This window comes from Bufo gargarizans, chromosome 3, assembly GCF_014858855.1.
Source record: "Bufo gargarizans isolate SCDJY-AF-19 chromosome 3, ASM1485885v1, whole genome shotgun sequence".
NCBI lineage: Eukaryota > Metazoa > Chordata > Amphibia > Anura > Bufonidae > Bufo > Bufo gargarizans.
Genome location: NC_058082.1, coordinates 237,931,055 through 237,998,411, shown reverse-complemented (window position 1 = coordinate 237,998,411; position 67,357 = coordinate 237,931,055). Strand labels below are relative to the sequence as shown.

The window sequence follows — 67,357 nt, the reverse complement described above, 5'->3', positions numbered from 1 at the left end:
ATCATGGATGCGGACCCATTCACTTGAATGAGTCCGGAGATGCGGAACAGAAGCACTACGGAGTGTTTCCGTGGGTTCCGTTCCGTGCCTCCGCACCGCAAAAAGATAGAACTTTCTCTATCTTTTTGCAGAACCGACCAATCGCGGACCCCAGATCGCAATTCTGGTCCACAGCACGGGCACAGAGGAGCAACATTCGTGTGAACAAGCCCTTAGCCTCAGTCATGTGGAGTGTTCTTGAAAGCCCTCAGTTTAGTTTCTTCCGTACTATTCATGTCTGCTAGCAATGTTAGCACACCACTCTTTTTTAATGTTTTATTTCATTTCTGTATTATGGTTGCCCAAAGAACTACTACATCTACGAAATGTGTCCCTACCAAAACTGTAACCTTAAAGGAATTGTGCAAGGATGGGGGCTGTTTACATTGACGGAGCCCAGCAGATCATCGCAGATCGGGAGGAGGAGTGGGGAGCCAGCTCCAGGAAGCAGGTAAGCAACCCATTACAGGTCCGGTAAAGTGGACAGCCCCTTTTAGGTCATCGTATTTTTGGTCCACATCTGATCCTCATTTTTTGCAGCTCAGACACACCCATTTATTTCAATTGGTCCACTAAAAATGCAGACTTCTCACCATGTGCTGTCTGCATCCATATATCCGCTCCGCAGTCCCGCAAAAAAGATACAACTTGTCCTATCCTATCCTTTTGCAGGCAAAAATAGGCATTGTTACAATGGATCCTCATACAACAAAGACGTCATCTGTATTTTTTGCGGACAACAAAATACATGCACTAGTCTTGAGCAAAGCGAGCGTGGGATGCTTCATCTAAAGTTAATTCATTCAAAACTTTGGAATAATACTGTACTAGAATGTAGGGGCTCCAATGAGTAAGCTATTCGCAAAGTCGAGCGTGACTTCGTTGAATAACTTAAGTAGTTGATTTTTCAAAGTGGAAAACCACTTTAAAACTTGAAACCAAACTTTGCTTAGGTTCCGAGTAATACCTTGGAACCAAAGCAGAGTTCGGTTTCAAGTTTTACTTTTAATTTGGCTCATCTGAGCCCATTGTAATACTGTATAGAGATGAATCCCCATACAGTATTATTCTGAATGAAGCAGCCAAAGCTGCTTCGCTCAACACTAACATGCACCCTTAAAATGGGACATTTTTTAGAATTAGGAACTCCATATAGAATGTAGTTAGCGAGTTACAGATCAAAGCACTAGAGACTTTTATACAATTTGCTCAGTAAATTCACAGACCAACAGATGAGGCCCTATAATTCTCTAAGCTAATGGTAAAAGATTTAAAGAGGACCTGTCCCCACTGCTGACACGTTTTAGTAAATAACTGTATTCCACATGAAATGACAGTCCTGGAGCACCTTTTCTTATGTCTGTATTGTACCTGTATTCAAAAATTTTATCCGGATTAATTGAGTAATTTCACAAGTCATAAAAATGTTCCAGAATTGTTATTACAGAGGGGAATCCACATAGTTACTAAACAGACATATCAGAAGAGGTTGCAGGTCCTCAAGTAGTATCCCAAACAAGGGGAACATGGAGTGATGGCCTATGCTACGGATAGGTCATCACTGTGTGACTGGTGAATGTCTAACTTCTGAGACTCCCATATAATTAGTAGACTAAAGGCTAGTGGACCCTCATCATCCACATATCAATGACTTATCGTCGGAATAGGCTGATAGGACATCACTTTATAGTCCTGGAAAGCTCCTTCAGAATATTTCTCTTCAGTGTGCATATACAGTACTACCTGTATATTTCTAACTCTGCTAATATTTACCAGTAATTGTATAGATGCATGTGCCTTTTTGTAATAGAAATGTGTAGAAATATAAAATTGACTTTGGAGAAATTAGTATTAACATTTGCTAAAATAACCAATCTGAGCAATTTCCCCAAACGAATAAAAAATAACTTGCAAAACATTCATAAGATCACAAAATTGCACACATTTTACTGTCCTAATCCTTCTGCATATACTAAATGTATGTATGGAAATTTGCATTGACTCATCAGCACGAGTTCTTCACCTGCGAGGGGCTGTTCCTGCTGCTGAACAAGCCACTCATCTTCCACTTGATTGACAGGGCTGGATTGCAGCACAAGCGCAGAGGCTCTGCTGCCACTACCTGCGCAGGGGCTGTGCATGCTGCGCTACACTGCTTGGAAGCGGAAGCAGATCCTCTAGGTCTACGCTGCTACTTTACTTGGATCAGCGGTACAGGTACAAGATGGTCAGGGCTAGACATGTCTGTCTAGCCCTGTCTATTATACAGCGGGGGGGGGGGACGACTTACTTCTTCAGCAGCGAGGACAGCCTCTTGCAGGTGAATCAAAGCATGCCAATCAATTTGCCCATCTCTAACCAGTTTGTAGGTTAAACAGGTTAAAGGTCTAAAGGCTTTTGTACGTGTGCCTGTGTTGTATATACTGCAGTACGTCACGCATAGCGTGCTGTGGGCCTATACTGAATCTCATACTTTCATGTGGAGGCACCCAGACTTTTTCTCATGCAGAATCCAAGAGAAATACAGTAGTTATGGTCTGCTCCATCAATGCCATATTATGAATGTATTTTCCCCTAGAAGCTTTACTTGTAGAGGAGAATATGGTGCCTCACCCACCGTTGCTACCTGTCGGTACTCCATGTGTTCTGGAGTGGTTATAATCCCAAAATAAATTTTTCAGACTGTGCAGGTAAACACCCCCAATGGGTAACTCCCATCTGTACCTTTTATCCATTCTAAAACAGTCATATCAGGAGCTGCGACAGGTCCTCTTTGATAGATTGCAAGCTCTTGCAAGCAGGGCCTTCATTCCTTTTGCTTTTAGATGTTGGCCTGTTTGCTTCTAGGTTATTTATGACTCTGCTTGTACTTGAACCCCCTGATTGTAAAGCGCTGCGGAATATGTTGCCGCTATATAAATAAAGATTATTATTAAATGAAGATTATTCTAAGACTACAAAACAGATTATCAATGGCATTCATTGAAGCCCTAACGCTGTCATCTTTTAGTTGGCATTACTTAAAACTACATTTGTGTGGCATAGAATAGGTTAGCTCAATCTACTGATGGAGGACTCGCATATAGTTGCTGATGTGGGTACCACATTGGTCAGAACGCGGGGACAAGCAGAGGAGAAAGCACCAGGGTAAATATAATTGGACGTGTGTGATCCATGCGGAGGCCTAGTGGGAGTTATTTTACAGTAAAGGGAATTTTATTCAGTTGCATTTTAGCAATTTTGTATTATTTTAACAAGATTGAATTTTGAATGTTCTAGGTCTGTACTATACACAACAATATGATTTCAGAATCATGGGGCAGAGGGGAATGTATATGGTTATGTAGCGTGTCCATGCCACAGCATTTTACCACTTTATGCAGCCAAGTCAATGAGTCACAGAAAATATTAACTATAAAATTATGCTTTTGGCTCGAAGCTGTGATTTAAAAATCTTCAGTTCACTGACTTAACCAAGTAAAAACACTTGACTCCAGCCGGTTTCTACAGCATCATGTTTAGTGGGTGTATTATGTAAATGAGCCATGTCATTGTTTCCCATTTGCAAGTAGAAGACATTTAAAGAATTTATATAAATACACAACAGAGTTGCTGGATGGATAAATGTTTCTATTTGTGTGCCTGTTTTTTACTTTAATATTAAATAGTCACTAACTTTTCAATCAATAATAAAGGTGTAGTATAAGGAGAGCCATCTGGACTCCTTCTCTGTAGTACTACTCATGTATTAGGCTACTTTCACACTAGCGGCAGAGTGATCCGGCAAGCAGTTCCGTCGCCGAAACTGCTTGCCGGATCTGGCAAAACATATACCAACTGATGGCATTTGTAAGACTGATCAGGAGGATCCTGATCAGTCTTAAAAATGCCTGATCCGTCTTTCTGGTGTCATCCGGCAAAACGGATCCGGCATTTATTTTTTTCACCTTTTTTTATTGGTCTGCGCATGCTCAGACCGGAAGGACGGATCTGCTAGCATGCTGCGGTTTTATCTTATGCCTGATCAGTCAAAATGACTGAACTAAAGACATCCTAATGCATCCTGAACGGATTGTTCTCCATTCAGAATGCATGGGGATATACCTGATCAGTTCTTTTCCGGCATTGAGCCCTTTTGACGGAACTCAGTGCCGGAAAAGAAAACCGCTAGTGTGAAAGTACCCTTAGTGGATAATAGTTCAGAATCATGGTGACAGATTCCCTTTAATTGGTCATCTTTGCACATATCAATAGTACAGGTGAGCATAAGATATGTTGTAAAACATCTTTCAGATAAAAATACCTCTTTTTCCTCATATCACTTCTTTTACTTCCCCCCACCCCCTAAACTAACATTCCCTGAGATGGAGAACTGACTAAATTCAAGATCCTGGTGAGAGATCCCTTTAAATTCAAGCACCCAAAGATAGGCTAGACATGTCTTTCATTGCTTATGTCACGAGAATAACATTATTTGTATTAGGATTTATTCTTTATAATTATTCTAAATAATTACGCTATGAGGATTTTATTTCTGTATGGTCTGTCTTTTTACCTCTGTGGAATCGCTATATGGGCCGGGGAATTGTACATTGTGTGCAGTACAAACAGTGTCACTAAATTACGAAATGAGACGGAGGCCTCCTTGACATCATTCAGCTGATTCTAACATTAAAGGTAATTGTTTTCTTTGTAAACAGTGTCCAGATATAGTTTAGATACAATGTCCACGACATCCTACATCATTCTACAAGCAGTAGAAAATATCAATACTTATAGACACCTATGTGGTTGGGGCATCTTACTAATTTGATGTTAAATAGAAAGACTACCCCCTTCCATGCTAAAGTTTTTTTAAATGCTCTAGCTGTATAATCAGTATTTTTCTATCACTATAAAATCAGATGATCTTTAGGATAACACCTTACTGACTTTCCTTGGGTCAGATAAAGGAGTAGAGGGCATAGAACTGTGATAAAAACTGAAACCTGTCACAGTCACTGAAGAATAAGGCTAGGATTTTTTTCCCCCTGACGAGAAAACTCTGCTTCTACCACGTGGAATTTTTGCGCATTAATTATTAATCTCAGTAAAATCTAAATTGTGACCAAACTGGATCACAAGAGTACTAGAGGAACCTCTAGTAGGCCCAGTCTCTGAAGCAATAGTGGGCCCCGAAGGTCCAGGAGACAAAAAAAAAAACATTTGACGCTGCCTTTGGAGCTAATTACTAGGGTATATTTCCTTCATTCAATCCTATTAGACTTCATAGATGATTTAGACCTTGGGCCTGATAATTTCCCCTGGAGGGGCCAAGGAACCCTACTCCAACACTGTAACATGGCCACAGTCAAGGGCCATGAGTGCAACAATAAAAATGTTTCAAATGAGCAGCACCAAGAAAGTATCCAAGATGGCAAAATAAAATAAAATCTACAGTCACAAAGACTGTATTCACAAAGAAGCACAAGCCCACAAAAAAACTCTTAAAGTCCAATATTCCAATAAGCTGGCTTACCTCTTAACGTTGAAGTAATCTTCTAGGACCGTTTTCAGTCATCTTTCACTCATCATTATGCACTCAGTACAAGATTTTGGCAAAACAGCTGGGTCAGTTAAAGAAAGTCACCCAGTATTTTGCTAAGGGGATATGTCACTAGTTTAAGTTGCCCTTAGTTAGGACACCATAAAACTGGTGACAGATTACTTTTAATGGGGTTGTCTCATCATGGACAATGGGGGCATATCGCCTCCATTGTCTTATAGGTGTGAGTCCCACCGCTGGGACCCGCACCTATATCAAGAATGGAGCCCCGCAAGTGAAGAAGGGTGCACTGCACATGCACAGCCACCCTCCATTCATTGTCTAGGGGGCTGGCGAAAATAGCTGAGCGCTGGCTCGGCTATTTCAGTCGGCCCCATAGAAATAATTGGGAGTGGGGGCCGCGCATGCACGGTACACTCCCATTCACTTCTATAGGGAGCCGACTTGGTGGTGGCCGGACCGGAGTTTTTCAGCCACCACCTTGCCGGGCTCCGTTCTCGATATAGGTGCGGGCCCCAGTGGTGGGACCCGCGCCTATAAGACAATGGGGCCATATCCCAGTGATATGCCCCCATTGTCTATGATCAGACAACCCCTTTAAGTCAATGCTGAGCAGTGAAACATCTCATTGCTTTTGGGAGTACAATAATCTATATAAAGGGAAAAAATAAGTGCATTGGTGCAATAACGGGTCAGTGCAAAATCCTGCAACAGTGAAGTACTGGGTATATAGCAGAAGTGATATGTTTTGATGTTAGAAATACTCCTAGTTCTAGGGACTGTAAACGTCTGCTCTACAGCATAGTTAGGCCAAGTTCACACTTCAGTTATTTACTCAGTTATTTCCACCAGTTATTGTGAGCCAAAACTAAGTGTGGGTCAAAAACACAGAAGAGGTGCAAATCTATCCATTATACCTTATGTCTGTGTAGGCTTCACTACAGGTTTTAGCTCGCAATAACTGATGGAAATAACTAATCAAATAACTGAAGTGTGAACTCTCCCTTAGTTATGCAAACAGGACTACACGTCATAGAAGTACAAGTTTCTTCTCCATATCGTATGCCAGCAGCAAATAGTACACTTTAAATGCTTAGTGCTACAGAAACGCTTGAGTACAGCTTTTGTCTTAGTATATCACCTGTTCCTATAACAATAGATTTGAGATTAGTGGATGCCATGTATCTGTGTTGTATGTAAAATATTAAAACATTTCAAAATCAACGTGTTTTTTATAAAAACAATGAACAGCCAACACTCTAATATACATTAGCAAAATGTAGACGTGGATTTAACAAACAGATTTGCTACAAATACAGAACATTTGTAAAGGTCAGAATAAACAATAACCACACCGAATTTGTACATCTTTCTGAGTTTTGCATCTGGTTATTTTGCACAGTCTTCCACCATTTAACTCCAGGCCATGATAACCTTGCTGAAATTGACAAATACTCCCTTATTTGGTTTGCTGTTGGAAAAAGAAAAAATAGCTGCTGTTAAATGAATAAGATTATGAGGGACAATGATAATTTGTATGAAAATATACAAACATTTACATAGGCAGAAATGGCCAACTGTATGTCTAGCCTACCATAAGGTCTTCTAGTAGGCCAAAGTCCTGGCTCAATAATGGACCCTAAGGCATCAGCAGAAGACTTGGAGCGGATTTTGGTGCTATTCCCTTGCCACTAGGATGTATCTCTTATACTTTGATTCTCAAATAGCCTGTTGGGCCATATTGATGACATAGTCATTGTCTACAATGATAGCATTTGTGTGGACATGTGCAGAGTGTGTAAAGATGGTTTGTGAACCTCCTGGATAATAATACTTTAGTGGACCCAAGGAACCCATCCATGTCTGACAATGAATAGGTACACCTAGAATACACATATCCAAGAATTTCATTAGATGCATAAAATATAGAACTACAATACATAGGCAAAAAAAGTGATATAAATCTAGTGTAGTGGTTGTGCTTTCCTTAAATTTAAGGATTTCTTTTGCAAATAGCCTGTGTCTGCTCTAAAATGTAAAAGGGGATCAAGACTTGGTGAAAATAGAATTATAAAGACTTTAAGGATTTGAAATTCTCTTACCAAAGGAAATATCGAGTTCCCTGGAAAATGCCATCATGTTTCGCGAGCTCGTCTCCTTCCAGCTCAACTCCTAGATACACCTCCTCTCTTCCTGGAAGGTGACCCTTGTATTGGATTGTGCCTTTGCTTATTTTGCCACCTGGACGTGAAAATTTTACCAGATCTCCAAGATTTAGGTCGGCAACACTTTTTGGAGCAAATGGGCGACGTGGTAACACAGGTAGATATTGTCTATAAGCAAAGAACAAAATATACAGAATGCTGTTTTTTTCCAACATTACTAAATCTAAAATCTACATTTCTCCAAGAAAGACCCCCAGCCTATTGCATCTTATGTAAAATATAGTAGTGGAAAATGAAAGTTAATGCAATGGTAAGTTACTGGAATTATTTTCTTATCAGTCATCAATTATCAATATATGATGCTTTTTCTTTATTATCTTTGTCTCAAGTTATCTTTTACATGTCATATTTAAAGACCATCTATCAGCAGATTTCTACCTATGAAACTGGCTGACCTGTTACATGTGCACTTGGCAGCTGAAGGCATCTGTGTTGATCCCATGTTCATATGAGCCTAAATTGCTGAGAAAAAGAATGTTTTAATATATGTAAATAAGCCTCTCGGAGCAACAGGTTATTGCCATTGCATTGAGAGTGAGCCCAGAGGCTCATTTACATATATTAAAACATCATCAATGTGGGCATATATGGACATGTCAGCCAGTTTCATAGGTACAAATCTGCTGAGAGATGCTCTTTAAAGAGAACATATCACCACAAAATGCAGTGCAATTTGCAGGCAGCATGTTATATAGCAGTAGGAGCTTAGTAGATGAATATGTGTTTGTGGGAAAAGATTCAGCAAAACTTGTAATTTATACATTTGAACCTCTGCTCTTTCTGAATTTAAGTCTACCCCCATATACAGCTATCACTGTATACACACTTACACAGAGAATGCTATCAATCACTGATAACACACTACCTGTGCATAGCTATCAGTAACTGACAGCTCTCTCTGTATACACACTTTCACAGAGAATGCTATCAATCCCTGATAACGCCTCCCCTGTGTACAGCTATCAGTGACTGACAGCTATCTAGGTCTACATACTTACACGGAGAATGCTATCAATCCCTGATAACGCCTCCCTTGTGTACAAACTATCAGTGACTGACAGCTATCTCTGTATACACACTTACACGGAGAATGCTATCAATCCCTGATAACGCCTCCCCTGTGTACAGCTATCAGTGACTGACAGCTATCTAGGTCTACATACTTACACGGAGAATGCTATCAATCCCTGATAACGCCTCCCTTGTGTACAAACTATCAGTGACTGACAGCTATCTCTGTATACACACTTACACGGAGAATGCTATCAATCCATGATAACTTCTCACCTGTGTACAGCTATCAGTGACTGACCGCTATCTAGGTCTACATACTTACACGGAGAATGCTATCAATCCCTGATAACGCCTCCCTTGTGTACAGCTATCAGTGACTGACAGCTATCTCTGTATACACACTTACACGGAGAATGCTATCAATCCGTGATAACGCCTCCCCTGTGTACAGCTATCAGTGACTGACAGCTATCTTGCCTGAGCTGCTGCTCTGTGAACAGATTTGCTTTACAGCAGCAACATGGACAAAAAAATCATGTAGTTTGTAAATGACTCATTGTCTTTTTTACAGTGTGCAGTGGTTATGGAGGTTACAGGGAGGAGGGATAAGTGAAGTGTGAACTTGACCTATAATCAATGGTGGATCCTATGTTATCTGCCCTAGCTATATAAAAGGGGTGTTCATTTTCATTGTAATCGTTTGTGTGATAATAATGAGAAGACTACTGAGAAGTGATCTTTACGGAACAGGAAATGTCACTATTGTGAGGTATGATGAACAGTGTGAAAAATGCGATATTTCAGGATTAAAAAAAAAGGTTTGACATTAAACTTGATTTAAAAAATTGGTACTTTTCTGACAATACGTTCACCTAAAAAAAAAAATTCTATGGGGATTATCAATTAAAATTACTAAATTAGTGTTTTTCTAATATCTAAGAATCGTATGGCTCATAACACCATATGTCCCCATCTCTATTCACTCATAGCCACTCTACTGTACTATGTAAACTCCATCTTTCCAAGTGGTGCACGCAGAAGGATAGTGGATTGGAGAACTCATTCATTCCTTATCCAGTGCAGTTCTATCTTTTAGTAAATCTATTTCTGTAAAATGCAGATATCCACCAAGTGCAACAGATATTTCCTGGAGGATAGAACACACAGGAGAAAAGTCGCAGGAGACAAACACCTTTGACACTTTCCCATCCATGATCTTGTAATATATTGTATATCACAACTGGTTCAAGATTGGGGTATTTTGACCCTTCGGGGGCAGAAACATTTTAGAAGTTCTATCACATGCTAGTTTAATGGCTTTAAATTCTTTTTTTTTTTTTTTTTTGGAGTACTGATTTTGCAGCGTTTCTTCTGTGATCAGCGCATCTTTCTCTTTAAATAATTTTTACACATAACTTTTTTTTGTAAATACTGTATAAGGCTAGTGGTTTGTACATTGGTGAAATAAATGTGATATCTTTGAATTGTAATAATCCAATAATGTTGCACTAAAATGCATTTTTATATTTTATTCACGGTTATTGAACATTTTTTGCTATATTACACACAAATGTTTAGGGTAACTGAGCCAGTGGTAGTGTTGCAGCAAGCACTGCATATGTGTAAAAGGGAACAATTTTAACATCAAAAGTGGCAAAGTGCTAAATATAATGGGGCACATTGATCAAATCAGATATGTCAGTTTTGTGGCTTAAAAAAGTCATAGCGATTGTGCCATTTTTTGTGACATTTGGTGAGCCTCGCCATTCTTCAAAATAGTCTGCGTTTAAGGGCTAAACATGACCTGGATTATGGCACATTTACTATGTGCGACTTTTGCAAGTTGCAAACTACGCCAGGTAACTCCCTTGTCTACTTTTACACATTGCACTTGTTCAAAATATATTATTTAGATGTGCCATTTCATAAATTTGTAGCCGGCACACCAAGCAAAGACAGACCACACAAAAACAACTGTAAAGGATAAATAAAATACATATAAAATGTTAGATGACCTTTAGGTATAGCTGACAGATTTTATGGAATTTAATACATTTATATAAAAATATGATGATTTGACTTTGCAATATTAAAGAGATCATATCATAGTATGTTACATGCTTATGCACACCAGTGCAACCAATTGTATTATTGTCCCAATGCATTTGAAATTTTAAAGGGGTTGGCCACTTTCTGGCTACTGTTGACCAATGCATTTGGGATGATTATATGACACTTACTAATATAGTCTTTTTAAATTCTGCACCATTTTCTATATTTCATAAGGTATTCTCCCTTGTTTACAAAGTAATGGCTGCTGGTGGACGGTCATGTGACCAGGCAAATCACCTCCATGTGATGTCAAATACACTGCACCTGCCATCTCTACTTGTTCTGTTGGGAGTTTAGCGAGGTACAGTGTGTATGAATGCAGGAGACATCACATGGAGGTGATTTGCCTGGTCACATGACCCTTCATCAGCAGCCATTTTATGGACAGGACCTTTGCGTGGACAGCACAAAATACTTTGTAAACAAGGGGCATACCTTATGAAATATAGAAAATGGCGTAGATTTACCACAAAGACATTATTACTAAGTGCCACATAATCATCTCACAAACAAATTGGTCAACCTCTACTGTTTTAGTTTCTAAGCTCCTATGCAGACCCATGTGTCTCCATGGTTACAGACTACAAATAAACCCTGTGCAGTCTGATATCTGATTATGGAGTCATATTCCCTTGCATCTATTTTCTAGCTCTTGCTAACCTACAAATTAATTATGATTGGAAGTGTACTTGCTTAATCAGCAAGTTGACTATTATGGCCGTTCTGGGTAACTTGGGTTATTTTATCTGCTGGCAGTCAATGTTGCATAGCAGGAATCTGTTAAATTTCCAACATTTACCTTTTGCTAGTAGTTATTTTGCTAGTGGATGTACCAAATGTTTTTGTAGTCTGTGGAGAGGCCGGAAGAACAATATTCCTGTTTTCCTTTACAGAACATAAGTCTTCATCACTCAACTCATGTATTTCTTGACCTGCAAGAAACATTACTTTTTCAGATGTTTTGCACTAAGGCGTGTAGTCTAGTCATATGTTAGAATAGCAGAATTTCATTTAGTTTGATATATTCTTTCAACACTCAGAATATCAATGATATATTGCTTGTAGTGCTTTTCTCTTTCCCTTTTAATAGCTTTTCTGGTTTATTAACAACAATGTCCCAATCCTTGCTAGCTTCAATGATATTTATCATGTAAACATTGATGTGAATGGTCGAACACATTCCAGCAGTGTTGTCAGGGCACAACTTAATAAAAGAATTTGTAGGCATCAGGCTAGCAAGTGGCAATAACGCAGCAAATAATAAAATATTCAGAGTTTTTTCATATGCTTGTTCTATTTTCATGTCTTGTATATATTACTTTTGGTATTTTTCCCTAGCAGCTTACTGACTAATTAAGAGTATACTCATCACGAGCATCAAGCCTACTTGTATTATGCTGATCGAAAGGGTGCTGTGCGATCAAGAGCAACAGATGCAAAAACAATCACAGCAACTCTAATATTGGAGATCTCAGAAACCTCCGATCTCCATTTAACCATTTGTCTGTCAGAGTTAAAGCTGTTTGTTTATATACAATGGGAGAGTTGAGGAAGACCGATACCTTGTATGAGCAGACAGTCCAGGGTCTATTGAGGAAATGTAAAAAAAAAACAAAAAAAAACTGATTTTGTCATGCCTGTAATAACCTGTATGATACGTTTATAACAATATAATTATCAGTGTATGGGCTAATAAATGATAAAAACTGCAACAGAATTGCCACTAGCCTCCCAAAAAAGCAAAACCTCATACGAATGCATAGAACAAAAAGTAAAAAAACAAATAAGATATGACCAAAATCAAAAATATATTCTTAAAGTTACAATTGGACATCAAGGACATTTTCTCATTTTAAAGATGCTTTTGCTTTATTGTTCTGAAAAGCAGACCTGAACGTTATATAAGTGGTGGGTGTATATAAAACAGTCTGTCACTGTCAGCTTCCGAGAACCGTATCCAAGCTCCTCATAAAATTGTCTCAAGGTAAGGTAAAGCCTGGAGACATCAATGAGGACTGTGAGCTATGAATGACCATGTCAGAGCAATGAACAGCTGAACTTGCTGTACGCCGCATCTCAGCAGAAATAGCTCACTAGTAATGGCAAACTAATGCACTTAATGAAGTGCAGAAATTCTTTGGACAAGCCCCAATAAAGTGCTGCCACCTATTCTGCATATTATTAGGGCAAAGGGCATGGTGAATGGTCATTTGCTTGTTATTCTGTTAGTCATTAAGTTATGGAACAAAGCCATTTCACATATATATGACCTATCCTGACAGTGTGCCACCATTGTGCAAACACATACTACCTCATATGTTACAGACTAAACTTACCAAGGATGTGTGTTTGAGCGGGTTTACGAAAGGTATCTTCAGAAGCCATGATCAAAACCTCAGTGCTTTCACTGTCCATTGAAAATGGTGAAGTATTATTTGTAAAACGCTCCTCGTGTTTACCTAGAAAGATTGCAGACTAAATTAGCAAGGAAATCACTAGACACCAGGAATAAATCATATACAGTGACATGCAAATGTTTGGGCATCCCTGTTAAAAATTACTGTTACTGTGAACAGTTAAGCAAGTTGAAGATGAAATTATCTCCAAAAGGCATGAAGTGTACGCCCTTGGCAGCCTTCACCATACATGTACATTACAGAATTGAAAAACTTGGCTGGCTACAAAAAGTGTTTACAAGCTGTGATACTTGCCAAAGGGGTGCTACTAGGTACTACCCATGCAGGGTGCCCAAGTTTTGCTTCGGGCCCTTTTCCTTTTTTGCTATTTTGAAAATGTAAAAGATGAAAATAAAAAAGTAGTTCTTGCTTTAAATACAAAGAGAATTTGCCTTTTGGAGATCATAGAATAAGATAGGTCATTAATATAAAACCCCTGCACAACCCCTTTAAATGTGTCTGAATCTGTGATTTTGTCTGATTTTGCCCTACTTGGGACACCATGTGCCACAGGGCTTCATACTAACAGAATTTTACACCACCTTAGAGCTGGTATAGATTTTGGCCACAAGATGTGCCAATATCTGTCAAAGACTGACACAGGAAGGTAGAAGATAGGACTAGACAAACAGATGGTGGAAATTGTGGTGCATAGACTTCATATTTTAGAATTGATTTTTCTTTGGACTAGACCAAAGGGTGTTATCCTGGCAGTCCCCTGGTATTCACACTTTAACCCACATGCAGGGATCTGAACTTTGCTACAGAGAAGCCACCAGGCTGCTGCCTCTTGGAATAGTGTGGTAGGCAGCTGACCGACTGGGGTCAGAGACACTGGTACAAAGCCTGCTAACTCTTGTAGCAAGGAAACAGGCAGAGGTCAGGGCAGACATAGTTTATGTGAATCGGTTTACCTGCTTGCATCAACATTGCAGCAGCAAGCAGGTGTAATTACAGCTCTGACATACGATTTTATTTAATAAGATGGCTCCCTATTCAAGTGAAAAGGAGGGAGCCATCCCATTAAAGTGAATAGGACGGTGGAGCAATGTCAACGGCGAGCAGGTAAACAGAGAATACAACAGAACTGGATGATCTGATATTGATGAACCATCTTTAACATTGGCATCTGCTGCTTGTCAGTGGCTGTGATTCACACAGTATGTCCTAGCTTCTGTTTCTTCCTTTGTGCGTTGTGCAAATTTTATCCACTGCTTAAAACTCCTCCACAGATATAACCTAGGTCCCTAGCAGTCAAATCCAACCTTGCGCCTTGCAGCATGCTAATGAAGACCTAGGGGTAGCTTTAGATCTACAAACTGGAGTGGGGAAGGAAGGTAGGTAGAAGATTTAGGCCTATTTCACACGGGTGAGTTTTCCGCACGGGTGCAATGCGTGAGGTGAACGCATTGCACCCGCACTGAATCCGGACCCATTCACTTCAATGGGGCTGTGCACATGACTTGTGCGTTGCGTGAAAACATGCTCTATGTTGTGTGTTTTTCACGCAACGCAGGCCCCATAGAAGGGAATAGGGCTGTGTGAAAATCGCAAGCAAGTGCGGATGGGTCGCGATTTTCACGCATGGTTGCTAGGTGACGATCGGGATAGGGACCTGATCTTTATTATTTTCCCTTATAACATGGTTTTAAGGGAAGATAATAGCTTTCTTAATACAGAATGCTTAGTAAAATGGTGATGGACCATGTGATGAGCGCAGTGATGTCACCAAAGGTCCTATTCCTCCTAGGTCTTCAAAGAAGAAGAATAAAGACGAGCCGGGCTTCGCAAACAAGTGGATGGGGTGAGTTTAATTTAGTATTTTTTTTAACCCCTCCATCCCTAATTTACTTTGCATTCTGTATTAAGAATGCTATTACTTTCCCTTATAACCATGTTATAAGGGAAAATAATGAAATCTACACAACACCTAACCCAAACCCGAACTTCTATGAAGAAGTCCGGGTTCGGGTCTGGGTACTAAACATGCAGATTTTTCTCACGCGCGTGCAAAACGCAATAAAACGCTTTGCACTCACAGGGAAAAATCACGCATTTACCCGCAACGCACCCGCATCTTTTACCGCACGTCACCCGCAATGCCCATGTGAAAGAGGCCTAACAGTTTGCTGATGGTGGTCATGGACGTTGACCTCTGACCAATTGACTCAAAATGCTCCTCACAAATGTAAATTTCTGCTGGATGCCAGACACAGTAATCAGATCCCAAAATTGATGTGGGTGTTGTATAGTTGTCACCACCCACCTCAGTGATATTACTATTTTTTGTTTTTCAATTTTACTCTCTGGAAAAACCTTTTAATTTTTAGCAAATATTATTGTAGAAATTAATTAAATTAACCCCGTGTGACAGGATGGGGTTAATTCACATATTCTTTCATAAAAATAAAAAACTTTAAAGCTGCATATACATCTCTTTTTTTTGTGCACACGTCTTTTCATTACAAAAAAAAATGTCACTTTGAGAGGTCAACATTACAACAAATAGTCACTTTGAAGCAGTGTCTAATGTTTTGACACTGTGGAATATCTGTACTGGCTTTACAATGCCATAGAACCAGCAATAGAAAAATAGACGGCCAAAAACTGTAATGCTTTCCACTCATTTCAGGTCTTGCTGTGAGCCAAGCCAGTAGGTAAATTGCACAAATATCATCTATTTTAACATACAGTAATGCTTTTAGAAATGTTTTGTCTTAAAATCTATAAATTGTTTTCATAATCGTCCGTTTTTGTTTCAATATATTTATATTTTTTTAAATATTATATCTGCTGTCTGCACAAAAGAAATGTGTCCTGTGAAAAATATCAAAGTTGGCACTCATACGGGCACTACTTCCTCTTCAAGATTACACTTCCTGTTGTCTTGGAGGTATCAGCAGCGCAGTGTAATTACAAGTACTTGTTCCATTACACTGGGCAGCCGCGCAGTGTAATCTTGAAGAGGAAGCAGTGCTTGCCTCTTCTTCAAGCAGCTGATCAGTGGGGGTAACGGGAGTCGGACCACCACCAATCAGATGGATAGGTCATCAATATGTACTAGCAGCGCAACACTTTTAAGGGTTAGCAATTGTCCATAAGAAAGTGGTTATCTGAGATATTTACATCTGTATTTTATAGAACTGCAACAACATTTTAATGGTTCAGGACAACTCACTGAGACAGTCGGTGGAGAAAAAAAATGATGCATAGCAAGTTCCAAAGAGGAAACATGTTAATAATTTACTGTAAAGTTCCCTGAATTACCAAGCTTAAATAATCTATTTTATACATGGATTATATTGTATGCAAAGGTTAACATTTCTTAGGTCAACTCAGTAATGAGTTTACTCAGCACAGGTAGAGTAGAAATAATTAGAACAGGCAGCAGTCGGAGACCCGGTCCCATCTTTAATCATTGTTGCATGTAAAAGAAAATTACTCTTAGTACTTACTTTCCCAGGGTTCTTTTATGTTCACAGAACTCAGGGCTGCTTTGCATTTTGAAAAGGTTCCATCAACTTTAAAAGCATTATTCCTGTAAAGACTAAAAGTTGAGATGTGGAAGTCAAAGTGGCACTTTGTTATCAAGGCACAGTAGAGATGTATTTTTGTGGTCACTATAAAGCACATTTACATTTTAATCAGTTCTCATAAGTAGGGATGAGCGAACTCGAACTGTATAGTTCGGGTTCGTACCGAATTTTGGGGTGTCCGTGACACGGACCCGAACCCGGACATTTTCGTAAAAGTCCGGGTTCGGGTTCGGTGTTCGTCGCTTTCTTCGCGCTTTTGTGACGCTTTCTTGGCGCTTTTTGAAAGGCTGCAAAGCAGCCAATCAACAAGCGTCATACTACTTGCCCCAAGAGGCCATCACAGCCATGCCTACTATTGGCATGGCTGTGATTGGCCAGAGCACCATGTGACCCAGCCTCTATTTAAGCTGGAGTCACATAGCGCCGCCCGTCACTCTGCTCTGATTAGCGTAGGGAGAGGTTGCGGCTGCGACAGTAGGGCGAGATTAGGCAGATTAACTCCTCCAAAGGACTTGATTAACTGATCGATCTGCAGCTGTGGATCATTGAGCTGCTGATCCTCAATTGCTCACTGTTTTTAGGCTGCACAGACCGTTTGTCAGTCTCATTTTTCTGGGGTGATCGGCGGCCATTTTGTGTCTTGTGGTGCGCCAGCACAAGCTGCGACCAAGTGCATTTAACCCTCAATGGTGTGGTTGTTTTTTGGCTAAAGCCTACATCAGGGTGAAGCTGTCACACCAAGTGCATTTAACCAGCAATAGTCTGTTCATTTTTTGGCCATATACAAAATCAGGGGCAAGCTGCGCCTATCACCAAGTGCATTTAACCCTCAATGGTGTGGTTGTTTTTTGGCTAAAGCCTACATCAGGGTGAAGCTGTCACACCAAGTGCATTTAACCAGCAATAGTCTGTTCATTTTTTGGCCATATACAAAATCAGGGGCAAGCTGCGCCTGTCACCAAGTGCATTTAACCCTCAATGGTGTGGTTGTTTTTTGGCTAAAGCCTACATCAGGGTGAAGCTGTCACACCAAGTGCATTTAACCAGCAATAGTCTGTTCATTTTTTGGCCATATACAAAATCAGGGGCAAGCTGCGCCTGTCACCAAGTGCATTTAACCCTCAATGGTGTGGTTGTTTTTTGGCTAAAGCCTACATCAGGGTGAAGCTGTCACACCAAGTGCATTTAACCAGCAATAGTCTGTTCATTTTTTGGCCATATCCCAGTCTAATTCTGTCACTAAATCCATACCGGTCACCCAGCGCCTAAATACTAGGCCTCAAATTTATATCCAGCTAAATCTGTCCCTAGTGCTGTAGCTGGGCGAGTTATTTAGTGTCCGTTCAAGCACATTTCTTGTTCTGGGTTGAAATACAATTCCCAATTTAGCAATTTCAGAATTTAGTGGTTCCTGCTATATCAGAGCTCTTTGAAATCTATCCCAAAAAGGGTATATAATATTGAAGGTGCACATAGGGTCATTCAGAGTAACTTCACACACACCCGCTACTGTGTATTTCCAAGTCTAATTCTGTCACTAAATCCATACCGGTGACCCAGCGTCTAAATACTAGGCCTCAAATTTAATTCCCTCTAAATCTCTCGTTACCCACCGCTGTACTGTTGTTGCTGGGCAAGATATTTAGTGTCCGTCAAAGCACATTTTTTGTTCTGGGTTGAAGTACAATTCCCAATTTAGCAATTTCATAATTTAGTGGTTTCTGCTATATCAGAGCTATTTGAAATCTATCCCAAAAAGGGTATATAATATTGAAGGTGCACATAGGGTCATTCAGAATAACTTCACACACACCCGCTACTGTGTATTTCCAAGTCTAATTCTGTCACTAAACCCATACCTGTCACCCAGCGCCTAAATACTAGGCCTCAAATTTAAATCCCTCTAAATCTCTCGTTACCGTTGTCCTGTTGTAGCTGGGAAAGTTATTTAGTGCCCGTCAAAGCACATTTTTTGTTCTGGGTTGAAGTACAATTCCCAATTTAGCAATTTCATAATTTAGTGGTTCCTGCTATATCAGAGCTATTTGAAATCTATCCCAAAAAGGGTATATAATATTGAAGGTGCACATAGGGTCATTCAGAATAACTTCACACACACGCTTCTGTGCATTTCCAAGTCTAATTCTGTCACTAAATCCATACCGGTGACCCAGCGCCTAAATACTAGGCCTCAAATTTAATTCCCTCTAAATCTCTCGTTACCCACCGCTGTACTGTTGTTGCTGGGCAAGATATTTAGTGTCCGTCAAAGCACATTTTTTGTTCTGGGTTGAAGTACAATTCCCAATTTAGCAATTTCATAATTTAGTGGTTTCTGCTATATCAGAGCTATTTGAAATCTATCCCTAAAAGGGTATATAATATTGAAGGTGCACATAGGGTCATTCAGAATAACTTCACACACACCCGCTACTGTGTATTTCCAAGTCTAATTCTGTCACTAAATCCATACCGGTGACCCAGCGCCTAAATACTAGGCCTCAAATTTAATTCCCTCTAAATCTCTCGTTACCCACCGGTGTACTGTTGTTGCTGGGCAAGATATTTAGTGTCCGTCAAAGCACATTTTTTGTTCTGGGTTGAAGTACAATTCCCAATTTAGCAATTTCATAATTTAGTGGTTTCTGCTATATCAGAGCTATTTGAAATCTATCCCTAAAAGGGTATATAATATTGAAGGTGCACATAGGGTCATTCAGAATAACTTCACACACACCCGCTACTGTGTATTTCCAAGTCTAATTCTGTCACTAAACCCATACCTGTCACCCAGCGCCTAAATACTAGGCCTCAAATTTAAATCCCTCTAAATCTCTCGTTACCGTTGTCCTGTTGTAGCTGGGAAAGTTATTTAGTGCCCGTCAAAGCACATTTTTTGTTCTGGGTTGAAGTACAATTCCCAATTTAGCAATTTCATAATTTAGTGGTTCCTGCTATATCAGAGCTATTTGAAATCTATCCCAAAAAGGGTATATAATATTGAAGGTGCACATTGGGTCATTCAGAATAACTTCACACACACGCTTCTGTGCATTTCCAAGTCTAATTCTGTCACTAAATCCATACCGGTGACCCAGCGCCTAAATACTAGGCCTCAAATTTAATTCCCTCTAAATCTCTCGTTACCCACCGCTGTACTGTTGTTGCTGGGCAAGATATTTAGTGTCCGTCAAAGCACATTTTTTGTTCTGGGTTGAAGTACAATTCCCAATTTAGCAATTTCATAATTTAGTGGTTTCTGCTATATCAGAGCTATTTGAAATCTATCCCTAAAAGGGTATATAATATTGAAGGTGCACATAGGGTCATTCAGAATAACTTCACACACACCCGCTACTGTGTATTTCCAAGTCTAATTCTGTCACTAAATCCATACCGGTGACCCAGCGCCTAAATACTAGGCCTCAAATTTAATTCCCTCTAAATCTCTCGTTACCCACCGCTGTACTGTTGTTGCTGGGCAAGATATTTAGTGTCCGTCAAAGCACATTTTTTGTTCTGGGTTGAAGTACAATTCCCAATTTAGCAATTTCATAATTTAGTGGTTTCTGCTATATCAGAGCTATTTGAAATCTATCCCTAAAAGGGTATATAATATTCAAGGTGCACATTGGGTCATTCAGAATAACTTCACACACACACGCTTCTGTGCATTTCCAAGTCTAATTCTGTCACTAAATCCATACCGGTCACCCAGCGCCTAAATACTAGGCCTCAAACGCAGCCGCCTGTCTACAGCCAATGTGGACAAGCTGACGTTCATAAAAATGAACCAGGCATGGATCCCACAGGATCTGTCCGTCCCTTGTCCAGATTAGACATTAACTACCTCCCCTTAACCATATATTATTGGACTCCAGGGCACTTCCTCATTCAATCCTATTTTTATTTTCATTTTACCATTATATTGCGAGGCTACCCAAAGTTGAATGAACCTCTCCTCTGTCTGGGTGCCGGGGCCTAAATATATGCCAATGGACTGTTCCAATGTTGGGTGATGTGAAGCCTGATTCTCTGCTATGACATGCAGACTGATTCTCTGCTGACATGAAGCCAGATCCTCTGTTACGGGACCTCTCTCCTCTGCCTGTGTGCTGGGCCTAAATTTATGAAAATGGACTCTTACAGTGGTGGGTGACGTGAAGCCTGATTCTCTGCTATGATATGAAGACTGATTCTCTGCTGACATGAAGCCAGATTGTCTGTTACGGGACCTCTCTCCTCTGCCTGGGTGCTGGGCCTAAATATATGCCAATGGACTGTTGCAGTGGTGGCTGACGTGAAGCCTCATTCTCTGCTATGACATGCAGACTGATTCTCTGCTGACATGAAGCCAGATTGTCTGTTACGGGACCTCTCTCCTCTGCCTGGGTGCTGGGTAGTGTTGAGCGCGAATATTCGAAAAGCAAATTTTTTTCGCGAATATCGCAACTTCGCGATTTCGCGAATATTTCGAATATAGTGCTATATATTCGTAAAAACGAATATTCGTTTTTTGTTTTTTCCCCCCCCCACAAAATTACAGTACACATATAATTGATTGTTTCCCAAAGGTCCAACAGCTCAGATCTTACTCACATTGCCTAGAAAGTGATTGAGGCGCGAATCTTCGTAAGGCGATTTTATTAGCGCACATGCGAATATCGGCACGTCCCAGAACAGAGGCAAAGGGCTTTGCATTCATACATTAGTGAATTGAGTTGCGAATCTTCGTAAGGCGATTTTATTAGCGCACATGCGAATATCGGCACGTCCCAGAACAGAGGCAAAGGGCTTTGCATTCATACATTAGTGAATTGAGTTGCGAATCTTCGTAAGGCGATTTTATTAGCGCACATGCGAATATCGGCACGTCCCAGAACAGAGGCAAAGGGCTTTGCATTCATACATTAGTGATTGAATTGAGCTGCGAATCTTCGTAAGGCGATTTTATTAACGCAAATGCAAATATCTACACTTGTCCCCAGAACAGAGAGGCAAAGGCCTGTGCATTCATATAGTATAGCACCATATTCGCGAATACGTAGAACTTCGTAAAATTCGATTTACGAATATTCGTATTTTTTATTTTACTTTCCACCTTACAGATTACATTGATCTGTACTCTGTCAACTACTGTCATCACCCCCCACTGTATCTCGATTGATTCCCAAAAGTCTCACATTCCCTAGAAAGTGATTGAGTTGCGAATCTTCGTAAGGCGATTTTATTAGCGCACATGCGAATATCTACACTTGTCCCAGAACAGAGGCAAAGGGCTTTGCATTCATACATTAGTGATTGAATTGAGCTGCGAATCTTCGTAAGGCGATTTTATTAACGCAAATGCAAATATCTACACTTGTCCCCAGAACAGAGAGGCAAAGGCCTGTGCATTCATATAGTATAGCACCATATTCGCGAATACGTAGAACTTCGTAAAATTTGATTAACGAAAATTCGTATTTTTTATTTTACTTTCCACCTTACAGATTACATTGATCTGTACTCTGTCAACTACTGTCATCACCCCCCACTGTATCTCGATTGATTCCCAAAAGTCTCACATTCCCTAGAAAGTGATTGAGGTGCGAATCTTCGTAAGGCGATTTTATTAGCGCACATGCGAATATCTACACTTGTCCCAGAACAGAGGCAAAGGGCATTGCATTCATACATTAGTGATTGAATTGAGTTGCGAATCTTCGTAAGGCGATTTCATTAGCGCACATGTGAATTTTGCATAGCATATGTATTATGCGATGCGAAAATTCGAATTATCGCATATGCGAAATAATAACGAATTTGAATAATCGCGAATATTTTACGAATATTCTTTCGAATATTCACAAAATTTCGCGAATTCGAATATGGGACATGCCGCTCAACACTAGTGCTGGGCCTAAATTTATGACAATGGACTGTTGCAGTGGTGGGTGACGTGAAGCCTGATTCTCTGCTATGACATGCAGACTGATTCTCTGCTGACATGAAGCCAGATTGTCTGTTACGGGACCTCTCTCCTCTGCCTGGGTGCTGGGCCTAAATATATGCCAATGGACTGTTGCAGTGGTGGCTGACGTGAAGCCTCATTCTCTGCTATGACATGCAGACTAATTCTCTGCTGACATGAAGACAGATTCTCTGTTACGGGACCTCTCTCCTCTGCCTGGGTGCCGGGGCCTAAATATCTGAGAATGGACTGTTCCAGTGGTGGGTGACGGGAAGCCAGATTCTCTGCTATGGAACCTCTCTCCAATTGATTTTGGTTAATTTTTATTTATTTAATTTTTATTTTTATTCATTTCCCTATCCACATTTGTTTGCAGGGGATTTACCTACATGTTGCTGCCTTTTGCAGCCCTCTAGCTCTTTCCTGGGCTGTTTTACAGCCTTTTTAGTGCCGAAAAGTTCGGGTCCCCATTGACTTCAATGGGGTTCGGGTTCGGGACGAAGTTCGGATCGGGTTCGGATCCCGAACCCGAACATTTCCGGGATGTTCGGCCGAACTTCTCGAACCCGAACATCCAGGTGTTCGCTCAACTCTACTCATAAGCTTTTGAACGTGATAAAACTATGGTCACTTTAAGTAGCCCTAAACGTTAGAATGGAAATTAATTCAAAAGACAAAAATAGCTAAGAGTTGATAGATAAAAACATATGAGTTATAGTTTAGTAGCTATTTTTTTACTTTGAATTTCCAAGCTAATAAGCTTACAAATGAATTGCCCCCTTCCCCCTGATTGTCTAGGAGATTCCCCAAAAAAGAAACAGTGAGAAGAGAGAAAAATGACCCTAACAGCCGGGAAATTGTGCACTGATGAAAACGCTTCCTTAGCAATAATAATCTCTGCTGATAGCGATCAGCTACACCACATGAAGTGACCTGTGAGTGGCTGTCCTCATGTCACCAAGTGGAAGAGAAATGCTGCAGCATGGAAGATGTGACTTTATTTTAATGTGATCAGCTGAAGATGTAATGTGTATGTGGGCCTCTTGAGTCTACCTTGAAAACAAGAGTCAGGGGAAAATAGGATCGGCATGTTAGATATCAACCCGCCCAATCAGTTTTTTTTTTTTCACAAAAGATAAGTCCACCTGTAGGCATCAGAAAGACCCATTAAAAGAACACACTGGAGTTGAGTCCTACAACTATTACCACACTACGATCACGACACTGCAGAATATCAATCCTCAACTTTACAAGATGAAACGTACACTGGTTCAAATGTTATATTATGGACAAGGTGCCAGAAGAAATTTGGCTTTGAATATTGAATTTACCTCTGGTCTTCAGAATGCCATCCATGTGAGAGGTGTTTTCGGTTTGAGGGAACAGTTACATTATCTTTTTCAACCCAGTCATCTCCTGAGATAAAATGTATGTATAAACAGTAATGTATGTATGCATTTATGAATTATCACAATATGCTGTTATTTTTATCTATGGAGGCCTTTTCACAGGGATCAAAACTAGCTCTACACTGATTGATTTAGATGGTGTGGTGTCACCCCCTAGTAGCACCTGTAGCAGGCGTCAATCTAAACTAAGGAGCAAAAGCCTAGCAAGTACGTTGCCTGCATAGGCAATTTAAAGGATGTCTTTCAACAGTTTTAGCCCCACTATATAGGTGATGAGGTGGGTATTGTAAGGATACCTAGGATGATGGTCTTCCATGTTACATGACCAAGAAATCCAACTTTTAATCCACTTGGTGCCTTTGATTGCAAGTATCATTGCAGCAGTCCCTTTTGTATGCATTGCCCTTGGTTCTCTGTACTGATCACTTCCCCAATCCCTCCTCTTTGCCCTCAGTGATGGCTGTAGCATTCAATCAGAAGACAGCTAGAACCATGGCTGATGATGTTTGTGGCTTCTGCTGTTGTCATTTATTACACACATGGATCTGCCGATACTGAGTGATGTGGGAATTATAATAATTCACAGTGAGGGCAATTTCTTTGCTTTTGATTATTATCCCACCAGGACCTCCAGTTCCGGGTTTATCTTCCTAATTCTGACATGCATACTTGGAGGTGGTTAAATGTTATTTTACACACTGCCCCCTTCTGTGAAGTAAGTTAAGTATACTGTTTCATTCAAACACCCCAATTGGTCTGGATGGTCTCTGTGCATTGTGCATCTGGATACTGTGATCCCTCTTTCTTTGCATGCCCATTGGGCAGAGTCCTCCACATGGTGACATATTTTGTGAAGCTACCTTGGCCAGTGATTGTGGAGGTGCTGGTTCTGCTATCAGATGCCTCCTCTTCTACAGAGTAGGAGTGTGATTATGATACCAACCTTGTGTTTTGTCCTAAATCATACTTTGTATGGTGTCTTACATCATTGTTTTAGGAGTGCTGTCTATATATTTTTGATACTTGTGTACTGGGAGGATTACAAATTAGATTTTTTTGGACCATTACCCCAAGAATCCTCATCACCTGTATAGTTCTGTCAACAGTTTTGAGGGGTCAAAACTTCTGACAGACATTTTTGTATATTAAGGTCTAAACAACTCTTAATTGAATAATCACAATGAAAACCCCCTCGTTTCTCAAACATTTCCCACTGATTGGTATCATCGGTTCATGTAAATTGCAATTGTGTAACACAAGTACGGTATATTTGCAAATGGGGGAAGATATATTTTCAGGCGATAATCCCAAGCAAGACATTGTATTGATCTCTTTTTAATGTCTATAGTTTTCCTAATGGTTCATCTACAAGGACCAGTAATCAGCCGAACAAGCATTCATCAGTATGCTCATTCCCGATCATGGGCCCAGCTAGCATCTCACTGCTCAGCGGACAACAAAGAAATGCCAGGTTGATAGGATCTTTGATGTTAATTTAAAAATGAGAATTTCTCACACTGAATCTTCCCTCCTTGTGTAAATGGTTATGCTGCCGATCATATTCAAACTGTATTGGGGATGAACAATCGTACTTATGATCGCTCATCGCCTGTACAGTTTGAGTTTAAAGTTGTTGTACACCCCTTCTGTATTCTGTTGATGGGGGTTTGGCTTACATGCTCTAGATTAAGGAATTATACAGATTCAGAGAAATAATGTTATTCTCTATTTTATTAGTACAGGAACCTCCATCCAGAATTACAGTTTAATGTTAGCAGAATGCATTGCCAAAGAATGACAGTTTTGCCAAATTATTTATTGTCCACTTACCCTCAAGAGACAAGACATGTTGTCTTTCAAGCAAACATCCATGCTGCATTTTAAGATCCCATAGATCTTCTTTAAGGCGGTAGTTTTCCTCTCTCAGCTGGTGACTTTGGGTCCTTACTCTTCTACACTCACTTCTAAGTTGGGCAATTTCCTTTTGGAGGCCTTCTTGGTAATTTTCAGGGTGAAGTAATCTGGATGATGTGTCACTAATCTGTATACCGATGCAAAAATTAGTCAGAAGGGAGGCATCTGATAAAATTATTGCCTCCTTTGTAAACTTGGACACTGATTTGATAAACTGTTAGTAAGTAGTTAAATTATTTGTTTCTAAAGGTGTAACTTGAAGTTGCTGGGTCCCAGTGCAAAAACTGTAACAGGGCCCCTTGATATGAGGTGTATAGTACTGCTATCCTCTTATGTCAGACACCCTAGGTGCAACCGGAGCCTCTGCACCCCAAATACTTGTGTCTCATAAAATGCCCAAAGTGATGTCACAGGCATAATGTGCATGGTGATTAAATTTCAGTAAGCTCGGGGTGTAATAAGTAACAAAAAAAGAAAGAGTGATATTCACAGTACATGGGTAATGTCGGGGCAATATAGACATTAATGTCACAGTGAAATAATATATGGTATAATATGGCACAGGGGTAATATACACAGTGGTGTCACAGTTAAGGGATAATATGCACAGTAAGGCCTCACACAGATAAGTTATTCATGGATGTGTGCTGTCTGTGTCCTCCACAGGCAGCACACGTACCCACTGACTTTAAAGGGAGTCTTTCACCTAAAATGACCATTATACACCACAAACATCATGATATCCATTACATTCCCCATATTATAATCTTACCTTTCATATTGCTGTCCGTCGCCTATTCTCTCTTAAAAACACTTTTATTCCATATGCTAATTAGGTTCTGAAGGTGCCCAGGGGCAGCGTTTATGCGGCCGGTGCCCAGGCTCCACGGCGCTGTTCAAATCAAACCCCTCCCCTTTCACCCCTCTGGCCCGCCCTCGGTTCTTCAGATACCATCCTCCAGTCAATGACAAATCCGGCGCCTGCGCACTCCATTACCCACTAGGGCAGAGGCAGCAGAGCGTTTAATCCGCATGCGCCGGCCCGAACATCCCGATCTAGCCGGCGGAAGTAAACTGCCAAAATATCGGGATGTACGGGCCGGCGCATGCGCATTAAACGCTCTGCTGCCTCTGCCCTAGTGGGTAATGGAGTGCGCAGGCGCCGGATTTGTCATTGACTGGAGGATGGTATCTGAAGAACCGAGGGCGGGCCAGAGGGGTGAAAGGGGAGGGGTTTGATTTGAACAGCGCCGTGGAGCCTGGACACCGGCCCCATAAACGCCGCCCCTGGGCACCTTCAGAACCTAATTAGCATATGGAATAAAAGCGTTTTTAAGAGAGAATAGGCGACGGACAGCAATATGAAAGGTAAGATTATAATATGGGGAATGTAATGGATATCATGATGTTTGTGGTGTATAATGGTCATTTTAGGTGAAAGACTCTCTTTAACCCCTTAAGGACCAGGCCAATTTGAGCAAATCTGACGTGTCACTTTATGTGGTAACTTTAAAACGCTTTTACTTATCCAAGCCATTCTGAGATTGTTTTCTCGTCACATATTGTACTTCATGACGGTGGTAAAAGTGAGTAAAAAAAAAAATAATCATCTTTATTTATAAAAAAAAAAAAAAAAAATGTACAAAAAAAATTGCAAATTTCCAAATGTCAATTTCTCTACTTTTATAATAGATAGTAATACCTCCAAAAATAGTTATTACTTTACATTCCCCGTATGTCTACTTCATGTTTGGATCATTTTGTGAATGCCATTTTATTTTTAGGCACGTTAGAAGGCTTAGAAGCAAATTTTTCTAAAAACTGAAAACATTACAGAAAATTTCTAAAACCCACTTTTTCAGGACCAGTTAAGATCTGAAGTCACTTTGTGAGCCTTACATAATAGAAACCACCCAAAAATGACCCCATTCTACAAACTACACCCCTCAACGTATTCAAAACTGATTTACAAACTTTGTTAACCCTTTAGGTGTTCCACAAGAATTAATGGAAAATAGAGATAAAATTTCACTCTTTGGCAAATTTTCCATTTTAATCATTTTTTCCGCTAACAAAGCAAGGGTTAACAGCCAAACAAAGCTTATTATTTATTGCCCTGATTTTGTAGTTTACAGAAACACCCCATATGTGGTCATAAACTGCTGTACGGGCACAAGGCAGGGTGCAGAAGGAAAGGAATGCCATACAGTTTTTGGAAGGCAGATTTTGCTGGACTGGTTTTTTGACACCATCTCCCATTTGAAGCCCCCCTGATGCACCCCTAGAGTAGAAACTCCCAAAAAGTGACCCCATTTTGGAAACTACGGGATAAGGTGGCAGTTTTGTTGGTACTATTTTAGGGTACATATGATTTTTGGTTGCTCTATATTACACTTTTTGTGAGGAAAGGTAACAAGAAATAGATGTTTTGGCACCATTTTTATTTTTTGTTATTTACAACATTCATCTGACAGGTTTAGATCATGTGGTATTTTTATAGAGCAGGTTGTTACGGACGCGACAATACCAAATATTTATTTATGTGAGTTTTACACAATGATTTTATTTCTGAAACAAAAAAAATAATGTTTTAGTGTCTCCATAGTTTGAGAGCCAAAGTTTTTTTCAGTTTTTGGGCGATTTATCTTAGGTAGGGTATGATTTTTGCGGGATGAGATGACGGTTTGATTGGCACTATTTTGGGGTGCATATGACTTTTTTCGATCGCTTGCTATTACACTTTTTGTGATGTAAGGTGACAAAAAATGGATTTTTTTACACCGTTTTTTTTTTATGGTGTTTACCTGAGGGGTTAGGTCACGTGATACTTTTATAGAGCAGGTCATTAGGGACGCGGCAATATCTAATATGTATACTTTATTTACTTAAGTTATACATTTTTAGAACAAAAAAAATGTTTTAGTGTCTCCATATTCTGAGCCATAGTTTATTTTTTATTTTTTGGGCCATTGTCTTAGGTAGGAGCTAATTTTTTGTGGGATGAGGTGACTGTTAGATTGGTACTATTTTGGCGGGCAGACGCCTTTTTGATTGCTTGGTGTTGTACTTTAGTAAGGTGACAAAAAAATTATTTAGCACAGTTTTTATTTTTACACAGCGATACCTAATATGTAAACTTTTTTTCCCTATTTTTTATTTTTTTTTACTTTATTTGGGGAAAATGAAGTTTTTACTTGAAACTTTACATATTTTTTTGTAAAACTTTCTTTTTTTTAACTTCTTTTTAACTTTTTTGTCCCACTATGGGACAGGGTCTGATCCCTGTTTCAATACAGCACAATACATCTGCATTCTGCTGTATTGAACTGTCAGTGTCTTACACTGTAAGACGCTAACAGTTGCCTAGCAAACCCAGCCCTGTGGCTGGATCTCCTGGGCTTCCATAGCTGGCAGTCCCGAGGCCTGCTTAAGGCATCGGGGCTGCCATAGCAACCGTTGGTTCCCCGTCATAGCAGCACGGGGACCCGATGGGGATGTACAAGCTGCCGCAAACCCCCTGTATGCTGTGGTCAGCGTGACTGCGGCATACAGGGGGTTAATCCGTCAGCATCGGTGTTTGCATCAATGCTGGCAGATACAGCAGGGCCCCAGCTGTCAGTATCAGCCGGGCCTCTGCTGCTGATCATGGCAGCAGTTGTGGGGCAGCGCGTTAACCCTAGGACGAGAATGCTCATCCTAGTGCGTTAAGTACCTGCGAGTTAGGACGGGCACTATAGCTACATTTTTCAAGCTGCTAGAAGTTTCCTGAGCCTGGAGAAAATTGTTGGCACGGCAGAACATTGCAATACCTTTTATATGCAGATAGAGTGCTCCAATATATTCGCGATTGAGAAATCGGCACTAATGATGCGAATATTTTGGCGCAATACGTGCAACTTCACATTTTAACAGGTCTGACTACTTACTAGTGATTGGTGCACTAAGTATTGTTGTGAACTTGTGACATCACAGCACTATGTATCTATGTATGTAGCATGTATGTATGGACAGCAGAACCTATCATCTACACTATATCACTATCTAACCTACACTGACTATCTCCCACTAACTAACTATCTAATGTAATGACACAGGAAAGCAGAGAGCACGGCAATAACACTGCTGTCCCTCTCAGATCTGCAAAATGCTGGGGAGGTTCTTATATAGTAAGGGGTAGGCAACTTTCCTAATGTTTGCTAGGGATGTTGCTAAGCTTAGACAAAGACATTGCAGCCTTCTCATTGGCCCACAAGCAAGAAAGGAGGTTACTGATGAAAAAAAATCTAGAATATTCAAAATTACTAATATATATTACTATATTCTAAATATTTGCTATATTTGCAATTAATATTCGCTATTTGAATATTGGCTCCCAACACTAATAAGGATCAGGCATGTTGGAACTGCATATCTTTTTGTTAAGGCCCCATGCACACTGCCGTGTTTCACGGCCGTGTGCGGGCCGTGGAACTGCGGCCTGGATCTCTCCTGAGAGCAGGAGCGCACGGCGTCACTGGTTGCTATGACGCCGTGCACTCCCTGCTGCCGGCACAGTACAGTAATACACTGGTATAGATCATACCAGTGTATTACTGTATTGCGGCGGCAGCAGGGAGCGCACGGCGTCATAGCAACCAGTGACGCCGTGCGCTCCTGCTCTCAGGAGAGATCCAGGCCGCGGTTCCACGGTCCGCACACGGCCGTGAAACACGGCAGTGTGCATGGGGCCTAAGGGAAAGAAGAGGAGTTTTTAACAGCAGCGTTTTCCTCTCTCCTGTTTACTGCATATGCAAACTTGGCTGAGCTAAGCATCCATGTGCATGGGAGGATCAGGAGACATAGGCTCTGCTTTGTCATTCCTTCATTCCAAAATTCTGGCGTTCAAAAAGTCATAAAATAAAGCTTTTGTGACTTTTTTTCACCTGCCTTTTTGCTTTTTTACACCGCTCACTTCAGTTTTATAATGTGGGTGTGGTTAGCTATTTATTTATTTTTTTTAAGTCACAATTTCACTCCAGAAGGATGGTGGTGAGAAAACTGGAGGAGCTTCTTTAGACAAATGTGTTAGGTTTAAGGATAAGACAATTTTATCAAACAAGCTGTGACATTTGATAAATGTGAAATAAAGTCCTCCAACACAGACTCAAGCAAAATTGAATATAAATATTCCCCTTATGATAAATTCGACCCATAACGTCCACTCAGAAGTTATTTCATGTGTATGGCAACTTTACTTAAAGGCAAGCCTATATTTTCATGTCTTAATGACCATTATAACACAAGAAAATCATGTTTTCTCATTACCAGTTAGTGGCGGAGGGGTCGCTGGCAAACCGTCTAATTTGGTAGACTAGCGTGTTTCATATTTCTGAAGTTAATAGAACTGGTTTGCTGTATATTCTGAGTATAGTATATCCGACTATATTAACTCCATCTTCTATTTTATTCCTTTTTCAACTTTTCTTTTGACTAGGTAATAACTAAAGGCACCTTCATTACTGAATATGCTATATGATGGCTGTTCTCCAGTCTTCTGAAATGTCATTTGATGATTATGGAAGTTTATAAATAGGATATACAGCTTTTAGAATTATTGAGTCACTTACCCTAAGAGGGGTTTCTAACCTCCTACCCATTAACTAAAATAACTGCTCTAGATATATTGCTTCATGAGGAGCAAATCTAGTGTTAATCGATAGGAAAAGACTGGAGTCTACAGCTGGCTACTGGCATTGTTTGGTCTGAAATCTAGTATATTGCAAAATCATTTTAGCACAATATAAAAATGTCTAATAAAAGGTTTTACAGTTTAAACCATTATGACCACTGCACCTTCAGAATCTATCAGCTCTGCTATTATTCTTATAAATGGAATTTTAAAGAAATAATAATAGTATGGTTGGCAAATATAAATGATGGATTTTTTTTCAAAATGTAAAAGTATTTCTAATGCTAGTAATAATAATCTAGGTTAAAAAAATAAGTAGCTAATGTTAAAACCATTGTTCCACCGCATATGGTAAACTTAGGCTTCACCTTCAATTAACGTTGGCTACACTGCCATTACAACATAATACAACTACAATGCCATTTCTGTTTTTCTGGTGCTTTCACTTTTGCTGTTGATAGAATTGTGTCTTTGTGTGAAAGGGCTAGGCAGTCACCTCACTATTCAGAAATGACTGATTAAGGCTACTTTCACATTAGCAGCAGCCTTCTCCGGCAGGCTGTTCCAGCAGGTGAATAGCCTGCCGGATCCGTGCTGCCGCTAATGCACGCGTGCCGCCGGGGGTCCGCTCCGGCCCCATTGACTATAACGGGGGTGGGCAGTCTGGCGGCAGCACGGCAAACATGCCTAGAGGCGGCCGGAATAAAACTACGACATGAATATGCTTTGAGCTAAACCATTCCATTGTTGCTCTGTTTGTTTAGGGTCATTGTCCTGCTGTAAGGTGACTGTCCGTCCCAGTTTTAAGTCTTTTGCAGACTCTACCAGGTTTTTCTCCAGGATTGCCCTATATTTGGTTTCAGCCATCTTCCCATCAACTCTGACCAGCTTCTCTGTCCCTGCACACAGCATGTTGCTGCCACCACCATGTTTCACAGTGGGGATGGTTTGTTCAGTGTGATGTGCAGTGTTAGTTTCCCACCACACATAACCTTATGCATTTAGGCCAAAAGTACAACTTTGATCTTATTTGACCAGAGCGCCTTCTTGTGCATGTTTGCTGTGTCCCCTTCATGGCTTGTGGCAAACTGCAAACAGGATTTCTTAAGGCTTGCTTTCAGAAATTGTTTTCTTCTTGCCACTCTTCCATAAAGGTCAGATTTGTGGCGTACATGCCTAACAGCTGACCTGTGGGCAGAGTCTCCCACCTGAGCTGTAGATCTCTCCAGCTCCTCCGGAGTGACTATGGGCCTCTTCGCTGCTTCTCTAATTAGTGCTATCCTTGCCTGAGCTGTTGCAGTTGTACCATAATCCTTCCATTTTCGGATGATGGATTGAACAGTGCTCCGTGAGATGTTCAGAGCTTGGGCTATATTTTTATAACCTAACCGTGCTTTACACTTTATCCCTGACCTGTCTGGTGTGTTCCTTGATTTTCATGATTGTGTTTGATCACTAATGTTCACTAACAAAGCTCTGAGGCTGTGACGGATACCACGCCTCGTGCCCGCTTGACATCACCTACGTTGAGCTCACGAGATGCAGTATGGTCACTGGTTACCAAAGCGTTATATTACACCCTCCAGAGGAGCAGGTAAGGTCAGCTTGGTACAGTTTACACAGACACCTCCTGTCCACGCAGGCACACAGAGGCAACAAGCTAAGAGAGCCTTTTCAGCCCGGGTAATCTGCCACCAGCTTCTCGTTTGATATACAGGTGAAACTAAAAAAAATTGAATATCGTGCAAAAGTCAATTCGGTTCAGTAATGCAAATTAAAAGGAATTGCATTAATGCAGCTTAAAATTAGATTTTTTGGAAAAGGTTCAATATTCTAGGCTCAAAGTGTCACACTCTAGTCGGCTAATTAATCCATACCACCTGAGCAAAGGGTACCTCAAAATTGTGGGTTTCATAAGCTATAAGCCATAATCATCCAAATTATAACAAATAAAGGCTTGAAATATCTCGCTTTGCATGTAATGAGTCTATCTCATATGTTAGTTTCACCTTTTAAGTTGCATTACTGAAATAAATGAACTTTGCACGATATTCTAATTTTTTGAGTTTCACCTGTAAGCCCCAACCCGCGGTAGCTTATAACTAGGCCAAAACATGGACGTGGGGATTTGTGATTAGGACTGCCAGTAAATGATAATCCATATTCCTTTACAGAACCGCTGTAGTTATACCGAGTATAAATTACACACAGATGGACACTATTTACTAAAAGGTAACTTCTGAAAGCAATTGGTCACACTGTATTTTATTTACGAGTATCAGAGTACAGGGTGCACGTCACACTTTTCAGAATTTTACTTATTACAAATTTTGAAAAACGTATAATTTTCTTTTCACTTCACACATACTACTTTTTGTTGGTCTATTATATAAAATCCCAATAAAATACATTTAAGTTTGTGGGTGTAACATGAAAAAAATTTGGAAAAGTTCAAGGGGTATGAATACTTTTTCAAGGCACTGTACATATATCAGACTTTCTATTGTCTTGAAAATAAACATCACATATTAGCATGTGAGATAAACCTTTGCCATAGGAGTCTAGAAGCAGGTTTTTCCTCTGCCCAATAAAACAAACATGCACATTCATTTAATTTGTATAACCACCCTTAAAGAGAACTTGTCTGCAGAATCAACCCTATTAAACCGGACATAATGCCTAGTAGAGATGATCCTGCTGATTAAAATGACACATCTTGTGAAAATCAGTTGCGGTTAACAAGAAAAAAAGACTTTTATTCTTTATGTAAATGCTGGCTTCAACGCGCCAAGGGATGTGGCCAGCCACGGAAACTGGGAGCTGAGATGCACCTTAGAGACAGACCTCGCCCTTCAGTGCAAACATACCAGGCAATATGTCTAGTGGTTTCTGACATTTTGATACTGAGGACCTGTCCTCAGGATTGGTCATCAGTATCTGATCAGTGGGGGTCCGACAACCGGGACCCCATCAATCAGCTGTTTGAGAAGGCATTTGAGCTCCCGTGAGCGCAAATGAAGCCAGAAATCTACAGCAGCTGTAAACTGCTTAGGTGCATGAACTGCTAGAGGATGTGTCTTATTTATGACGAGGCCTGCACCTTGTCATAATTTAGGTGCATCCTCCAGCAGCACAGGGGATACATAGCTGGGCCGAAAATGAGCAGGGCTAACTCAAACCCTGCCCACAAGTGGCTGTTTTAGACATTCCCGGGGTTGTGCTTATATGCTCTGATTTTACTAACTCAAATGTTTTTAAGTATGGGAATATCAAGACCTGAGCAGAAAGCACTGGTCTCCATAAATCTAACCCTTTAGAGCTATAGCAAGCCACACATTGAAGCGCATTGACAAGACTAAGTTACCTGGGTACACAACATTTTGTACATGTCTGGGGAAAAAGAAAAACCCTTATTATTATTTGTCAAACATTAGGGTAATATAAAAATTATACTGCAACATCAGGTTGACTTTTGTACGACATTGAGCACCTATGATATTATAGGTTATCAGGCAGTAAGATGAAGAGATCAAGCTAATGTGTGGGAAGGTTGGAGTAAGTGGAGGCTATAAGTTATTGCATGTATGCCACATATTACCTTCTCTGTAAGCATCTTTATTTCTTCTTGTGAATCCTCAAGCTTTTGAACATATTCTGCTTTTAGTTTTGAAAAGTCCTTTCTTTGCTGTGAAATCTCCTCATCAGCTTTTTCTAGCTCAAAAACAGCACTTTCATTGGCCTCCTGAAGGTCACTAATTTGATTTTTAAGGTTCGCTGTGAGAAAATATAAGACACACGGATTTAACCCATTGTAATATACACATTCTAAAGTAGACACCATATTTTTGCTTCCTTTGTGACATTATTTTAAATTTTTGTATTGTCATTTGAAAGACATGCTTTAACCTTAATGGTGTGAAGCATGTTTAAAGTGGACCTATACTCTTCCTGACATGTCAGTTTTACCAGCTATTTGCATTCCCCATATAATTACAATTCTGGAGCATTGACTCTATGATGTGTGATTCCTTTATCGTTCCTGCAGTTTGTAATGAAGGTATAGATGAGTGTTACCAGTTGGGAAGGTGTCCGTGCCCAGGTTGACCTAATCCAATCAGTACTGCCAGTGTCCGACTATGCTGGGACACTCCCCCCAAACTGGTAACATCCAGATGGATCTTCATTGCAAATGGCTAGAAATTCATTCATAACTTCTAGTAGGAAAAATAAAGGAATGGTACAATGCTGGTGACCCACTGGTTTCTGCAGAATCAATAGAAAATAACTTGAATTCAACATATCCTGAAGTAAGAGCCAAGGCTAATGCAAACTGAAACTCTATTCATTGCTTTCATGTGTGGGATTCTGTGTCCCCAAAAGACCCTCCATGCACTCCTTAATAATACCAAGGACCTCATAACTAGATGTTAAAGTGCTGAGATGTGTCCTTAAAGAGAATATTTTTTATCAGAAACCCTCCTGTCCAACTGTTTGCATAGACACATAGCTGTGGTTTACCTGATTGAAGTGCTGTTTTTTTGTTTCGTTTTCTGTAGATCTGAGGCTCCGTTCCCATGATACTTTTTCTTAATATGTAAATTAGGCATTTAGTGCACTGAGGGTGTACCCATTGCTGTTGTAGCCACTAAGTTCCATTTATTTCTGTGAGCAGCACCTCCCTCGCAGCTTTGATTTACAGGGCCAGACAGTGGCAAAGCAGTGAGGGAGAGGCTAGCCACAGAAAGGAGTGCAGGTTGGGTGCAACAAGAGCAAAAGTGATGCCCCCAATGCACCAAAGGCCTAACTTGTACAATAAACTTGGGAATAACTTGGGAATGGAGCCTCAGATCAACAAAACAAAAACAGCGTTTTAATCAGGTTAATCACAGTTATGTGGCTATGCAAACAGTTTGATAGGGAGGTCGCTGGAGACAGATTCCCTTTAAGCTACACTGTGAACACCCTTGGTATATAACATGTTAAGCAACTTGTGACCCAGTAGTGTGTAATATCCATAACACATAGAATTCACTAAGAACCATGATTGGATACTTTTTTAGGCTCCAGCAGCCACTGGCAAACAGCCCATCAGGTGACCAGCTTCATAAAAAATGTAGTTTTCATAATTTGACAACTCTTAGCCTAATAAATTATATTGGAGGCATAGCAAGGTGCTAAATAATTCCCCCAATGTTGTATTCCCCACCACTTTGCCTGCTCCTGGAGAATGGAGTCATGCCCAGGATCTCACTACGTAATTGTAAAGGGAATGAGACCAACCAGAGCGGATACATGGTACACCTTTATGATACAGTATCTAAGCCCTTGGTCCAGTCATGTAGCATAGGTATCAAGTAAAAGTACATGTAAACCTTCAATAGCTATCAACCAAAAACTTGTTCGGTCTCCCCATACAAATAGAGTACATGATCTGTTCGGCCGACAGTGTGTTGTTATCTATAGGTAGACAGGAGAAAGCTGCTACCAGATACCTCTGACAGCAGTTTATCTCCAGGGGGAACAAAAAGATCAGACGTTAAAGTTCAATATGCCCCATCTGTTAGGGGAAAGTAACACACACACACATTAGACTGTTGGCTGGTCCCACCAAAAATGGGGGGTTTCAGCTGACAATTGACTAATGTAAATGTGGTCCTTCCAAAAAAAAAAAAAGCAATCGCACTCACCAAATGTAGAATTTGCAGTTGTATTGTAATTTAAATGTCCTCATAGGTCTAGAATTGGGGTAAATTATTACAGGAATGGTAATTTCTGTGGTATGTTACACGCATTATAGACCTATGTGGACATTGTAAGTTACAATAACGGACTGTGAATTTCTACATTTGGTAAGTGCCGCTGCTTTTTTCTATTTGTATGAAGGTTTATAGATGAGCACCACCCTGGGAGACACGCCAGTGGATTGTCTGGTGCAAACTAGCAGATGCAGACTATCCCCCTCTTTAAACAAAATAGGAAAAAAGGTATCTGGAGACAATGGAGGTCCTCTTAGCTCTTCTTTATTAATTCATAAAACCGACACAGTCACTGGATCCACGGCATGGTCGCTGACGCGTTTCGGGTATGTACCCTTAGTCGTAGCACCATGCTACGTGTGACCCCACATTATAAAGGATTAGGAATGCACCTCGTCAGAAAATCCTGGGAGGAGCATCCAATCTCATAGGCTGCCACAACAGAGGCACACCTCTTGATTAAGTTCATCGATTACACATGCAATTCGAAACACACTGTGAGGATATACCTGGGTCAATTTAACCCCACAATCGCCAGATTGTGTGCTTTGCAATGGTAAAACCGCACAGTGTGAATACTTACTGATAAAAATTATTATTATAAACAATCAAAATAACGGTCTTACAACCTGAAATGTGATACAATCAAATAAGATTCGGCAAATAGTATAGAGATTTCATAGTAAATCTATATGATAGAAATGAAGCAAGCTTATATGTTTATGAATTAATAAAGAAGAGCTAAGAGGACCTCCATTGTCTCCAGATACCTTTTTTCCTATTTTGTTTGCTGCCTGCTACGGGAACACTCCCCCAGGGCCTCTGGAGCCGGGTTTATACACCATACCAGGAAGGTGAGCTGGATACAAAGTTTTCTCTATCCCCCTCTTTAACTTTGCAGCCAGTGTACATCCGGGCCTTAAAGGATAACTGTCACATTTAGACCCTAATTTCAATTTTCATATATGTAGTTACTAATAGCATGATATTCCAGAATCAGTTACTATTAGACTGACTTACCCCATATTCAATAAGATTCAGCCCTTAGCAACCAGTCTGCATAAAACTGCAATTTCACTATTCAGTTAAGATGGCAGCCACTGCCCTCACTCTGAGGCTAATCCCGCCTGCCCTCACTAGCCAGTAACAATAGCCCCCCAAAAGTGTCAGTAACCAGAGCCCTCCCCCCTAAAGGGTTAATCTCCTGCAGCACAAAGGGGTCCTCTTACCACATGTTGCTTTCATTTATACACTGAGCAGACGGCAGATCTCCCTTCCCTGGTCTGCGCTGCTTCAACTCTGCATTCTCCAGGTCTGCTGAGTGAGGGAGCGTCTGCCAAGCGCAGGGACAGGGAGAAGTGCACACAGCCCAGGCACTGTTATCAGCTGCTGGGGAGGACCTGGCTCTAATCATTTACTTACAGTCCCTGGCTGTCTGTAATCTGACCTTGCACGCAGCGTGCTTCTGCGTCCTCCGTCCTTCAACAGATAGACGGAACATGCATAGCAACCCTAATCACAGGTAAAAGTAGGGAGTACAGGGAACAAGAATGTGGAATTAAGGGGTAATTGAATACACAGTGAAAAGTTGAAATAGGGCCACCAAGGTGATATTAATCACCACAATCCAATACTCCCCAAAAAAAAAATATGACAGTTATCCTTTGAGGAGTCCACAGTGTATCTGACAGTGGTCAGGTGTTCTCTGTGTTTGCAATGAGCCTATGCTTGCTGGAAACCAGTACAGTAAACGGGTTGGACACATCATCTGCTCATTGTAAAAGAGATGAATAGGTATATACATAAATAAAGAACTTCCCCAGCAATACAGATTACCCTCCTCTACAGCATAAGGGGCTAGACTGTACAGGTACTTCCACTTTAAACTGAGTTTAATTATTAAAGCATGCGTATTCAAGTTATCTTCGTTATGTTACTTACAGACTTATATATTGCTGCTGACAGTTTGATGAATGCAGATGCACATTCAAAATATATTAGTGCTCTATAACACATCATTTGAAAAAACTCAAATGTTCTGGCTGATAAATTGTTCCTTTCAGATTTAACCTCGTCTGGCCTCCTAATAGCATAACTAATTGCAAAATAAAGCAATCTTTGGTTTTATTAGGGAACGGATGCACTTTGTTCTGTCGCAGCTCACTTACTATTAGGAACAGCAAATTGTTTTAGAAACAAACTGTTACTTTAGTTATAAGTGATGGAGTTTATATTGTTAAGCATATTGAATCCAGTCCCAGGTATTTCACATTATATGTAAGTGAGATGAATGACACCTAGCCACTTTTCTTTTTTTTTGCTCCATTTCACGTCTGGTCTACATAGGTACTAATATTAAACCCCCAAAATGGACCAAGCTTCTAATGGTCACAACCCTTTTTCTAGGTAATTTGGGCATGGTAATTCAATTTACATGAAACCAATAATCAACCCTATAACTTAAAAAGGAGAGCTCAATTACTTACAGATTTCTTTCTGAAAAATCAGTGGGGAACATCGGTCCAATGAAAAGAATAAACCTTGCTCCTTTCTTTCTTTCTCAAATGTCATGGCCTGGAAATAAAACCAGAACAAGTATGATACGAGTCAATCTCTTTTCTGCAGTTATTAAAACGTAGTTACTTCTTGAAGATCTGTTTGAGCATATGGAGATAAGAAGCCCCCTATAAACCAGAGCTCTTACCAACATTTGTAGTTGTAACTCCTGGGGGCATACAATGTCTCTTATGTAGGGCACTTGTGATAGGATCACCTAGGGTTATTGTGGCTGAAATGGGGCATCCTAACCTGGACACCTGACAAATGTATTTCTACAACTCCTGGGAGGGCACTATAACATGGTGGGAATGTGTGGTGATGGCTGTCATGGAGGTTATCTATTACTGTAATGAGTGTTTGTGTCACAAAAGTGAGGATCCAAAGATACATAGACAGCAAACTCTGCACAGGGGAGGCAGCTTGTAGACGCATTCATGATGGCCAGATAAAAAGACAGGAAAAATGAACGACTACAATCGGAGAAGATATCACCTTTGAGACACTGGATTCAAAGAATGTTCATTCTGTCTCTAAGGGCCCATTTACATGAGCTGATGCTCAGGGCAGTAATCAGGACCAGACTGTTTATTCCCATTCATTGCTGCTCATTCTCTGTGCTGTGCTACTACGATCTTTCATTCCCATGCAGATTCATTCACATTGCTCTCTACAGAGGGATGTGTGCTGCCCAAAAAATGATGTTTTTAGGTCCCACATGAAAGATTAGATCACCTGATGAAAGCTCGCCAAAAAGGGCCCTTTGGCTGCACATATACTTCTTTTTTAGCTGATTACTTATTCGGCTAACAGCTATCCCTCGTGATTCCCTTATAAACTTGCACACATGCAAACATGAGTGACCCTGCCATGCCTGGATATCTGCCAACAGGAGAGAGTCAGGACACCTCGCCAAAATTGGGAGGTCCAGATGACATGTGTATGGCAACCTTTACTATAACTGATCAGTACAGTATTTGCTTGTTCTGTGTATGATGAAAACAGTTGGTAACTATATGGCCCTATTATTCATTTACATTGAAATAATATTTGGATATGATGCAGATATATTATTTGACTACATGGTATTATTTGAACCCTACAGAGCAGTATTATTTAGTTACTATATGATAATTTAGAGGCAAATTATCTAAAAGTGGGACTCATGAGGAGCAGTTTTGCTCCATGCTATTTATACAGACTTATAAGTTGTCCCTCAGAGACTACTTACTGTATACCCTGTGCTATCTGCTTGCTATATTGAACAAATGCAGGCTGTGAATGCAAATTTACCGTATATACTCGAGTATAAGCCGACCCGAGTATAAGCCGAGGCCCCTAATTGTACCCAAAAAAATGGGAAAAATTAGTGACTCGAGTATAAGACTAGGGTGGGAAATGCAGCTATAATGCAGAGTGTATGTGTATATAATGCACACACTCTACATTATATACACACATCTGCAAGAGGGTGACTCAGATTGATGGGAGTCTGACTCTGACTGCCTGTATTTAATGCAGAGTGTGTGCATTATATACACACACACTCTGCATTAAATACAGGGAGCCATCCACAGATCTCCCCCCTAAACAGTGCCATCCACAGATCCCCCCTAAACAGTGCCATCCACAGATCCCCCCTCCCCTAAACAGTGCCAGGATGGCACTGTTTAGGGGAGGGGGGATCTGTGGATGGCACTGTAGGGGGATCTGTGGATGGCACTGCCATCCACAGATCCCCCTACAGTGCCATCCACAGATCCCCCTCCCCGACGCTCACAGCAGTATATTTATAAAGTATAAGCAGTATATTTATAAAGTATATTTATCAGTATTCTTTATTTATCAGTATTCTTTGGATATCTTACTTTATCGTTGCTCCAGTAATAGCAGGCAGTGCGGGGAGCGGCGCTCACTCACTGACGTCACGCGCCTGCTCCCACTAGGCGGCGCAGGCGCGTGACGTCAGTGAGTGAGCGCCGCCCCCCGCACTGCCTGCTATTACCGGAGCAAAGACAAAGTAAGATAGACTCGAGTATAAGACGAGGGGGCTTTTTGAGCACAAAAATATGTGCCCAAAAACTCGTCTTATACTCGAGTATATACGGTATAACCAGTTTCCATATCTTAGGAAATTTCTTCTATTGCAAATTTCTACTACATAAAAAGGACTCCAAAGATTAATGCTATGGAGACAAGAATGAAAAAAATCTCATCCTGATTCAGAAAAGAAGATGAAGATATGCATCTACTGTCAGATCAGTGACCACTTTACTTTTGAGTGTGGGAACGTAGTCACTGATGTGAGAAGTAATGTAGACACCCCAGGTCTCTATTATACCATGTCTCTAGTACTATCTAAGCTTGTCCAAGATCTAGACATTGAGCTGCCCCTCTCTGCCTTCCCCTAGCAAACATTAAGCAATAGCATTCCATCTGTGACAACCCACATCATAGAATAGTCTATCTGGCCTTAAGATCCCACACCAACATGAAGTATCTTCTTTGAAAACCTTGTCTAATGACACCAAGCACCCCTTGGCCAATACAAATGTAGGTTATGACAATAATACATCATGTGTAATAAAGAAGCATCTACAGTAGAATCGCTTCTCACCCAAACCTTGTAGAGAAATACAGGGTTCTATGTATTAATAACAATTGTGACATAGGTAGGGCTTTAGGATAGGTTAGGGGTAAGTGCTGTTCTGGAGATATGGGCCCAACATAATTTTACCACTTAGATTTGGAAGCAAATCATTATGAAAAATATAGACTGCTAAAATGTATAAAGTATCACTTAATCATTGCTATTATTTGTCTTTTTTTTAATTTATTTTTTATAGGTTTTGCCTTTCAAAATCTACACAGTGTCAATCAGTTTTCAATTATGTTGCTTTACTTATGCTCTTCATCTTAAATTACATCATCTCAACGATTAGAATTGAAAACCATCTCTACCCTTCTTCAGAAGCATGTCAAATACATATAAATTACCTCCATTTCCCGCTGAAGTCTGTCATTTTCAGAAAGAAGATGTTGCCCTTCTTCTACCAAGCGTATATTCTCACTTTGCACCTTCCTAATTTCTTTTGTGAGGTCATTTATTTTAAACTCCCGCTCCATGAGTATTGATTTCAGGAGTGATACAGAGATCCTCTGAGATCCATCCAAGTCCGCAGCCTTGAACCAACAAGAATTGATATTTTAATCAGTGTTGTGTTATCTTTAGAAGGAGCACAGGCACTTAACAGTTTAGAATAGAGAATTCACAAGAGTCTAATACAAGGTTTTAATGTAAAGTATTGTTCTACTGAACTAGAAATGTGATCATCTAAGGAAAACACTTAACAGCGCTGATCTATTTTATAAAAACTGATAACATCTTCTAAAACCATAACAAATCGTGCAATTACTTACTGCAAAATCAGGGTTGGTAAAGTGAAATTATACCCACTGAGTTGCATATAAAGTAGCAGAAAAACAAGAAAGTTGCCAGGTTAGAATAAAAAAAGATGAGAGGGCCATTCCTTTTAGTTTCCACTCGACTTATGTATTAGTAGAATTGAATGATCTACCCTATATAACATCTTTTGAGATGACGGCCCATTCAGAACCGGTGTTCCCCGAGAGGATGGGCCTATGTGCATAGTATATGATTGATATGAAAATCTGTTGCAGAAAATAAGGTATAGATGAAAGATGCTCTTCTCTAAGAAGCGGTCTTTTGGAGAAATATTCATACAAATCATTTTAGAGTTTACTTTTTTTTCTAAATTTTAACCTGGTACTTAAATTCTCTAATCATTCTTGCACAAAAATATATGTACTTACCAAGGGGTTTGTAGGTCTAATGTTTGTAGGCTGTTTAAGTGGTAATGCTGGTGAATATGTAGCATAGGACTCTTTTGTTTGTCTCCTTACAACTCCTGTTTCTTTAGTTACTGTTTAGCTACAGCTATACCGCTACCTACGTGCTGAGTCACCAAAAAATGTTTCTGTCAGTTAAAACCAGATAGTAACACATATCCTTTATGATTTCTGATTTATCGATTCTTTTTTATGAACATGGTTATGGGGGCAGCCATCTTGCCTGAGCTGTTCTTAAAAGCATTAAGAAATTTGCTTTACGGCAGCCCCATGAGCCATAGACACAATGGACAGGAGAGGACCTAATTTACTTCTATGGGAGAGTTTTCTAGGCATGCTCTGTGACCTGGGCAGAGGTCATTGTACAAGGGAAGAATACATAAACTTTGACAATCACCTATTATGAATGGTGGATCTGGTCTTATTTGTCATTCTAATCCTGCCTGTAATGACACGACCTCTGTGTTTAGATAAGCAGGTAACTGCAGTAAAGTGATCTGTACAGACCAAGAAGTGGCGGCAATTATTAAACATAGTGGCCAGTGCAAAAACTGCAGGATTTTATGATTTTTGTTTAAATATAGATAAAGACGTGAAAAATTAAAAATAACACCATCAAAAAGTATTTAAAAATATATTAAACATAAAAAGATTATTTAAATAAAAGGTCATTTTCTGATGACACATTCCCTTTAAGGTGGAAGAAGAGTGCTGTTTTTCTATAGTGGCTCTTACAAAGCCAGTAATGTAGCTGGCTCCTTAGAAATCCATCAGTAACAGCCATTGCAGCACTGATTCCTAATATTTGAATGCATATTTGTGTTTTTTCAGAAACACAGAATAATAAGAGTAAATCTGGGTCCTTGCTAGTTGCCCTAAGGGTTAGTAAAGACAGCATTTCTATACGAAGATGATTTATTGGGAAGTATGGCATAGAAATGATTTTTAAATGCAGCATTGATTGATGGAGTTTATATATGGCTGCAGGGGTGGAGATGGACGCTCACAGGGTCCATCCATAACTCCTGACAAGTGAAGCTTCTTGGCACTGTAACCACTGACCAAACTCTTGTATAGTAATTTCCAATCACTGTCAGCTTTGAAAATCCTAGGTGCGAATTTGTTGGTCCCGCAATTATGCAGTCACCGAGTCAAGATTTTATTGTCTAATTGTAGGTGACCATTACAAAAGCATTTGATCCCTACTGAGACTAAACGTATAATGCTGTGCTCTGTACAACCCTTTTATACATCAGCTGTATTATACTTTATTTGCAGCCAAAGCTTATCAAAATCTTAAAGTTTTAGAAAGCCATATATTAATGCTTAAAGGAGAGCACTTGTAGCCACCAGCCAGGTGCATAAATACCTGATGGTCTTTAGGTGACCCCCTGGGCATTGGCCCACCAGACAAATGTCCCTGTATGTGTCTATGACTAGCCAACCCCTGCTTAGGCCCATTTCATATCACCTTAATACAGCCTCATATTAGGGTGTTGGCCACAACAGAAGAACAACACATAGGACCATTTGAGTTGGTTAGAGTTAAGTGCTGAGGAACCACTTGTCAGAGGCTGCAGTTATCATACGGATCCTAATATGATGCTGTCTTAGACTTGTTGTCCTAGTGACTTGATATGTCTGTCTGCTTTTAAACTGAAGGTGATATCCCCATGCTACTTGTTTTCCCTTTTTATAGAAGCGTCAACCTAGATTGGACCATATATGTAGTGATTATCAATTATTCCCAATGACCAAGGGCTGAGCTACAAATCCAGACACAGTTCATGCAAAAAAAGGCGTTGTTTTTAGACAGAGAAGCAGATCCTTATTTTTAATCCTTTAAAATTTAAAGGATTAAAAATAAGGATCTGCTTCTCTGTCTAAAAAGTTTAAATGCATGCAGAAATGCTCAGTGTATTATACGTCTACTCGACTTAGCTCTGTAACGTTCATTTGAATACAAATTTTTAAGGTATTTTAACATTCTCACATATATTATATAATAACTAAGATATGTTTAAATCTGGACAATTCAGTCCCATGCCTCATCACAAGTATAATCAACAGGATGTAAGGAGCCATTCCTTCCCCACATTACCTGCATTGTGTAGTTTCAAGGCTTGCTGTCAGCATGCATCCAGAGTCTTTGTTCAGCATAGCCTTACGGCTGGAATGATTATGCAGGATTTTTGTAGACTTCACACAAAGAGCTCTGTGCAGATAGCTGCTGCTTCAGAAATGATTGACTGGGGCCTACCAACAGCAATCCCTGAATATCTAGGTCACTTAACTACAGTGGTGACTGGGCCACAGTACTTCTGGTAACATCTTTTTTCTAACTATAGAAACAAAAATCAAAGAAACTTTACTTTTGCTGCTAGGGATGACTTGAAATACATTTCACTAAGAGCTGACACATACTTATAAATATAAAAGCAAAAAACTACTGTCCCAAACTGCTTAAAAATAGTCCAAACACAGTGGTTCTTTTTAGGCAATGTATTTACCTGAGACTTATCAGAATCCACTCCTTCAGAATTGAAAAGGTTAAGGTCTAGCCCTTTTTCCCTCTGATAAGTTTCTGCTTCTTGCAGAAAGTGGTGGAGTCTTTCCTTGTTGGTTTTAGGATGTTCTAGGTAAAAATTCTGATAGTGACATTTTAGAATTTGAATCACCCATTTGGGAGATGGAATGAGATGTTTCAGGACAATTGGGTTGGCCTTCTGTTTTTTTCTGTCCCATTTGATGGCAGGAGGACTTAAAGTGTATTTCGTCACCCACAACATCATCAACAATTTCTTGATTCTTAAGTTCACTTTCTAGGTCTAACCAGTTTTGATTCGGAGAAGACGTTATGACATCTTGGGACTTGCTTGCTTTGAGTATTGTCCACTCAGGGCTTTGAATGGAGGCTTGAGAAAATATACTTTCACATGATCCACCAATTCTATACTTAGACTCCAATTTCATCCATTCTGTTTGTGCCAAATTGCCTTGTTTCAGGTCCATGCTACCATCTTGAACAGTCTTTCCCACGGGTATATGATTATATCTACTTAAAATATATTTGTCTGCATAACTTCCTAACAAGTGGACTTCATAATCGTTCAGACTGTTTGTGCTCTCAAAATGAGGACTTGGAATTGCATTTGTTTCCATAGTCATAATCAGTTACAATATAGAACAATAAGCTCCTGAAAAAAAGATGAAAAAAAAAAAAGTTAAATAGTATGGCATAGCAAAATGAGTGCATAAATTTTAGCCATTAATACTTCAATATGCTATTTTATAATATATTGTATTGTATTCAAGCATTCTGATAGTGTGCCATATAGTCACAAACCATATGGCAAAACTACATGTAACCACAAAATGTCAAAACCCCACAAAGACAAGTTATAAAGATTTGTTGACTACCACATGACATAGGAAGTAGGTAAAGCATTGCCTTCTTACATTGCATGTGGACAGAATTTTGTTGTGGTATTTTATGTGGATTCCATATAGTTATTTTAGAACATCTCGTAACAGTCACTTGAGATCTCCTCTAGCAGTTTTTCATTAATATGAAATTGTCTTCTGCTGATGTGCTTTTAGCAGCATACCCTACAAAACATATTGGTTTACATTTCAAAAAGTTCAAGGTAATCTCCATAGTAATATTTAGTAAAGTCAAAATTACATGAACTGTTAATCTGTTCTATTAATCTTATCACAGTTTGCTGCTAATAAATGCTTATGACATTGTCCCTGTTGTGTCAGAAAGATGTTGGCACATAGTTGTAGTCATTCAAAAACATTTACTAATCAACCTCTTGAAGTTGAAGTTTTATGGTAGCCATTAATGAAATGTGTGGGTTTCCACCCCCTGTGCACCTCTCATATTGGAATGCTTTTAAGAACTGCATTAAATTTGATGAACCATAATTAAGAATGCCCCAGCTCCCCTGAAATAAAGGAAACAGTGTAAAGTTTCATTATACTCCGCAGCCAAGCCAAAAAATGTTCCAGTGAGTTTAAAGCTTTAAATAGCAATCAGGGCTGGATGAAGATTCACGGTGATGCTTTTGCTGATTTAGATATGTCTCACAAGGGGAAAAAGTCCGTTTAAAACTAATGTTATCATTCATCAGTAACAAGTGAATAAATAAAACTTTAATTTTCTAATATATCTTATATGGGGAAAGTGGAATCTCCCTGGCCTCGAAGAGAACCTCTTCATTCTCAGGATTTGGTGGCATTAAGGAGGAACTAATTAATTTGTAACAAACTTGATTGGTTCCGAATTTCACAAAATTCATTCCCCAAACGAATGTGAAACGTTTGCAATTCGTTTCAGACAAATCTCATAAAATGGCATGCAGTGCCATTTTGCTATAAGAATCATTAGGAAAATATCACAAGGGAGGAAGAAGATGAATGCTCACATGACACTTGGAGGAAGTGAGAGGATGGCTTGCTCTGATTGGCTCACAGGCTGAAACACGGCCTAGATCAGCCAATCAGGGGGGCAGCAATCAGGGACGTGCCTGTGCAGAATGAGCAGAACATCATTCTGCTGTGTACTTTCGACCTGGCAGGAAGCTGTGCTGTGGCTCCTCCTCTGCAGACTGAAACTACTAGCTAGGGACAGTATAAAAAGATTATGGGAGAGAATATTTGGGAAGGTAGGGTATATTAAGGGGTGTAATCAGGAGGAGGGAGTGAGAACTGGTCACTTTCAGGTGTATTTGAAGGAAGGTTACTGGCAACTCATCTATTCGCAACTAGTTTTACATTACAGATTTCTGGGAAAAAATATTCCTTTCACAACTGTGTTAGTAAAAGCATACTGCATCACAACATCTAGTACAAGATGGGTCATGTACCATCACTTTTTCACTGCAACAATATTGCAAGCTCTTTAGTGAACGCATGTTATTTTGTGAAAAAAGTGTTTAATAACTCTATTGCATTTCATATCTGTAACGCAAATTACAACTGTGTTAGTGAAGGCATACTGCCTCACAGTGTATAGTTGAAAAGACATGTTGTATATCATCACTTTATTGCAAGAGTTTAAGTAAACGTATGTTATTCTGTGAAAAAAAACGCTCAACAATTTTGCAGCATATTACAGCTGTAAATCGAATTTCAACTGTATTAGTGATGCATACTGCACCACAGAGTATAGTTGAATAGACGTTTATCATCATTGCCCAAAAATTGCAGTCACATCTGAGTGAAGGGATGATATTACTACATCAAAGCGTGTAGTTCAAACACGTTACACTGCTAAAACTTCAATTATTTCCATTGTAAATGTATATAGTGTGTTTGTGGAAGGGTAGAAGTTGAGGACATTTAATTGCACCTCTGTCTTTAAATTTCAGAAGAACCCTGTGACTTTTCATAAGCCTCATAACAAAATGTCTGGAAACTGAAAGAGTGCAAATGAAAGATCCAGGTCTCATCATCCCAGACACAGAATGTGGGTATCGGCACCAGCCATCCATCCATTAATAGTATCAGTAGTAGTAGGAGGTCACAGTTATTCTTGGCTCCTGAAGGGCGCAACATTATTATTGAGGACAAAGTGGATGAGATTGTGGACTGGATGGCTCACTTCTTCCCTCAGTCACAGCAGGATGATGTGGAAATCATGTCTGCATCTGACACCATACTGTGAAGCCATGGGTCACAGCACTCCTCCTGCTCCACCTCCCTGAAACCCCAGAATAGCCTTTCAGCTGCATCCTCTTTGTCATCACTGCCCCCCTAGTGGGGTGCAACAAAACTCAACCACACACTACGAGAGATAGTCAAGAGAGTCTTCCTGTTCATGAGTTGTGTAAGAACAGTCTGTGTTTGGACTGCTATGAGGAGTGAGTTCAGGGGGAGGCTGTGTTAGTGGTGGCAATAGTAGCAGCTGTAGCCACGGCAGTGACAGTAGAGGCCATGGTAGCGACAATGGGTGGTAAGGACTAGGCGCTCACAATGACATAACATTGTCTGATAAAAGTGGTGGGGTGGGTGGGTACCCTGATAATGATTCTGTGTTGGACAGGACCTGGGAGCTGATCATGATGCTGTGAATGAGGTAACATAACATCAGAGGAAGGTGGTGGCAGTGTCAAAAATAAAGAGCAGAGGTAACATATGGCCAGAACCTCCCAAAAAAACTGACAGGACTAAATCTGCTACTATTGCAGTCAGCTCAGGAACTGATGCTATCACTAGGTCTGTGCGATTGTCTCCCATCTGGCAGTTTTTCACCACACTTCTGGTAGACAAAAGCATTGCCGTGTGCAATATCTGCAGGATGAAAATAACCCATTGGCATTCAAACACAAACATAGGCACCGCACACGATACGGCATCACTGATAACTGTGGGAATATTGAAGTGGCCAACAGCTAGTGCAACAAGAATGTCCAGCATCGTTTCTCTAAAAAAGACATTCCTTCCTTGTACTGTCAAGTGCTAGAGAACGTGGGCCCTTCCTTGCAATTTTTGCTGTGCAGCAATGTACATGCCATGGAACTGGAGTGTTGAGAGAGCATGCTTGACCGAATAAAAGTTCGGCTCGAGCATCGCTACGCTCGGCACTTGGCGGTATTCGGCCGAGTACCGCATGTGCTCAAGCCAATGCTTGAGTCTCCTCCCCGCACATTTGTGGATGCTTAGCAGCCAATAAACGTGCAGGTAAGTACTGCCCTCACTGTAATGCCAGTAGCCATTCTAAGTCAGGGAAAGCTGAGCATAGGAAGGGACAGAGAGTGTAGGGAGTGTAATTGAATTACATTTTTCAACAAAAACGTTACATAGACCCAAAAGTCCTTGTAAGGACTATTGTGTGCGACAGTAGCAATAAATGTTTGTAGCGCAACCTGCGCTAAATTACTCTGTTTTAGGGAGAGGTGTGCATAGGAAGGGACAGACCGTGTAGGGATTGTAATAGGAAGATTTTTATACAAAAAACTTCAGAGACCCAAAAGTCCTTTTAAGGACTATTGTGTGTGACAGCAGCAACATACAGACGTGGACAAAATTGTTGGTACCCTTTGGTCAATGAAAGAAAAAGTCACAATGGTCACAGAAATAACTTTAATCTGACAAAAGTAATAATAAATTAAAATTCTATAAATGTTAACCAATGAAAGTCAGACATTGTTTTTCAACCATGCTTCAACAGAATTATGTAAAAAAATAAACTCATGAAACAGGCATGGACAAAAATGATGGTACCCCTAACTTAATATTTTGTTGCGCAACCTTTTGAGGCAATCACTGCAATCAAACGCTTCCTGTAACTGTCAATGAGACATCTGCACCTCTCAGCAGGTATTTTGGCCCACTCCTCATGAGCAAACTGCTCCAGTTGTGTCCGGTTTGAAGGGTGCCTTTTCCAGACTGCATGTTTCAGCTCCTTCCAAAGATGCTCAATAGGATTGAGGTCAGGGCTCATAGAAGGCCACTTTAGAATAGTCCAATTTTTTCCTCTTAGCCATTCTTGGGTGTTTTTAGCGGTGTGTTTTGGGTCATTGTCCTGTTGCAAGACCCATGACCTGCGACTGAGACCAAGCTTTCTGACACTGGCTAGTACATTTCTCTCTAGAATTCCTTGATAGTCTTGAGATTTCATTGTACCCTGCACAGATTCAAGACACCCTGTGCCAGACGCAGCAAAGCAGCCCCAGAACATAACAGAGCCTCCTCCATGTTTCACAGTAGGGACAGTGTTCTTTTCTTGATATGCTTCATTTTTTCGTCTGTGAACATACAGCTGATGTGCCTTGGCAAAAACTTCGATTTTTGTCTCATCTGTCCACAGGACATTCTCCCAGAAGCTTTGTGGCTTGTCAACATGTAGTTTGGCATATTCCAGTCTTGCTTTTTTATGATTCGTTTTCAACAATGGTGTCCTCCTTGGTCGTCTCCCATGTAGTCCACTTTGGCTCAAACAACGACGGATGGTGCGATCTGACACTGATGTTCCTTGAGCATGAAGTTCACCTTGAATCTCTTTAGAAGTCTTTCTAGGCTCTTTTGTTACCATTCGGATTATCCGTCTCTTAGATTTGTCATCAATTTTCCTCCTGCGGCCACGTCCAGGGAGGTTGGCTACAGTCCCATGGATCTTAAACTTATGAATAATATGTGCAACTGTACTTACAGGAACATCTAGTTGCTTGGAGATGGTCTTATAGCCTTTACCTTTAACATGCTTGTCTATAATTTTCTTTCTGATCTCTTGAGACAGCTCTTTCCTTTGCTTCCTCTGGTCCATGTCGAGTGTGGTACACACCATATCACCAAACAACACAGTGATTACCTGGAGCCATATATATAGGCCCAATGGCTGATTACAAGGTTGTAGACACCTGTGATGCTAATTAGTGGACACACCTTGAATTAACATGTCCCTTTGGTCACATTATGTTCTGTGTTTTCTAGGGGTACCATCATTTTTGTCCATGCCTGTTTCATGAGTTTATTTTTTTACATAATTCTGTTGAAGCATGGTTGAAAAACAATGTCTGACTTTCATTGGTTAACATTTATAGAATTTTAATTTATTATTACTTTTGTCAGATTAAAGTTATTTCTGTGACCATTGTGACTTTTTCTTTCATTGACCAAAGGGTACCAACAATTTTGTCCACGTCTGTATATATTTTTAGCGCATCCTGCGCATAATACAGTATTATAGGCCGCTGCGGACAGTTTAATTATTCGCGCCACATCTTCTGTGTAAATTGTGTGGTCTGTCAACCCTGTAGCAGCGCTTTTAATTGGCAGCTCACTGGCTGTTTTGCAACGTGAGCTCGCGCTGGAACTCGACATTCCACATGTTGGGCCAGGCTTTGTGAGCAGCAGAGGGCAGTAGTGCAATACCAGCTGCAACATAGTCACCGCCTTTCCAGTCAGCTTCCGCTATTCACAAGCGAGGAGTGGGCATGGATGTCTGACCTTTGTGAGGTTTTAAGAAACTTTGAGAAATCAACACAGATGGTGAGCGGCAATAACGCGTAACCATCCCACTTCTGTGTCTACTCAAATGCTTGCTGCTCACAATTAAGGACGACACTTTGCATGTGGAAGCGGTGGAAATTGTGAAAGACATTACACAGGGTGATAGCTAGACCACCCTCAGTTCGTCTTCTCAGCGCAAATTGGAAGATAAAGAGGAGGAGGAGGAGGAGCAGGAGACGGTTGCCTCCGCTACAGAATGTAGCACCCATGGAAGTTTAATTCCATCTATTCAGTGTGGGTGGGCAGAAGAGGAGGAAGAGGATGAGGAGATTGAGAGTCATCCTGATGATGACAACAATGTCTTACTCTGGCACGCAAAGCTGACTTAATGTTAGGCTGCCTTTCCCGCGACCCACGCGTTATACGCATTTTAGACAACACATATTGCTGGTTGTTCCCCCTTCTCGACCCCCGCACCAAAGAGAACTTCTCATCTCTCATTCCTGTGGTGGAGAGGATGAGCAAAAAGGTGCAATACCAGAAGATCCTTGTTGAAAAATTGCTCCAAAAATTTCCATCTGACAACGCTGGTGGCAGAGTCCGAGGAGGGGAGACAAGGGGAACACACAGCAGTTCCAACAGAGGCAGGGCAACACTCTCCTAAGTCTGGGGCAGTTTCATGACACCCCGCCAGCACCCTCACCCAGCATAGTGTCACAAGGATTGAAACATTTTGGAAGATGGTGAAGGAGTACATAGCAGACTGTGTCAGAGTCCTCAATGATCCCTGAGTGCCTTACAACTACTAAGTGTCCAAGCTGGACACGTGGCACGAACTGGCGCTCTACGCCGTGGAGGTGCTGGCCTGCCCTGCCGTCAGCGTTTTGTCTGAGCGGGTATTTAGTGCTGCTGGTGGCATTATAACAGATAAGCGTATCCGCCTGTCAACTGAAAATGCTGACCGGTTTACTCTTATAAAAATTAACAAGGCCTGGATTGACCATGACTTCTCGACTACACCAGAGAAAAGCGGCTGAACATAAACGCACTTTAAATGTGTTATTTATAATGTACTGAATACACTGTATTCCCATGCACCCTTTAAACCACAAACAAGGGTATATGGTTGAATCTTCCTTTTCTCATCCTCCTTTTCCATCATATCAACATGCTTATTCATCACATATAATGCTCTTGCATATACAGGGAGTGCAGAATTATTAGGCAAGTAGTATTTTTGAGGATTAATTTTATTATTGAACAACAACCATGTTCTCAATTAACCCAAAAAACTCATTAATATCAAAGCTGAATATTTTTGGAAGTAGTTTTTAGTTTGTTTTTAGTTTTAGCTATTTTAGGGGGATATCTGTGTGTGCAGGTGACTATTACTGTGCATAATTATTAGGCAACTTAACAAAAAAGAAATATATACCCATTTCAATTATTTATTTTTACCAGTGAAACCAATATAACATCTCAACATTCACAAATATACATTTCTGACATTCAAAAACAAAACAAAAACAAATCGGTGACCAATATAGCCACCTTTCTTTGCAAGGACACTCAAAAGCCTGCCATCCATGGATTCTGTCAGTGTTTTGATCTGTTCACCATCAACATTGCGTGCAGCAGCAACCACAGCCTCCCAGACACTGTTCAGAGAGGTGTACTGTTTTCCCTGCGTGTAAATCTCACATTTGATGATGGACCACAGGTTCTCAATGGGGTTCAGATCAGGTGAACAAGGAGGCCATGTCATTAGATTTTCTTCTTTTATACCCTTTCTTGCCAGCCACGCTGTGGAGTACTTGGACGCGTGTGATGGAGCATTGTCCTGCATGAAAATCATGTTTTTCTTGAAGGATGCAGACTTCTTCCTGCACCACTGCTTGAAGAAGGTGTCTTCCAGAAACTGGCAGTAGGACTGGGAGTTGAGCTTGACTCCATCCTCAACCCGAAAAGGCCCCACAAGCTCATCTTTGATGATACCAGCCCAAACCAGTACTCCACCTCCACCTTGCTGGCGTCTGAGTCGGACTGGAGCTCTCTGCCCTTTACCAATCCAGCCACGGGCCCATCCATCTGGCCCATCAAGACTCACTCTCATTTCATCAGTCCATAAAACCTTAGAAAAATCAGTCTTGAGATATTTCTTGGCCCAGTCTTGACGTTTCAGCTTGTGTGTCTTGTTCAGTGGTGGTCGTCTTTCAGCCTTTCTTACCTTGGCCATGTCTCTGAGTATTGCACACCTTGTGCTTTTGGGCACTCCAGTGATGTTGCAGCTCTGAAATATGGCCAAACTGGTGGCAAGTGGCATCTTGGCAGCTGCACGCTTGACTTTTCTCAGTTCATGGGCAGTTATTTTGCGCCTTGGTTTTTCCACACGCTTCTTGCGACCCTGTTGACTATTTTGAATGAAACGCTTGATTGTTCGATGATCACGCTTCAGAAGCTTTGCAATTATAAGAATGCTGCATCCCTCTGCAAGATATCTCACAATTTTTGACTTTTCTGAGCCTGTCAAGTCCTTCTTTTGACCCATTTTGCCAAAGGAAAGGAAGTTGCCTAATAATTATGCACACCTGATATAGGGTGTTGATGTCATTAGACCACACCCCTTCTCATTACAGAGATGCACATCACCTAATATTCTTAATTGGTAGTAGGATTTCGAGCCTATACAGCTGGGAGTAAGACAACATGCATAAAGAGGATGATGTGGTCAAAATACTCATTTGCCTAATAATTCTGCACTCCCTGTATGCCCTTCGCATATAATTTTTTTAGAGGGTCAGCTCAGCTGCAGGCCCTCGCATATAATTTTTTAGTGGGTCAGCTCACCAGCAGGCCCACACCTACAATACTTTACAGGGTCAGCTCACCTTCAGGCCCTCGCATATCATTTTTTAGAGGGTCAGCTCACCAGCAGGCCTTCATTTACAATCTTTTACAGGTTCAGCTCACCAGCAGGCCCGCACCTCAAATCTTTTACAGGGTCAGCTCACCTGAAGGCCCTCGGATTAAATTCTGTATAGTGTCAGCTCACCTGCAGGCCCGCACATAAAATCTTTTACAGGGTCAGCTCACAAGCAGGCCTGCACCTCAAATCCTTTACAGGGTCAGCTCACATGAAGGCCCTCGCATATAATGTTTTAGAGGGTCAGCTCACCAGCAGGCCTTCACCTACAATCTTTTACAGGGTCAGCTCACCTGCAGGCCATCACCTATTTATACCTAATAGGTAATTTGCACGCATGCTGCCTTGCTTGGATGTGGTAGACTTATCTGTTTCTCAGGCTCCCTCTCTGGAATCGAACCATGATTCCCCCGTTACCCATTGTCTACATCAGGGATAGCCAACCTGAGACTCTCCAGCTGTTGCAAAACTACAACTCCCAGCATGCCCAGACTGCCTACAGCTATCAGCCTACATCAGGGCATGGTGGGAGTTGTAGTTTTACAACAGCTGGAGAGCCATAGGTTGTCCATGCCTGGTCTACATGGTTTGGGCTGAAAATAACATCAAATGTTGATAGGGCAGACATCCGAATGGATCGTCACCTTCACGGGGACGTGCGATCGTCACCAGGTTATCTAGAGTCACTAAAGTATCAGCAGGCCCTCGCCCTTAATGTTTTAGATGGTCAGATCAGCAGACGTTGCTCCAAATGTTTTTGAGGGTCACCAGCAGGCCATCAATCATAATTTTTCAAGGCGGTGTATGATGCCCTCCTTTATGTGTAACAAAGGGTGTATTGAAGTGCCGGGTTCTTGTAATTTTTGCCAGCCCTTTCACTTAGTGAATAGGCTTTATAAGTGTAGGAGTCCCACTACATGAACAATTGTACCACAATGTGAATGAGGCCCTCCTTTATGTGATATACAGGTTATATCGGAGTGCCTCTTCCTTGTAATTTTTGGCAGCACTTGAACTTTATATACAAGTAAATATACCATGGTTGCATGCGTTTCCTCCAGGTACTCCGGTTTCCTCCTACACTCCAAAGACATACTGATAGGGACCTTAGATTGTGAGCCCCATTGGGGACAGTTGGATGCTAATGTCTGTAAAGAGCTGCGGAATATAGTAGCGCTATATAAGAGCATAAAATAAATAAATAAATAAATACAGGAAAGAATGTTTCCTATCAATTTTTCCTCTAAAATCCTCTAAATTTTTGTCTTCAGTTTTGTGCGTATTATTGTCAGTCTGTAAAAGTGGGGTGCTATTCGGATAACATCGTTCCCAGCAGCGACTTGGAAGTACAAGATGCCTCCAGACATCCTCCCCATTCTGTTCTAGAACCATTTCGGTGGTGTTTCCATCAATTTATGACATTTTCCTATAAACCAGGCAACCTCCCCTCTTCAGAGCAGGGGGTACCTGGTTTAATGTTCGGTAGTGAAGGACGAAAATCGTCCGGGACGATTCGCAAACGTGCGTTCGCGTTCAAATGTTACCATTCACTTTAATGGCAGGCGAACCTGAAAAACCTTCATGTCATATTTGCAGCCAGCGAACACTTACTAGAAGTACACAAATAGTCCCACAACATGGACAGTGACATACCAGAAGGGGAACATTGGCAAACATTCCCACAAAAAATATGTATTTTAATCAGGGGCCATTTTTATGCGTCTTAAAGGGAAACTCTCAAAAATATGCCCTGCAGAAGCCTAGAATTTTTTTTTTAGTTCCTATCGGTTTGATGTATACAAATGTGCAGCACTCCAAGTTTTTGTATACTGCAGAGTCCATTAAAATAATGCATGCTGTTAACGTAATTTTTCTACCATGGAACTGTATGGTGAACGGATGCCACTGTACAGCATTAGTCTGAGGCATCTGTTAACGCATACATTTTTGGTATTCATTAAATGGATGGCAAAAATAGGATGTGAACCCAGCCCTAGTGTTAGAATAAGCACCAGTACACAGCGGAGCAGGGTGGCGGACAGGGGAGGACACCATGTACTGAAAGAGCGCTACCTGGTCCTGGTGGTCAGGGATGAGGACTGTGTTTCTCAAGGATCATTTTCTACTGGGAAATACAGGGCACAATATAATACACTAGAAACTATATAATATAAAGATATTAGCCCTACCTCTAAATAATAATACAATCAGGTGGTCATTTATTATAAAGAAATACGTCTATGTTAGGCGCATTTCTGACACAGATTGTGGCTCAAAGGTACTTAGCCCCGCAATCTGCATATTTTTTCCACTCATGCCAAGTCTAAAAAGTAATTGGATACCACCGCCATACATTGACCGGATAACACCGCCATACCGTGACCGGATAAAAGGGTATAAGAGGGCAAAGTACAGGGAATACCTAGGGGCACTGGACAGGGTGTGGTAAGAGGGCACAATGCAGGGTATAAGGGGCACAGTACGGGGTGAGGGGCACAGTCACATGACCCTGTGACATTAGAAGGTCCTTATGGTGAATGCGGTTCATATGCCACCATAATGAGAGGCAGAGGAGTGAGACAAGGGTGTGATTATGTGGCTAGAGATAAAAAAATTTTTTTTAACTGTCGGCCAGTACAGACCCCAGAAATTAGGCATTCACCTGAGATAAAAGACCTTTTATGCCGCTGTATATGCATAAGGCAAGGACCATTCTTTGTTCTGTGTGGTGGCAGATATGTGTGGGCTGGCATGAGGAAATGCAATTACACATGGTCATCACAGGTGTCAAATTCCTCCGAGATCCATGCATCATTCATTTTAAAAAATTTGAGGTAGTTCACACTGTTGTGAGCTAGGCGAGTGCGCCTTTCGGTCACGATCCCCCCTGCTGCGCTGAACGTCCTTTTGGACAGGACACTCAATGAGGGGCAAGCCAAGAGTTCCATGGCAAATTGTGCCAGCTCTGGCCACAGGTCAAGCCTGCACATCCAGTAGTCAAGGAGTTCCTCGCTTCTCAGAGTCCACATCGGCCGTTAACCCAATGTAGTTGGACACCTGTTGGTTTAGGCGTTCCCTGAGGCTGGATCCGGAGGTCGGCTATCGATGGGTTAGCTGCAAGAAGGATCTCATATCCGAAGTGACCAACACATCTTCAAACCGCCCTCTTTTTGCAGGCGCGGTAGGATTGGTACCCACACCTGTTTCGCTGTGGGTGAAAATTCCTCTGCCAGTGCCCGCAACAGCAGAATGCAGCATCTCTCGCAGCAAGGCCTGGAAATGCTGCATTCTGACAGCCCTCTGTGATGCTGGTAACATGTTTACCATTTTGTGTTTGTACCGGGGGTCCAAGTACGTTGCCACCCAGTACAGGTCCTTGACCTTTATGCTTTTTGACCTATATGCTTTAAAAAACTGGAGCATGAAGTCCCCCATTTGCACTAAATTGAAAGCAGTGGAGCTCCCTGGCTCCTGCTCATCGTCCAGGAGAATGTTGTCCTTGGTCTCCTCCCCCCAGCCATGGACAACAACAGGGATCCCCGAAAAGTTTAAAGCCTGCTCTTTTTGCTCCTCTTCCTCCTCCCCCCAGCCACCATCCTCCTCTGACTCCTCTTCAGACTCCTGCTGACTTGTCTCAAATGGAGTAGCACCCCCGGGAATTCATCCAGCATTCCGACTTCCTCATCTTCCAGCTCCTGCTCCTCGACGGCTTGATCAATGACACAACGCAATGCACGCTCTAGAAATAAGGCATAAGGTACAGTGTCACTGATGGCATTCTGGCTGCGACAGACCAGTTTGGTGATCTCATCAAATGGTGGCAGAAGTCTGCATGTGTCGCACATGAGCAGCCACTGGCGTGGTGAAGAAAAAAAAAAAGCTCTCCAGAACCTGTCCTGCCGCAGAGTTCGTACACGTAGTTGTAAACGGCACGTTTCTGCTGGAGCAGCCTATCAAGCATATACAAGGTTGAGTTCCAGCATGTCGGGCAGTCACAAATCAGACGTCTGTAAGATCTTCTAAAATGGCCAGAGATTTTTCTGGCCTGCCGCAAAACGTCCTGGACCCCGGGGTATTTGGCAACAAATCGCTGCACAACTAAGTTCAGGACATGTGCCATTCACGGCACGTGTGTCATTTTGCCCTTTTTCAGCACGCTCAGCAGATTGGCACCATTGTCGCACACCACTTTACCAACTGTCAAATTGAGCGGGGTTAGCCACTGATCGGCTTGTGACCGCAGAGCTAAAATCAGTGGAGGACCAGTGTGGCTCTTGGCTTCCAGGCACTACAGCCACAGCACAGCATGGCAAAATCTTGTTGAATAGGTTCTGGGGAGCTTGGGGTGTGCAGCGGAAGAGGCGGTAGCAGTGGAAAAGGAGGAGTCAGCCGAGGAGGAGACGGAGGATGGAGTAGGATGAGGAGAAGAAGAGGCAGGCCTGTATGCAATCCGTGGTGGTAACATCAAATCCACACGGGTGCCACGCGTTGCATGCTTGATGGCCGTCAGAAGGTTCACCCAGTAGGCAGTAAAAGTTATGTATCTTCCCTGCCCGTGTTTGCTAGACCACGTGTCTGTGGTCAGATGTATCTTGGCACCGACACTGTGTGCCAGAGATATATTAACTTGCTGCTGAACGTGGCTATATAGTTCAGGGATGCATTTCTGGGAGAAATATTTCCTTCCAGGAACCTTCCTGTCACGATACTGGTGCAACAGAACTGGAATCCGATGGCCAGGACTTGGGATCAGAGTATATATAACACGGATGTAGCAGAACCCACGTTGTTGTGCTCCGCACAGGTTAGACAGAGTCCGTAGACGAGAACCGAGGTCAGGATAGCAGAAGTCAGGGCAGGCGGCAAGCTGGCAGGAAGGTAGATGAGCAAAAGGTCAGGGCAGGCAGCAAGCAGGTACAAAGGTCCAAGAACAGTCCGGGTCAGCAACAGGAGGTAGCAGGGAGAACCGCTAGGGCACAGAACACACGGAGGAGTGAGTTCCAGCAAGAGGATTGCAGACTAAAAGCCAAACACAATACTCCAGCAAAGACAGGAAGGTCTGGCCAGTTTAAAAAGGAACAGGAAGTAAGATGGCAACCAGGAAACACATAATCCACCATCTTGACTGAGGGCAAACTTGAGGGCAAAGTAAACTATATCAGGGTGGTTTCTGACAGGAACAGGAAAAGGAAGTGAGATGGCAACCAGGAAACACATAATCCACCATCTTGACTGAGGGCAAACTTGAGGGCAAAGTAAACTATATCAGGATGGTTTCTGACACTTCCATTGCGGTGTGCCAATGGCCACAAATTTATATGGCAGTAGTTAGCGGGCTAGCAGTTCTGATAAGCGGTCAGCCGTTGGACAAGAGGATTATCCAGCGTCATAATTTTTTACGCTCAAACATTTGGGCCACGGAAGCCTGCCTTTTGCCAGATGAACACGATGACGGCACGGTGAAAGGTGAAGTGGAGGACAAATGGGAGGAGAGAGGAAAAGGAGGAGGAGAAGAGGTAGGACGAGGAGGGTCAGGAGTGTGACTTTGTGGGTTCTGACAGCGTTGATCCAACTGGGCTCAGTGATGGGAGACCAGGTGCCTTCTTAAGGCGGTCATCCCTAGGTGAGTGTTGGGCTTACCGCGACTTATGCGTTGACAGCACAGGCTGCAGGTGGCAACACTATTATCAGCAGCTGACACATAAAAAAAAAAGTCCACATTGAGGAGCCATGTGCCGTCGTCCTAGGAACGCAAGATGTGACCGTGCATGGTGGATGGCTCGCTCCAGATAAGTGCCAGTAGTGACCTGTAAAGAAACGCGTGCAGCCATCATTGCGTTGCATAAAAATGGCTTCACAGGCAAGGATATTGTGGCTACAAAGATTGCACCTCAATCAACAATTTATAGGATCATCAAGAACTTCAAGGAAAGAGGTTCAATTCTTGTTAAGAAGGCTTCAGGGCATCCAAGAAAGTCCAGCAAGTTCCAGGATCGTCTCCTAAAGAGGATTCAGCTGCGGGATCGGAGTGCCACCAGTGCAGAGCTTGCTCGGGAATGGCAGCAGGCAGGTGTGAGCGCATCTGCACGCACAGTGAGGCGAAGACTTTTGGAAGATGGCCTGGTGTCAAGAAGGGCAGCAAAGAAGCCACTTCTCTCCAAAAAAAACATCAGGGACAGATTGATCTTCTGCAGAAAATATGGTGAATGGACTGCTGAGGACTGGGGCAAAGTCATATTCTCCGATAAAGCCGCTTTCCGATTGTTTGGGGCATCAGGAAAAAGGCTTGTCTGGAGAAGAAAAGGTGAGCGCTACCATCAGTCCTGTGTCATGCCAACAGTAAAGCATCCTGAGACCATTCATGTGTGGGGTTGCTTCTCATCCAAGGGAGTGGGCTCACTCACAATTTTGCCCCAAAACACAGCCATGAATAAAGAATGGTACCAAAACACCCTCCAACAGCAACTTCTTCCAACAATCCAACAACAGTTTGGTGAAGAACAATGCATTTTCCAGCACGATGGGGCACCGTGCCATAAGGCAAAAGTGATAACTAAGTGGCTCGGGGACCAAAACGTTGACATTTTGGGTCCATGGCCTGGAAACTCCCCAGATCTTAATCCCATTGAGAACTTGTGGTCAATCCTCAAGAGGCGGGTGGAAAAACAAAAACCGACTAATTCTGACAAACTCCAAGAAGTGATTATGAAAGAATGGGTTGCTATCAGTCAGGAATTGGCCCAGAAGTTGATTGAGAGCATGCCCAGTCGAATTGCAGAGGTCCTGAAAAAGAAGGGCCAACACTGCAAATACTGACTCTTTGCATAAATGTCATGTAATTGTCGATAAAAGCCTTTGAAACGTATGAAGTGTGTGTAATTATATTTCACTACATCACAGAAACAACTGAAACAAAGATCTAAAAGCAGTTTAGCAGCAAACTTTGTGAAAACTAATATTTGTGTCATTCTCAAAACTTTTGGCCACGACTGTATATTATAAGTATACCACACCCCTCTATATCACACCCACCGATAGCACACCTATACCAGTCCTTAAAAGGACTTTTGTGGCCCTATGAGCTAGCATTTGGTGTCCCTAACTGTCCCTGCTCCAAAATGCAATCTCTCCCTACACTGGCAAAACACATAATGTAAAATTGCTGCCAGATCGGGTTCTGTTATAGGGTTGGGAGTGTGTTCATGTGCTGAAACATCTCAATTGGCTGTCCCACCTGATGGATGTGTCAAGGGTCTAAGTTCAGCTCTATGCAAAAAAATATGGCGAGTTTGAATATCACCATATGTTTGCATGTTCGTAGAATTGCGAACGAGCCAAGTTCACCGCAAAAAGACCGCTGGGCGAACCGCAAGGCCATCTCTAATGCTCGGGTTCTCCCATTGACTTCTATTATACTTGGGTCCTTGGTCGAGCACCAGAACATCTGTTGTGTTTGGCATGAGCCCCCGAGCACTACGGTGCTCGATCAACACTATTAATAGGTTACATTTCATCTAGAGCAGGACAATGACCCCAAACATACAGCTAATGTCATAATAACTTTTCTTCAGTGTTAAGATGAAGAGATTAGCATGAAGAGACCAATTGGATTTGGATGTTTGGAACAACCTTCCTGCAAAGTTCCTTCAAAAAGTGCAAGCTGTTTTAAAGGCCAAGGGTGATCACATCAAATATTGATTTGATTTAGATTTCCTTTGTTTATTTACTGTTGTTTTGTTACTTGATCAAAATAAACAATTACGGTAACACTTCTATTTTTGAAAGCATTATTACTTTGCTGAATTGTTCCCACACCTGTCTTAAACTTTTGCACAGTACTGTAGTTCTGTAAGATATTCTAATGACCTTGTCTTCTTTCTCCTACCTGAAGAAGAGGGAGTTCTCTCACAGCTGTCTGCCAAGCGCTGCAGCTCTTTGGAATTAGTGAATGGTGAGAGTCACAGCACTTGAGCCCCACCAATGACAACTTCTATAATTTCTCTATATCTGGAGATACACTTTAGTTTGATTGGAGATGGAGAAGATGGAGAAGATGGAGAAAAGCAAGAAGGAATTGTGTGCAATGATTACGTGCTGTGCAAAAGCAGCCACATATCAAGAAAGATACAAATAAATGCATGTTGCAAATATCAGAGTGCCCGCTAACATTTCAGTGTTATTCTATAAACAGCAGGCTTTGGCAATTTGTATTCATTGCTAACATTTAGCGGAGGTTTAACTTAAAATCTAATGCATTTATTTTACGTAAGTTGTAAAATTTTCAGCCAGAAACAGAAAAAAATGCCAGAGAAATTGTAACATAATTAGTACTGACTGCTGGGATAAGTGCAGCTTCTATTTTTTATTTCTATAATGTATAGGGGCATGAATAACAATAAGATTCCAATGGCATATAGTGTATTTCTTAAAAGGTATAGGCCATAGGTTAGGCTGATAGTTTTCCTTTCTATTAAAGGAAATTTTTCATTAGCTAGATTAACATAATAGATGAGTACGGTAATTCATATATTTGGGGAATACTAGTATAATCAAATACACAGATTTGTATATTGTCTGAATAAGTCTTGATATTAAAGTGTGTGTATGCTGAGGAGGCACTGGCCTCCTTCTCCACATTGCACACCGAGTTGTTTGAGAAACATTAAATGTAGTTTTAGGTCCTACATTTTTTTCTGTTATGTAAAATGAAGGGTCAACTTTTTGAATCTGGGGGAATACATTAAGACTGTTGTTACCAACCAGTGGCTTGGGAGTCACATGTGGCTCTCCAGCAGTTATTAGCTCTAGAAACCTTTGTAAATTAGTAGCACCAGGGACGTCATAGTTTTATTACAACTTGGTTCTAGAGTCAAAACTATATCACTGGCAGTTATCACTTATAATAGCTTACATGTATACAAACAAAAATGGCGATAGCCAGAAATGCAAGTCTACTGTGAACTGTCCAATCTAGAACAAAGGGGCCCTCTTTCAGGACTCTAAAGGTTTTCAAGCTAAATTATTAACAAATGGATCTGCAAGTCATGTGCATGTTGTAGTTCTACTAGTTCTACTTAGGCCTGTGTGAGAATAGAAAACATTTAGGTTGGAAATCTCCTAAGATGCTGGTACTATTGAGGAAACTTGGTAACCCCTCCACAAAATTGCATGTAGGACTATTGAGACTTAATCTTACTTGTGGCCATACAATCTCAAGCAAAAACAGTAAGAGGAATAAAAAAGAATATTTGCTCCATAGCAAATGGGTAGAAACCCAGGAACTTACATGCTAAGCTCTTGAGAGGAACAGATTAATAAAAGTGCTTATGACTAGCCTCAGAGGTAACATGTCCCCAAACAATATGTCACTGCTGATTCACTTCCCACTTAGGAACACGTCACCACTGAGCCAAGTCATTGGCTGCAGTGGTGCACATGACCCCATCCATGCAAGAAGTTGATAGGTGGGAACCTGAAGTCCAGTGAAGACAGCCCAGGAGCCAGAATACAGGGGCAGGGAGCAGGTAAATATAATTCTCTTCACAGGTCCCTCTTGGTAGGGAGGAAATAAAAAATAAATCCTGGACAACCTCCTTAAGAATATAGTACATGTCCTGTCCATATGGGAAAGTGTGTGCAAATAGACAATCCCCCTCTCCTGCAGCTGTAGTCCTCAATATAAGTATTGCATCTTAAGAAACAGTATGTTAGCAATTTAGATACTAAGAAACACACTGCAAGGTGATGGAAATTTACGTTTCACAAATATAGTATGGTCACAGCTAGGAGAAATGTTGTGGATAAAGTAAAACTTCAATATTTTATTAGATATGCACTAAAAATAAGGGAAAATGTGCTTGGTCGCTAGACATTTGTAGGATGCAGCCAGAAGCTACCAAGCACATTTATATGTATGTATCTCTATTTAGGGTCCCACACTTTTTTCCCTTATTTTTAGTACATATTGAATATTAAAATATTGAAGTTTTACTTTATCCACAAATGTTTCTCCTAGCTGTGACCATGATAGCAATTTACCCAAATACCGGCATTATATAAAGTAATAGTTTCCATGGAAGACTATATAAACATGCATAGTGCTACCAGAAAATAACAACCACCCAACCTACCTTTATAGTCACTGAAGATATTCTGTACCAGAAGAACTTTTAATATGTCTCCATTCCTCGCCACATTTTACTCGATGTTGATTTTACAGAAGTGGTACTTCTTCTGATTCAGTCCCTCCTATTGTACAGTCATAAATGCATTGATTTCAGTTTAAGTGCCAGCAGACGTGTTCAATGTGCTAGTTCCCACTCCTTACAACTGAAAGGCACTTTACAGGTACAAAACAAATGACCTGGGCCAGGGAGCAGGTCCCTCCTGGAATCCTATTGACATTCATCGAGTATACACAAAAGACAGAGGGAAAAAACTGAATAGAGGCGGCAAAGTAGGTTTACAGATAGTGGACACGAGGCAGCCAAGGACACAAAGCCTCAGCAAACACCCTGAGGCACTGAAGCCATTGTCATTACTTCAGCAGTTACGTATGGGTGTTTATGATATATGTGTGTCAAAGCTACTCTCCAAACTGTCGTCCAGATGGGTGTGTGACAGTAATCATCCGGTGAACTCTTCAGACGCTTTGCACTATTTATTTCTTTGGTTATTGTTGTAATAAGAAATAATTCAAGAGTTCAATGGCGGAAAGTAAAGTAATGTCTCAGAACTACAATATTCACATATCTGCTGTCTCACAGTCAGGGGTGTAATTGTAGGGGAAACAAAGGTTAAAGGTGTTTTATCCAAAGTCGATTCGCTCATCTCTAGTCCTGTGATATCACTAGGTCAATTATACCTACTATGTGACATTACCCCTATTCTGTGACATCATTCCCATACTGTGACATAACCTTCGTGACTTCACATTGTTTATTATCCCTGTACTGTGGTCCTTGCTACTTGTTGTGATAGTACTTTATTATCCCTGTACTGTGGTCCTTGCTACTTGTTGTGATAGTACTTTATTATCCCTGTACTGTGGTCCTTGCTACTTGTTGTGATAGTACTTTATTATCCCTGTACTGTGGTCCTTGCTACTTGTTGTGATAGTACTTTATTATCCCTGTACTGTGGTCCTTGCTACTTGTTGTGATAGTACTTTATTATCCATGTACTGTGGTCCTTGCTACTTGTTGTGATAGTACTTTATTATCCCTGTACTGTGGTCCTTGCTACTTGTTGTGATAGTACTTTATTATCCATGTACTGTGGTCCTTGCTACTTGTTGTGATAGTACTTTATTATCCATGTACTGTGGTCCTTGCTACTTGGTGTGATAGTACTTTATTATCCATGTAGTGTGACATTACCTCTGTTCTGTGATCCTGAGCCATTCGCTGTCACAGGATATAGGG

The 67,357-nt window shown here is 41.0% G+C and overlaps 1 protein-coding gene across 1 annotated transcript; it reads right to left on the bottom strand.

Annotated features, from left to right (window-relative positions):
- Positions 1 to 6,827: 6,827 nt before the first annotated feature.
- On the bottom strand, positions 6,828 to 46,842 carry LOC122931501. The gene is made up of 11 exons (XM_044285566.1): positions 46,564 to 46,842; positions 43,181 to 43,366; positions 40,114 to 40,201; positions 35,470 to 35,645; positions 26,120 to 26,330; positions 24,212 to 24,296; positions 16,847 to 16,938; positions 13,272 to 13,394; positions 11,735 to 11,867; positions 7,687 to 7,917; positions 6,828 to 7,055 (listed from the first exon to the last, which is right to left on the bottom strand). The coding sequence occupies exons 1-11, from the start codon at positions 46,840 to 46,842 to the stop codon at positions 6,998 to 7,000; spliced, it is 1,662 nt and encodes a 553-aa protein (XP_044141501.1). The 3' UTR covers positions 6,828 to 6,997.
- Positions 46,843 to 67,357: the final 20,515 nt, after the last annotated feature.

Excerpts from the sequence above, each read along its gene's own strand:
- LOC122931501 (XM_044285566.1), bottom strand. The coding sequence starts at position 46,842 with ATGTTGTGGGTGACGAAATACACTTTAAGTCCTCCTGCCATCAAATGG. Across the intron at positions 24,297-26,119 it reads ACATGTCTTGTCTCTTGAGG|GAGATGACTGGGTTGAAAAA; the intron begins GTAAGTGGACAA and ends ATTTTATCTCAG. Across the intron at positions 7,056-7,686 it reads GGAACTCGATATTTCCTTTG|CAAACCAAATAAGGGAGTAT; the intron begins GTAAGAGAATTT and ends TTTTTCCAACAG.